The sequence below is a fragment of the Poecilia formosa genome, unplaced genomic scaffold (genome assembly GCF_000485575.1).
Source record: "Poecilia formosa unplaced genomic scaffold, Poecilia_formosa-5.1.2 Scaffold386, whole genome shotgun sequence".
NCBI lineage: Eukaryota > Metazoa > Chordata > Actinopteri > Cyprinodontiformes > Poeciliidae > Poecilia > Poecilia formosa.
In genome coordinates this window covers 123,695-195,783 of record NW_006800325.1, presented here as the reverse complement: position 1 = coordinate 195,783, position 72,089 = coordinate 123,695, and the positions used below count along the sequence as shown (strand labels likewise).

Genomic DNA, 72,089 nt, shown 5'->3' with positions numbered 1-72,089 from the left:
AAGAGGAGAAAATTCCTTGAATGCAGCAGAAATGTGACTCTGAACAGAGCAGCTGCTCTGTGAGAACCTGAGAGCATGAATATGGAGACATGAATCAGTGTGGTCATAAACAAACATCCAGTCTGCTGACGGTGATCATCCCTGCCCACAACACACACACACACACACACACACACACAGAGAAACTGTTCAGAAAGCCGATAAAAGAAACTGGAGAAGAGGAAATGTGAACTAATTTACAGGCTGGTGTTTCCTTTTCTGTTTACATACAGTAACAGAAAAAATGAAGGATGCACCAATAAATCAGAGATCGGCCGATACTTTAATGTGAAAATTATTTTTTCAGACCAAAAAATAAAAGCAAAAAAAATCTGCATTGGTCAAAATCTGAATCGGCCGGTCAAGCTCTGTAAAGATCGGTGATCGGCCAGAAAACTGCAATCAGTGCACCCCTAAGAAAATATAGATCAACTAATGTTGATATTTAAGCTTAAAAGTGTTTTCACACCTGATGGTCCAGTAGATGTTGAAGCTTTTACTCCATTTTGACTAATTAAACAGGAATCTGGCCTTAAAACAGAAATCAGAATCAGAAGTTGGTTCACACCTGACTGCAAAAACACTGAATCTTACCATCTGTTTTTGGTCTAGTTTCTGGTATAAATATCTTTGCACACTTGAAATAAGAAATAATTAACTGACAAGTGACTTTTCAGCAAGACATAGAAGCTTGTTTTAAGTAAAAAATTATTGAATAATTATTGAACACGACATTCTTCTCATGTTGTAAGTGAAGCAACCTCCCAGTGGATCTAGAACTTTGTTATCAATATTAACGTGTTAGAGGGTGTGAATGCTTTTGCAATGCGCAGCAAACATCTAGAGATAACTGATCGTTTTCTGTGTATCGAAGCAAACTGGAGGAAACGGGTTTGAAGCTCCACACCTGCTACATCGGCCTCGTTAGCTTTGGGAAACCAACAGAGAGTAAAGTGAAGAAAGAATTTAAACTGAAGCCAGAACTCAAACAGAAACTCCCAGAAAGGTGTCGGAGGATTACGCTACGTGTGCGGTCCATAATGACTGTTTGGGAGCAGAAAACCAAGACGAAGTGTGGGAAGCGACTCTGCATGGAGCGCTGGGATTACAGCTCACAGGCGCTGACTGGATCCAGCAGGACTGGAGGAGCAGCGCAGAGTTTTCTGCTCAGTCCACAGACTGGAAACGAGCAGGACGGGGAAGATTCTCCCAAAACATGAATGACGGCAGGCATTTAAAGTGACAAGAGGTCAATTAGTGGACAGCAGCTACAATTACATTCAGAGATGATAACTGCTCATTACTTCACACGGGAACACAATCCTTCTAGGTTACCTCAACCGTTTCAGCAATCCGACAACTTTTTGACCTGATATTCAGATTCCAGCTGCTTTGACTCAATAATTTTATCCAATATTACTTGTCAAAGTTGACAAAAAAAAACATTCGCAAAGCATTTCTGGATCTACAGCATCAGACCACTGAGTCCTTTTTTAATTAAAGACAATAAAAAACAGCATTCAGCTTAAACAAACATCCATACACCACAAATCTGGAACAAACCTCCAGAAAACTGCAAAACAACCGAAACACTGAGTTCCTTTAAATCTGTCTGGAGTTGATTAATAACTGCTAGAAACGTGTCGATTTATTCTATTGTGTTCTTGTCTTTGAGCAGCACTTTGGTGCTGCATGTTTCTGAAATATGCTATAATATAAATAAACTTAAACACAGGCAGGATTCCTGCTCATATCAGATTATTTTAACACTCTGAGTCGAACAGGTTTACTTTCAGATGCTTGTTTTTATCTGCATCGGACCTGGAAAATCTCATTCCACATGTCTGGACCCCAACAACAAGCAGCTGCTTTGGGACATGAGGAAAGAGATGTAAAGGTTAGTGCGTCATGTTCTATGACACATAGAGGGAAATCACCGTTTCCTCATTTGTAAATCATTTTATAACAATTACTTCTCATGCTAACAAACATGCAACCCCTTATAAAACAGAGAAAACTGGTACTGCCAGGTCAGACTTCAGAGGAAACAGGATGGTGTCTGCCAGTAAAAAACTGACTGGAGCGTCTCAAAATAGAATCAGGCACAGAAAAGAAACAACAAAGATTCATAAAGCAGCATCTAAAACAGACGGACCAAAGTGAATGTTCTCCATTTTTCAGTCCAAACGGCTGCTCACCTGCAGGATGAGGATGAAGTAGTCGACCGCCTTGCCTCTCTGATAGATGTAGTGACGATGCGACCGCTTGTCGCTTTCGTTGAACTTGATCTCCTGGATGACATCAGGATAGCGGAGGATCCGCAGCAGCACCTTGTCAGAGATCTGAGAGGGACTGAACAAGCTCACTTCTGCAAAAAAAACAAAAAGGTTAGTTTTTTAGGATGAAGAGATACTCAGACGATTTAATTAAGATGTTGCAGTGCATTGCGTGTGGAAGAATAGATGAGAACAAAATTCATTTCTTAGAAGTGAAGAGAATAACCACTGAACACACCAACTCCACGTTTTAATAGTTTCTTTTGTTGTTTTGCTTTCAGGTAATTATCTGTGTAAACATGTTAAATGTTATTATCTACATCCAGAAATTTTGCGCATGCGCACATCTCTGGAGGGCAAAAAGACGATTTTACTCGTTGCATTAGAATAATTCTGTTAAAATAAAATCTGGAGATGTGTTTTATATTTAGTGCCACAACAACAGGAAAAATAACAGAAAAACTGTTGAAGAACAACACAGACCACTCATTATCTTCAATTTGTCTCGTTCTCTCTGTCGCTCTACACACAGCCTGGTTGCCATAGCAACTGACAACAACGGCACCAAACGTATCAGGATTCAACGCCAACAAACACACAAACGTTTCGCATACAGAACATGCAGTCTGTTACAGTGTTTTGTTTTCAGGCTTGATGTTTATTTTGTGATTATTAATAAGTGATCGCTGTCACTGCAGTGTCAGGTTAAAGTCCTTTATCGTTTAAAAACTAATGGGACTGAATGCAACAAATCTGACATTCAGGCTAACAGCAAAAGCTCCCAGATTTCACCTCTAGGCTGTTTTATAGATGTACAGCATATTTTAGGATAGCAGCTGAAGAGATTTTATGTTTTTTCTCATAAATCTGAAGGTCTAGCAGAAATTTAAAAGTAACTTTTCTTTTAAAACCAAGTCATTTAGTTGGTTTATTGTGTTACATTTATTTATCTCTTTTTTTCTGGTTTCCCTTCTGTCAGTTATTGTAATTGTTTACAATAATTTTCAACCCAAACTGCTCTAATATTTACCTTTTTTTTAAAGCACATTTGTTTGTGCTTCATGTTATTTGCAGATCAGAAATGTTTTCAGCTGACACAGATTTCTCAACCGTCAGAAGTCGGACTGTTGCAATCGGCGTTCAGCCGTAAGGGCCGGGTCTCCGCCCGAGCTTGGAGCAAAGCTCGGGCGGAGACGCAGAGCCAGGTGATGTATGGCTGACTGCTTCTTCAAACAAACACTCATCTTTCTGGTTCCACATGTCAGGTCAGCCCCCTCCCACGAGCTTCTACAAATTCACACGACTGGAAAAAATTTTATTTGTATATTTGTTCTGTTTATCATCTTAAACAAGATGTAAAATTTCTAAAATCTGCATTTATTTTGTCTTTATAATAATGTGATGAGTCATTAACATCACATTTATGACAAGGAGATTTGAGATTGAAGATTATTATTGTTAAATTAAAAGACAAAAAAATAAAGCTAGTATTTTGTTTTGGAGAGAAACTGTGAAAAGATTCGGTTTCCTCACAACGAAGGAATCATCATGAGAGAAAAATCTGCAATAAAGTCACCAGAAGCTAATGTTATGCAACCTGCCTGGGAGCTTTGTGTGAGGGAGGAAGTGCTAGCTCATGCCATGTGCGTGTAGCAGTTTGCGGCAGAGCGTATCAGCTAACACACATGCTAACCCGACAGATTGCAACACACACTCAAGTGATCTGAGACGGCAGAAGCAGAGCCGAGTTTGTGGTGAGCTGGTTGATACAAACAAACATCTTCATCAGGCGTAAATATCTTCACTGCCGTCTGATTACAGTCAATCAATCAACAACGACCTAATTATACGAGTTTTACTGTCTAAAAACACAATTTACTGCTACATGTACGAGTAAAAGTCAATCAAATAAACAGATGTTTTAACATGGAATAATAACTGATGTTGGAAACATTTAGAAAGATCCAACCTGTAAGTAAAGTGTACTTATCTAGTGAGGAGAAAAAATTAATGGGAAGAAATAGTTGTCCTTTATCTTAAATAAAATATATAATGCAGATAACTAGGCGCTGTCTGGTGGGCTGTCAGCTTTCTGGCAGAGGCTACTTTGTTTTTTATGTTTTTGTTAAACATACTAATTCCATAAAGAGTTGATAAGAGCCATGTGCTCTAACCAGAGATGCACTGATCTGATATTATCTGCATCAGTCCCAATATTTAACAAACTTCCTGATCCATAAGGGCAGATCTATTCGGTCTAATTCTATGCTTCATATTTTATTTTTCATTATTTCCATTTGAATATTTGCTGCTGTTTAGTTTTACATGTTTGACCGAGGTAATCAGTTTGTTTTTGTCAGTTTCATTTATTATTATTATTATTATTAATTTTACATTGGCTGCTATACTCCTAACTGACTGAATAAATTAAAGTTGTGTTTACATGTCTGGCCAAACTTCTGAAGCCAGTGGTTTATTTAAATGTGCTGCAGTGTTACAGAGTTATCAATACATTCCTGATCCAGAGCATGTCTGTCTGTGTTTAAAGACAGAAACCTTTTAAGACAATTAGCAGAATTGTTCTATCGGATCGCTGTTGGCCGACAATAAACCTCAGATACTGGTGCAAACTTCATAAATGAACTCAAATTAGAGGTTGAATTTTTCTAAACTTTCCAGTGAGAATATGACACAGCAGTAAAAGAGGAGTGTGATGTGACAGAGCAGCATGGTGTCAGTTTCCCGGTTCGTCCTCACCTGTGGCCAGGAAGCGATGCGCCGCCAGCAGCAGCTGAGGAGAGATCTTCACCTTCGATTCGCTCTCGTGTTTGAAGGCAGAAAAGTCTCTCTTGTTCTTATCAGGTGCAACTTTCCTCCTGGTGCGATTGTCAGCTGAGAAGTGACACAAACAAACAGTTTACAGAGCTATAGAAAATCCTCTTAAACATTCTACAATTTATAGTAATTTGGCATTTAAATAAAAAATAAAAATATTGGTAATGACAGAAACCTACTGTACATGTCAGATTCATCCAGAATCTCTGATTTAATTATCTCCTCGATCACGTCTTCTAGAGTGACCAACCCCAACACCTCGTAGAACGGATCTCCCTCGCCCTCGTTGTTCACCTTCTGGACGATGGCAAGGTGGGACTTTCCTGCAGGACACAGAGCCGCCCAACCAAATCAGGATGAAAATATCTGAATACAAACTCTTTTCACACAAGTCATTAAAATTAGGAGTGAACTGATTGTAGTTTTCTGGCTGATCACCGATTATTAAAATGCCTGGTTCTGGTTTACAGCTTCAATGTTCCAATCTTATTTTCACCCAAAACTAAGGAAATGGAGCCAATCGATCAGCTGAAACCACCAAACGAGTTTAGTGATTTATTCATTATTAACTATAAGGACGAAAAAAAGTCAGATAACTGAAATAATAATATACTCAGAGTAGTAACAGAGCATAAAAAAGATATAAAAACACTACATACATTTTGCATTAAGATAAGGAAAACTGTTTTTCTCAAGTGTCAAAGTTTTAGTTTCACCTGGTTCAAATTCTGAATAAGAAATGCTTCTATTAATCACCTTATGATATCCAATTATCAATCACTTATTAAAAAAACAATCACCAGATTAGATCTAGATCTATGTGTAACAGATCTAGATCTATGTGTAACAGATCTAGATCTATGTGTAACAGATCTAGATCTATGTGTAACAGATCTAGATCTATGTGTAACAGATCTAGATCTATGTGTAACAGATCTAGATCTATGTGTAACAGATCTAGATCTATGTGTAACAGATCTAGATCTATGTGTAACAGATCTAGATCTATGTGTAACAGATCTAGATCTATGTGTAACAGATCTAGATCTATGTGTAATAGATCTAGATCTATGTGTAACAGATCAAACACTGACTCACGCTGTTTATCAACCCACACATTTTTTGTTTCAACTACAGTGGAAAAATTAGATAAATTATATAACATAAAATATAATTAGATTTTCTGGTTTAACCACATAAAGTACAATTTTCCCTCCTTTTATGACATGATAGTCATAGATATGAACATTCCTCCTGCAGTGATCCGGGTCTGTTGCTGCCACACTGCTGTCAGAGTCGGTTATGATATCGGGCTGATATGCGATAACCTCTCTGCTCCTGCACCAGCTCACTCCCTGCGCCACAAATAGCCTGTTAATGTGAGCTCGGTGTTGCAGTTGGGCTGAACTTTGACCTCACAAGTTACTGTACAACGCCACGCCGAGACGCTTTCCAGAGAGCAGGTGGCAGCCGGCGGCGGTGCCGAGCCGACCCGGTAGGTCCTGAATCATTTATGACACAGTGGACCGACCTCTGGATGGAGAGGATCCTGGATTTACACAACATATGAGATTAAATTAGAAAGAATAAAACTCATTCCTAGGCCTGTCAAAGTAAATCAATTAATCGCCTGATAAAATAAAACCAGCCTAATAATTTCTAATTGTATGGAAGTCTTAAGTTGGGTGTTCTGGTCTCAAAAAGCCATTTTTAAGGATATTTTGCTTACAGAGAATTTGTGTTTATTTATTTTGGATATTTAAAACATCTTCCACTTCCAGTGTTAAATATTCATTAGAATTTAAAGTTTGTTGATCTCAGAGTGTCTTTGAATTATTATGCCATTATTACCGTTAAATTACTTGAACATATAACGGTATTATATTGTTATTGACAATATTGAGACAAACAATATTGTCTCAATAACAATATTATTATTGTCTCAAAATAACAATATTATCGTTTATCCTAATAACTTCTGGGACAGTTTATCGTCAAGCAGCATTTGTTATTGTGACGGGTCCAGTAAGGATGATTCTGCAGACAGTCATATCACAGACGTAAAACACCTGTCTGTGTTTCCAAAATAAAAGCAGCAGCTCAGTGGGATTTACAAAAAGCTCGTATGACGGGCAATTAGCCCGAGACCAAAGGCTCAAAGTGGTTTTGTTGTGTCCTTGATGTCAAAGCGAGCGCCGCCGCAGCGGCACACAAACGGACTCCACACATGCTCAGCCTTGACCTCACCGGGTTTCATACAGAAATAGACTGAAGGGACTTTGAGGAATCCGTCTCCCTCCAGGACGGATTCACAGTCTCGCTCTGTTCTACGACGGCATGACATGCTGAGGATCATGTGGTGAAAGTTTAGTTTGGAAATGTGCAGAGGAAGCTGCAGAGCAGCCTGTGTTGGCTCTGAGATACAGACCAATCACTGAGCGGCTCATCCTTCAAATTATGTTGAGATTTTTCACATTTTCTTGTCAGCATTTTGCCAGAATACAGGATTTTCCGTAGTGTTATTAGAATCATAAAGTGTATTTTTTAATCAAAAATATTAATCTATTATTCTTTTAATGGATGCCCAATATGTATTAACATCGATACTGGACAATATTAGTAGTTTTTAAGAGATCGGTATTGCTCTATTTTATGGCAGCTGTTTTTTCTCGAGGTTTCGATGCATTAAAAATTTGATTAATTTCTAATAGTATGATAAATAATGATAAACAGTGTTTTGATATAATTCAGCAGTGTTGGTCTTTGTGTTTGGGACATTTGGGAAATGAATACCTTCCAAAACGGTTAAATCAACCATGTGATTTACACACATCCTACTAAACGGCACAGCCTCCTGCTTGATATGTGAAGCTTCCTTTATGTCCTGCTGCAAACCGAATCCCTGCCTGACATCACATCAGGGAACGATGGAAAGAATCTGTCAACAGAGTCCCATGAAGACAAACCCTCCAGAGAGCATTCATTAGCCCATCTTTGTTCGTCCCACAGAAAAATAATCACAGTAGCAGCAGAACCAGAGACATCATGTAATGGAAAAGGCCTTGTGTCAGTGTTTGTGTGTGACCTCTTCCTGTGGTGCTGAGTCAATATTTCAGAGGAAGTGGGACCCCAGGAGACTCTCCACCACTTAGCGCAGTCACTTGAGAGTCTATCGACTCCTTCAGAGCAAACACGAATTAACAAACTTTTTCTGACTGATCACTCAGTCACCTCTGACCTGCGTGAGAAGATTCGGTCTGCGCTGATCTTCTGACGCAATGTTCATTTACCACAAAACATGATTAAAATGAACAGATCCGTACAGGACTGACGGAAAGACGCAGCCGCCCTGAATCTGAACCGTTTACCTTAAGCACCCATCTCTGCACAAAGTACACAAGAAGCTTATCTACGTGGAACATTTTTTAAAAATCCATGGAGGAATTTAAAACACAAATATAAAAACCTTAGAAGAAAAATAGCAAAAATTGTGTTTTGCAGTCAAATTGTTATCAGATTTTAAACGAATCATATTTCCTGATATAAAACACATTTCTAAAGTTGCTGCTGGTCTGTCACAATAACAAATGTTGCTGAATGATTAAATGTCCCAGAAGTTATTTGCAATAAATGATAATATTGTTTTGAGACCATTTTCAAGTAATGTAATGGTAAAAGCGTAATAATTCAAGAAGACATTCAATTTTAAAGACATTTTACATATCCAAACAAAAATAAAAAACAACAAATAAATGAATTATAAAGTCTCTGTAAACAAAACTGTTCTTCAAAAAAGTATCTAGTCGGGACCAAAGCACCTGGAAGACTTTTATCATCCAATTTTTGGTGGAAAGAGAAAAACAATAAATTATGCAAATGGAAATTATGGAGCTCATTTTAATGTGTCATATGATTAATTAAGTAATAAACTGTATCACTGGCATTAGACACAGATTTGTTTGCCGTTTTGAGTTATGCAAAAAGATGTGGCAAGAAATCATCCGGTGACCAAAGTAGGATGACTTTTAGTTTTATCTGTGTGACCTTTGACCTCCCAGTCTGAAACTGAAAATCTGATCATTTCCCCGATCAGTGAATGCACCAGAGTCCTAACAGGTTGCTCCAACAGCAACAGTCTTTGGTGTGGAAGATTTTCATGGCGACAAAAGACATTAGCAATTTTCAGTAGTACTAATGAAATGCTAAAGAGGTTCCTATTTTTCGTTTCCGTCATTGCTAATGCAAATTTTCTGCAAAAATGGTTAAAAAACACTGAGTGTAAGTGACACCAACTCCCACCAGCAGGTGGCAGAATATCTTGCTCCTACTACACTGCTTCCTCCACCTTATCAAGCTTTCGACCATAATCAATAGTCTAGCTATAAATTATTTTAATTGTCACAATTTTTTTTGTTTTAAAATAAGTCTAACCTTGTAGAGCAATCGTTTTCTCTCTCACACAGTGTGACATCGCCTCTTCTCCTAGCATAAATAATGAATGAATATCTGAAACACTATTATTTATAGTTTCTAAGTGAAGCTTGAATTTGCTCAAATGGGCCAAAGCTTTACAAAAACAAAACTCTGTCTGTGCATCTATAAATGTAAATTTGTCCAGTAGGGCGGCGCCATACCTAGAATTGACATAATTGTGAAACTTTAGCTGAACGTTGAAGTCGGTTAGCCTGCATTTTGTAACTTTTTCCTCTTATTCTTGCAATATTGCAACCATTTCAATGTTGTGCGGTTCTGCTGTCTAATCTTCAGTCTAAGTATTCTGATTGATTTTAGTCCAGGTCTTGTATTTGCAGGTTATAAAAGCCTTTCAGACAGCATCACATGGACTGAACTTTAAACTCTTCTATGAAGGAAAAAGGAGTTAATTTAATCTGTACCTTCTACAGTTAGAGATTTATTTTCTTCTCAAAAAAGAAAGAAATGAAAAACAAAGATTGCAGAATAGCAGCTCCAACTAAAAACAGGAAGTGAGAACCAAGCTGACCTTTATCAGAAACGTTAAACACAGCTTCTCCTTTTCTTTCTGCAGCACTTCCACTATATTACAAGCAAATGAACAATAAAACCATTCACTGACACACTGCGAGTCAGTGAATGGTTTTCTGTGTGAGGCAGCATTGTGTTTCCTCCAGGAACCGTCAGCCACTCGTCTGCACACACACAGACAAATTCCCGGCAGGTGATTTGACCTTGCAGTTAAGTTTCTCTGCCCTCTGGCTTTTCCATCACCAGCCAGTAAGCCGGCCTGTTTGTTGACACAAAACATCCACAACAAAGCTGCGAGGGGGAGAGCGATGAGTCTTTACAGGAGAGGAATGCCTCTCCTGCTGCCCACGGAGCAAAAAAACACAACCGGTCGGCTGCGGATCAGCAGCGATGACCGGCGGTTTCAAAACAAGCCTGCTGTGAGGGGAAGAGACAAAACCATGCAGCTGCAAAAATGCTCCTGTTGCGCTCACACACACAAACAGTTGCGTAATAACCGAGCTGAGATATGAGGGCCTGCTGTGTGGGACAGGTCAAGCTCTTTGAACCTGTTTTTCCAGTTAAAACTGGATCTCCGTGCACCCAGGTCTGCTGTGATCCCTGCAGATGAATTAGATCACAAACCACCTCACTGTTTTCCACGCCAACATCCTCAGCAGCTCCTGCTGCAGAGGCGGCTAAACGCTAAAGGTTCAGGCTGAGGTCTGCTTCTCCGCGGCGCAGGATGAAACTCAGAATCAAAGCAAATGTGTTGGCGCTGGAAAATTTGTTTGAGGTGGAAAACAAGGAAAAATATCTGTTCAAGTGTGGGGGTCAAAAGGTCAGCTGCTGCCCAAAATGAAAGAGTTTTATGCAAACTGATAGTTTCTGCAGAACTTAAAGAACAGATTGGAACAAAAATCAATAAAAAAAATACATCCTTGTACTCTGCTAAATAAGTAGCAGTGAAATAAATGTTAATATTGTTATTGGTGGTATTTGTATAAATAATAGTGTCTTCTAGATCAAATATTCTCTGCCAGGAATAAATTACAGCCTGAACAATCTGTCCTGAAGGGACACTGACTGTACGCAGCTTTAATCAGCTTTATGATATTTAAAGTTCAGAACACTTTATGCCTTGATAAGGCTCTTATTGTGAAGGTTTGCTGTACTGCAGCTATAAATAGAGGCATACATCATCATATTATTGTAGTGGCTCTGCTGAGAGTAATCAGACTCTCAGTCTGATTACTCTCAGCAGATAAATTTATTTGACTGATAAAAGTAGTCAAATAAATCAGTTAAATAGATAAACCTGACCATCCAGCTAAATGTTGGCTAGCTCACCATTAGCCGCTAGGAAACCATTAGCAGGTAATTTCCTGCATTTATTTAAGATATAGCATCTCCAGAAAGCATCTATAAAGTCCAAAGAGCTAAGATCACTTAGTGATGCTGGTTTAAAAGCTGCAGTATATAACTTTTATAGAAATATTTTTTAACATATTTGTTGAAATATAAAGATCGATATTGGGCGATGTTTATCTATTTTTATCATATCCTATCGGTCCGATAAGTAAAACTGGGACAACGTTAACAAGTTGGATGTTTGTTTCCAACTTGCTGCTGTTTGTATTTAGCCCTCACCCGTTCAGGCAGAATCACCCATTTTAGATCCCACAGTTTACATAAGGTGTAAGCCTAATGAGTAGGCAAAAACATCCAGCACAGTGTTTCTGTAACAAATTTCTGCTGAGCTGCTCTTTCCTCATGTTGACCAACATTATTGAGGAACGTGGTCTAGATTTGGTAACCTAAATGAAGATGGTCCAAAAAGACTCACCATGTTAAAGAGTTGAGTATGTTGAATGTGAGGAAACAAAAGCACAAGAGAAAACTGAGTAACAAGCATGATGCCTCAACAGCAAGACTCCAGTTGCTTCAGTAAAGTCTAACAATAATGACATTTACAGTTAGGGTAAGGCAGCAATGGCTCAGAATGTCATTTCAAAATATTAAAGTACAAATACTATAATAAGAATATGAATGTGAGTGATTGTTTTTATTTGGTTTAAAGTGTAACTACCACTTTAAATGTGAAAAACTGGCCCCGCCCCCAGAACAGTTTTTAAAATTCCAAAGTGGGCGGAGTCAAGAGACTCGACTTCGTTTTTCAAATAAGCGTCAGATCTCTCGACAATTTTCAAATTTACTCAAAAATGTCATAATTTGAGCAGAAAAAGAAAAACATTCAACTTACTTGCACAGCTTATCTGCCAAAAAGTTGATTTTGTGGTTTAGTTGTGCTTTAAATTCTTTAGGGTTTTAAACCTTTTCCATAACTAAAGAAAAAAATACCTGCAAATGCACATTATGAAAAATATGATGACAACAGAAAATGTTTAACAGCCTGAAAGTAGAAAGATAACAGCAAAAATATTTAATAAACATTAATTATTATTTGAGGCTCTAATAATTGTGCTTTGATGATCGAATGCAGTGAAATCTCGTCATCTTTGAGCTTAAGTTACTAAATGAAGCCATTAAGTCTGTTGCAGTAAGCAACAGACTTCCAGTTCCAGTTCCAGTGTTAAATGTTAAATCTTTGAGAATGTGTTTTTGTATTATTTAGGCGTTACCATTACATTACTTGAAATTGGTCTCAAAACAACAATATTATTTTTTATTGCAATAACTTCTGGGACAATTTACTGTCCAGCTAAATTTGCCATCATGACAGACCAAGCAGCTCTCTGTATTAGTTAGGCTGTCAAAGTGAGACTCACAGCAACAGCAACAACAAAAGTTTTATTTTCCGCACCTTAAAGTTCAGACGCTGAAGAGAGAAATGCCATCTAACAAAAGTGAGAGTAAATTAATGAAGGTGTGTCTCTGCGGGTGTGTTTGTTGTCTCTGAGGAATCCCTGAATGTCGACAGACCCGCAGAAATATACCTGCCTGCAGCAGCACGACAGGTGCTCTGCAGCTCCTACATGCAGCCTTGGTCCAGCTCAGCTGCATCAGACGCATGAATTTCTCCCTCAGCATGTTATTAGATTCTCTAGAGTCAAAGTCATAGTGTTATGGGAATAAAGTCGTACAACTAAAAGTCTAAATAAAACAAGAAAAAAAGTCATAACATCATGGGAATGAAGTAGTAATTTTATAAGGCCAACACAAAAATATTAAATTAAAATGAGAAATGTTGGCATTGGTTTTATAAATAGGAATTATTATAAATAGAAGGACTTTGGAGTGATTGTGCAAACGACTGAGTCTATTTCAGAGAAAGACAAGCTGTTCATGCCACGTCTCCATGACCGTATCAACGATTTGCTCTCATTCTAACAAGTTTCTTCTGGTTTTATTCAAGGTTATTATAATTAACTAACACTAACAAAATAAAAACTGAAATTGAGAAATCATTTTTGTTAAGAAATAGTAATTAATGGGGGAAAACTAACTGGAGCTATATCATGAATTCATAAAAACTAACTAAGATATACTGCAGTAATAGATATCCATTTTCATGTTTATGAATCTGTTTATTAGCCTTTCAAATGTAAAATGTAAAATAATAACTTTTTTGCCTCCACTCAAGTAGTTTACATCAACTGTCAGCAAATTACGGTAAGTTGGTTGTTTTAACAATTACTGAATAAACTTTTGGAAAATTGCATCTTCTGTTGAGTGTTAATTACCCAATCAATGTGTACATAATACAAACACAAAAATGAACCAAAGGTTAAAATAATTAAAACTTCTACCACTAAACTGAAACTAAACTATATTTAACACAAAGTCACAACGAAATTTAACTCAAATGTAAGGACCACAAAACTATTATAACCCTGGTGATACTGCAACTTTATTCTACTAATACCATGAGTTTATTCTAGTAATTTAAAAAAAAAAATCACTGACACACCTAAACTCCGCTGTAGGTGTGTGTCAGTGAGGTTGATATTTATTGGGCAAGGAGTGGCTGTCGCTCTCATTAGGATCAGTGTTGACGTATGTGTAGCTGTGTGCGTCTGCACTTGTTACAAGACACAAAAGGTCATAAGGTTAGCATGTGACTGAGATCAGATCTTTAGGCGTCTTCAATAAATATGTCACTGTGAAGCAATGGGAGAAAAGAAAAAACAACATATTAGGAAGATGCAAAAATATCAAGTAACTTTATGAATAACTCAAGTCAGGATGAACCAGAGTGACTTAAATGAAATGAGAATGCTCTTTGTGTCGGTGTGGACACCAACATGCAAGGAAAATTTGACATTAAAATGTTTGCAGAGGGAAATAAAGGCTGCCAGTCATCCAGGGGCTTAATGCTAAGCTCACTTTGCATGCTGTGTATTAATTCCTAAAAACTTGTTTTTTTCATACCATTCAAGTGACGATAGAAGATTTTTTTTTTCTTTAGGGAGACTATAAGTACTAATTATCATATGTGGTAAAAATATTAAAGTTTTTAAAAACACCGTTGGCACCGGTGGTAAATAGGTGTAAAAAAAAGTGTTCAAACAAATTTAATCTCAATGTTTTAGAAAAGGCTATCCTGTAATTTAAGTACATTTTATTCAGAAAACTAAATCCATACAATGAATCACACAAAACCAAAAACTACTGGCTACAGGCTCCACTAACAATTCCTATCAAAATGAATTTAACTGCACCTCTGTTTATTTCAATTTTACTTTTACATTTGGTCAAAGTGTTTGAGCAGATTGGAGTTGCTTTCTTATTTTGAGTCGTATGTTTGAACAACTATTCCCTCTGCTCCTTTTTTTTTACTTTCAGACAGTTGTTAAGATGCATAATTGTGGCAATAATGTGTTGATTTTACAACTGGGAGCAGCTGATAAGCATCTCAAAAGCTCAAGTAATATCTGAACTATGACCTCAAATTCAACAGGAGTTGAAAAAGGATGCAGAGCAGGAGAGAAGGAGGAAGTTCAAAACATTTTTTCTTTGGGATAAAGAAGCCAAATGTGTTGAATCTGGATGTAAACAATGGCTAATGATTATAATTATGAAGTTATAAAAGCAATCTATCAGTGAAGCGCATCTCATCACATCCCACCACTTCAGGATCCGACTCCAAATCCAAACAGACTTCTCCACAGAAGCTGCAGTCAGCGCTCCAGAAAGGCTACGTTTAATTTGCTTTTTCATCTTGTTATAATTTTGTGACCATCCTGTCGGCTCTGAATAACTTTAGAATATATCTATAGGCAACGGCAGCCATTTTTACTTCCATAAACTGAGAGCTGCTGTGTGACATCTACGTTCTTCTTCTGCACATTTGAGTTGCTTTGGGGTCGTATACCAGTTACACAGAAATCTAACTGTGGTTGCATTTAATACACACACAAAAAAAAAATTCAGCAAAAAAATTGGAATTGAGCATCAAGACCTGCTGTGTGAATGCAGCTTCAGTCCATAGCAACACAAGGAAAACACACTGACTCACCTCAGGATCCTGGATGCTTGAAACTGAATGTGAAACTGGCAGCATCACCTACTTTCTGATTAATTGGAACGTCACAGCAAAAGTAACGTACCAGCTTGTGCTACCATTTTTTCCAGTTTCTTCTTCTTTTTAAATAAAACTCTATACCATTAAAGCAAACGGTACGATCCGAGTTTGTGTTAATATTACATAAACCCTGCGTATCTATCAAAGCCTCATCAGTGTCAGGATGGCTTAAACAACTACAGCAGGCTGAATGTACCAATGAGAACTAACACCAGTGTTCTCATAATTAAAAAAAAAAAACATTATGACTCCAGAAATATGTTTGTATCAAACCACATGACTCGCACATGGTGAGTGAACAGAACAGGAGTCTGCTGGCTTGGGTTCCCAAACCCGGATAAGCTGCCTTGACAACCACAAACAAAACGGAGGCTGAGTCATTTCCTCAAAGGCTTGGAAACGTTCGAGTAAAAAGTGCTTAGTCTCAAACGAAACCTGCTTATCCACTCAAAAGTCAATCTGTCCAATCAATAGAGCATAAATAAAACTGAAACTAAGCTACTTCACAGGGTTTCATCCTGAAAACTTCCTAAGTCCAGGGCTAGGGTTGGCAAGGTGGTCATCCAGCGCCTTACCAAAAAATATGTTTAAAGTCAACAGGAAATTTGAAAATATTGCTGGGAAATTACATTTAAAGGAAGAAATTATTTACAAAACCTAAACACCGACTACAAAGTCTTAGTTCCTAAAACACTGAACTATTAAAATAAATATTAACTTGTTGCACTTGAGTTGTTTCATCCCAACGTGTCTTTTTTTAATCTTTTATCCATGACTTGTCACTTTATTTGCTGAAGAACTATATTGTTCCAGTTAGTCGTGTGTTTATAAAACTAAAACATACTGAAATTATAGATAAAATATTTTTCATTTTTGTGTTTATGAATCTATATATCCGCCTTTCAACCTGCTGTGATTTTTTTTTTAAAAACACAGAAGCAGTTTGCAACAGCTGTCGGCAAATTACGGCTCTCCACTTAAGCTAGTTCACGAAAGTTGAGAGAAAACACCAGTCAGTCAGTTCAACAATAACTGAAAACACTTTTAGAAAACTGTATCTTCAGTAAAGTATACATTACGCAATTGGTGTGTACATAATCCCAATATCGTACTTTGACCTTTTTGAATTCTGCACCTAAACTTAAGTATGAAAAAACAAGAACTAGTACTATAACAAATAAAAAACTAAACCAAAACTAAACTAATAACTAATAAAAAAANGTTGGATGTTTGTTTCCAACTTGCTGCTGTTTGTATTTAGCCCTCACCCGTCCAGGCAGAATCACCCATTTTAGATCCCACAGTTTACATAAGGTGTAAGCCTAATGAGTAGGCAAAAACATCCAGCACAGTGTTTCTGTAACAAATTTCTGCTGAGCTGCTCTTTCCTCATGTTGACCAACATTATTGTGGCACGCGGTCTAGATTTGGTAACCTAAATGAAGATGGTCCAAAAAGACTCACCATGTTAAAGAGTTGAGTATGTTGAATGTGAGGAAACAAAAGCACAAGAGAAAACTGAGTAACAAGCATGATGCCTCAACAGCAAGACTCCAGTTGCTTCAGTAAAGTCTAACAATAATGACATTTACAGTTAGGGTAAGGCAGCAATGGCTCAGAATGTCATTTCAAAATATTAAAGTACAAATACTATAATAAGAATATGAATGTGAGTGATTGTTTTTATTTGGTTTAAAGTGTAACTACCACTTTAAATGTGAAAAACTGGCCCCGCCCCCAGAACAGTTTTTAAAATTCCAAAGTGGGCGGAGTCAAGAGACTCGACTTCGTTTTTCAAATAAGCGTCAGATCTCTCGACAATTTTCAAATTTACTCAAAAATGTCATAATTTGAGCAGAAAAAGAAAAACATTCAACTTACTTGCACAGCTTATCTGCCAAAAAGTTGATTTTGTGGTTTAGTTGTGCTTTAAATTCTTTAGGGTTTTAAACCTTTTCCATAACTAAAGAAAAAAATACCTGCAAATGCACATTATGAAAAATATGATGACAACAGAAAATGTTTAACAGCCTGAAAGTAGAAAGATAACAGCAAAAATATTTAATAAACATTAATTATTATTTGAGGCTCTAATAATTGTGCTTTGATGATCGAATGCAGTGAAATCTCGTCATCTTTGAGCTTAAGTTACTAAATGAAGCCATTAAGTCTGTTGCAGTAAGCAACAGACTTCCAGTTCCAGTTCCAGTGTTAAATGTTAAATCTTTGAGAATGTGTTTTTGTATTATTTAGGCGTTACCATTACATTACTTGAAATTGGTCTCAAAACAACAATATTATTTTTTTATTGCAATAACTTCTGGGACAATTTACTGTCCAGCTAAATTTGCCATCATGACAGACCAAGCAGCTCTCTGTATTAGTTAGGCTGTCAAAGTGAGACTCACAGCAACAGCAACAACAAAAGTTTTATTTTCCGCACCTTAAAGTTCAGACGCTGAAGAGAGAAATGCCATCTAACAAAAGTGAGAGTAAATTAATGAAGGTGTGTCTCTGCGGGTGTGTTTGTTGTCTCTGAGGAATCCCTGAATGTCGACAGACCCGCAGAAATATACCTGCCTGCAGCAGCACGACAGGTGCTCTGCAGCTCCTACATGCAGCCTTGGTCCAGCTCAGCTGCATCAGACGCATGAATTTCTCCCTCAGCATGTTATTAGATTCTCTAGAGTCAAAGTCACAGTGTTATGGGAATAAAGTCGTACAACTAAAAGTCTAAATAAAACAAGAAAAAAAGTCATAACATCATGGGAATGAAGTAGTAATTTTATAAGGCCAACACAAAAATATTAAATTAAAATGAGAAATGTTGGCATTGGTTTTATAAATAGGAATTATTATAAATAGAAGGACTTTGGAGTGATTGTGCAAACGACTGAGTCTATTTCAGAGAAAGACAAGCTGTTCATGCCACGTCTCCATGACCGTATCAACGATTTGCTCTCATTCTAACAAGTTTCTTCTGGTTTTATTCAAGGTTATTATAATTAACTAACACTAACAAAATAAAAACTGAAATTGAGAAATCATTTTTGTTAAGAAATAGTAATTAATGGGGGAAAACTAACTGGAGCTATATCATGAATTCATAAAAACTAACTAAGATATACTGCAGTAATAGATATCCATTTTCATGTTTATGAATCTGTTTATTAGCCTTTCAAATGTAAAATGTAAAATAATAACTTTTTTGCCTCCACTCAAGTAGTTTACATCAACTGTCAGCAAATTACGGTAAGTTGGTTGTTTTAACAATTACTGAATAAACTTTTGGAAAATTGCATCTTCTGTTGAGTGTTAATTACCCAATCAATGTGTACATAATACAAACACAAAAATGAACCAAAGGTTAAAATAATTAAAACTTCTACCACTAAACTGAAACTAAACTATATTTAACACAAAGTCACAACGAAATTTAACTCAAATGTAAGGACCACAAAACTATTATAACCCTGGTGATACTGCAACTTTATTCTACTAATACCATGAGTTTATTCTAGTAATTTAAAAAAAAAAATCACTGACACACCTAAACTCCGCTGTAGGTGTGTGTCAGTGAGGTTGATATTTATTGGGCAAGGAGTGGCTGTCGCTCTCATTAGGATCAGTGTTGACGTATGTGTAGCTGTGTGCGTCTGCACTTGTTACAAGACACAAAAGGTCATAAGGTTAGCATGTGACTGAGATCAGATCTTTAGGCGTCTTCAATAAATATGTCACTGTGAAGCAATGGGAGAAAAGAAAAAACAACATATTAGGAAGATGCAAAAATATCAAGTAACTTTATGAATAACTCAAGTCAGGATGAACCAGAGTGACTTAAATGAAATGAGAATGCTCTTTGTGTCGGTGTGGACACCAACATGCAAGGAAAATTTGACATTAAAATGTTTGCAGAGGGAAATAAAGGCTGCCAGTCATCCAGGGGCTTAATGCTAAGCTCACTTTGCATGCTGTGTATTAATTCCTAAAAACTTGTTTTTTTCATACCATTCAAGTGACGATAGAAGATTTTTTTTTTCTTTAGGGAGACTATAAGTACTAATTATCATATGTGGTAAAAATATTAAAGTTTTTAAAAACACCGTTGGCACCGGTGGTAAATAGGTGTAAAAAAAAGTGTTCAAACAAATTTAATCTCAATGTTTTAGAAAAGGCTATCCTGTAATTTAAGTACATTTTATTCAGAAAACTAAATCCATACAATGAATCACACAAAACCAAAAACTACTGGCTACAGGCTCCACTAACAATTCCTATCAAAATGAATTTAACTGCACCTCTGTTTATTTCAATTTTACTTTTACATTTGGTCAAAGTGTTTGAGCAGATTGGAGTTGCTTTCTTATTTTGAGTCGTATGTTTGAACAACTATTCCCTCTGCTCCTTTTTTTTTACTTTCAGACAGTTGTTAAGATGCATAATTGTGGCAATAATGTGTTGATTTCACAACTGGGAGCAGCTGATAAGCATCTCAATAGCTCAAGTAATATCTGAACTATGACCTCAAATTCAACAGGAGTTGAAAAAGGATGCAGAGCAGGAGAGAAGGAGGAAGTTCAAAACATGTTTTCTTTGGGATAAAGAAGCCAAATGTGTTGAATCTGGATGTAAACAATGGCTAATGATTATAATTATGAAGTTATAAAAGCAATCTATCAGTGAAGCGCATCTCATCACATCCCACCACTTCAGGATCCGACTCCAAATCCAAACAGACTTCTCCACAGAAGCTGCAGTCAGCGCTCCAGAAAGGCTACGTTTAATTTGCTTTTTCATCTTGTTATAATTTTGTGACCATCCTGTCGGCTCTGAATAACTTTAGAATATATCTATAGGCAACGGCAGCCATTTTTACTTCCATAAACTGAGAGCTGCTGTGTGACATCTACGTTCTTCTTCTGCACATTTGAGTTGCTTTGGGGTCGTATACCAGTTACACAGAAATCTAACTGTGGTTGCATTTAATACACACACAAAAAAAAAATTCAGCAAAAAAATTGGAATTGAGCATCAAGACCTGCTGTGTGAATGCAGCTTCAGTCCATAGCAACACAAGGAAAACACACTGACTCACCTCAGGATCCTGGATGCTTGAAACTCAATGTGAAACTGGCAGCATCACCTACTTTCTGATTAATTGGAACGTCACAGCAAAAGTAACGTACCAGCTTGTGCTACCATTTTTTCCAGTTTCTTCTTCTTTTTAAATAAAACTCTATACTATTAAAGCAAACGGTACGATCCGAGTTTGTGTTAATATTACATAAACCCTGCGTATCTATCAAAGCCTCATCAGTGTCAGGATGGCTTAAACAACTACAGCAGGATGAATGTACCAATGAGAACTAACACCAGTGTTCTCATAATTAAAAAAAAAACATTATGACTCCAGAAATATGTTTGTATCAAACCACATGACTCGCACACGGTGAGTGAACAGAACAGGAGTCTGCTGGCTTGGGTTCCCAAACCCGGATAAGCTGCCTTGACAACCACAAACAAAACGGAGGCTGAGTCATTTCCTCAAAGGCTTGGAAACGTTCGAGTAAAAAGTGCTTAGTCTCAAACGAAACCTGCTTATCCACTCAAAGGTCAATCTGTCCAATCAATAGAGCATAAATAAAACTGAAACTAAGCTACTTCACAGGGTTTCATCCTGAAAACTTCCTAAGTCCAGGGCTAGGGTTGGCAAGGTGGTCATCCAGCGCCTTACCAAAAAATATGTTTAAAGTCAACAGGAAATTTGAAAATATTGCTGGGAAATTACATTTAAAGGAAGAAATTATTTACAAAACCTAAACACCGACTACAAAGTCTTAGTTCCTAAAACACTGAACTATTAAAATAAATATTAACTTGTTGCACTTGAGTTGTTTCATCCCAACGTGTCTTTTTTTAATCTTTTATCCATGACTTGTCACTTTATTTGTTGAAGAACTATATTGTTCCAGTTAGTCGTGTGTTTATAAAACTAAAACATACTGAAATTATAGATAAAATATTTTTCATTTTTGTGTTTATGAATCTATTTATCCGCCTTTCAACCTGCTGTGATTTTTTTTTTAAAAACACAGAAGCAGTTTGCAACAGCTGTCGGCAAATTACGGCTCTCCACTTAAGCTAGTTCACGAAAGTTGAGAGAAAACACCAGTCAGTCAGTTCAACAATAACTGAAAACACTTTTAGAAAACTGTATCTTCAGTAAAGTATACATTACGCAATTGGTGTGTACATAATCCCAATATCGTACTTTGACCTTTTTGAATTCTGCACCTAAACTTAAGTATGAAAAAACAAGAACTAGTACTATAACAAATAAAAAACTAAACCAAAACTAAACTAATAACTAATAAAAAAACTAGCAAAAACTAATTAAAAATATCAACCTTTTTATCTAAAGAGACTCTTTAACATGTAACACTGTTAATGATGTACAAAAAAAACCTATAATAAATAAACAAACACTTAGCCTGGTGGGGACACAAGTAAAGCCTGGTGGCCCGCCAGGCTTACATTACACTGGGGGAGCCCTGCTTTTAGATGTAAAAGTTATAGTAAACCACTCACACTTATTTAACCCAAATAACGTTTAATTTACCCACAGAAAACTAATGTTGCTTTATAAGATGGAGGCTTTAATGTAGGAGCAGTATAACTCAGAACCTGAGGCTGGTCATGTGACTGTTGACAGAGTTCCTCGTGCCTCCAGACCTTCATGCTTCACTTGTCGTTGTGTACCTTTTGAATTTACGCCTCATGTCTCATATCCATAAACCCTTGAATGTTATAACGGTAAAACAATCAGCTTAAACAAATAATACTTAGAACTTATAGGTTTACTTTTAGAATTTCCAGTGAGTGGAAAATCTTGCGCCATAAGCATGAGTTCACTCCTCCGTCCTTCAACAGGTGAACGGGAAACAAAACGCAGAGAAATCACAGCAGCGCGTTGTACATTTAACGAGGTAAAACCGTAAATCTGACATAACTGGAGCGCTGGACCATAAGGAGAGCTGTATGTGTGCACACACTGACGCCGCTGGATGCCTTCACCGTGGTAACCGATGCCAAGCAGCAGGTGAGAGGAACTCGAGATGCAAGCGGGGAGTCGGGTCAGAGCAGGAGGCGAGTTCCTCTGTATAATCTACCCACTGACCGCAGCGCTGCAGGTAAGAATAACATTGAGCAGCATCTCTGGCTTAAACCTCTCAGTGATGTTCAAATCAAGGTGGAGATTTTTAATTTAGTGGTTGATGTTCTGCTGAGATGATTTCAAAATAAAACAGCTTCTGTTGCTCAAAACTAAAACTGATCAGTTAACAAGAGATCTGTTAGCAGATAAGAAAATGTTTGTTGCATGTTGACTGGCAGGAAACTGATAAGATCCGTTCTTACATGAACCACAGCAAACCATCACTCCAGCAGTGACTAACAGCCTGTCATGAAGTCTCCTATCTTTGCTTTGCTACATTTTCTTTGCTGCCAGTCCTCAGCCTTCGAGTTAAAACGAGCACAAATGTTCTGCATTTAACACTTTATCCAATCTGGTGATCTAAAAGTAGGATTCTGAAGCAAACCTGCACCTCCAAACTCCATAAATATGGATTATCATAAATATAGGTGATTATAGGGGTGGTTACCGACATTAAGTTTTAAATAGTTGTATGGAGCATAGAGTACCATGTTGCCACGACATGCTGCTGTGCAGCACAAGGCTCTGCCTGAGGACCTGTTCTCTTGTTGACCATATTTAACTCCATGCATTTTCAGTTTAATAACAAGGTATTCTCTAATCCCACTAATCTAATAAATATACTAGCTTTAACTACTTTGTCAATGGATTTCTTTCACATCTGTTCAGAAGTTAGTATGATGGAGCTCTATTGAAACGTCAGCTCTCCATCCAAGTTTTTCTTGACTAATTGTGCATTAAAAGTCCCTTTTCATGACATATTAACGTCAAAGTTAAGTTTCAATTAAATTTTCCAACAGCAAATGGTCATGTAGAATACTGCTAAACGCACTGAAGATCATATAAGAAAAATAGAATTCTTCTTGTAAAAGAAGTGAGGCGCTGGGAATCGACACAAAGCAACTGTGCATTAATATTACAGCAATTTATCCTCTGCAGGCAGATTTATGGGTGTTTATATAGAGAGACTGCAGCTTGTTACCAAAGCCTCCCACCTTCCTGGCCGAGCCCTCGTAGATGAGCTGCAGAGCCTTTTCTTTTGCCAAATGTCACGCAGCACCATGCGTCGCTACAACAGCTCTAAACCTGATTTATGTCTGTTAATTAGGGACCTGAGACAAACAGAAACAACAGCACATGAGAAGCAGACACAGATGCTTGGTAAATGCATGCAGCCACTTCCTTTAAAACCACATCTTGAATTAAGTCAAGCTTTTTGTGCCAACACACAGATATGACACCAAAGCCTCCTGAGCAGATTTTATGTCACACTGAGACCAAATTATGATCCTGCTGCAGATTGGATGCATAAAAAACAAAAAGTTAACTTATGTAACCTGTGAAACTCGTCAAGCTGCTAGAATAATCTGTCTTCACACAGCTTTTGGTGAAAACAGCAACATTTTTTTTGGATAATGACTGTTTATACTTCAAACAGACCTTCTGTTTGGTAATCCTCCCAGTTCAATCACTAAACACCAATACAGCAAACTAGCATTTCCTTCATGTCTCCAAACTAAGGGCTTCATGTTGGTACCCACCAGTTACCATTTCCTGCAGTTGGCTCATTACAGACTCGTCTCACCACTTCTTCCTAAAATCAACCATAAACTGTTGCTGCACTGGAGTGAACACAATGTATTACTAATTAAGTTGCTGTCTGATCTACATGCAGAGTACAAATGGAGAACTGTTCAAAAGTCTTGAGTCAGCACTTCTAACTTATCTCACAATCAATAAACCAGTTACTGATCAATGTTTTTTGTGTTTTTCAGGGTCTTACTACGCTTTTCTTGGTTCAGTGTTTTACCATGTTTGAGGAATATTTTTATTAGGTTTTTTTTGCTACATTATTATCATCCCTCATTCAGGCAAAAAAGGCTCCTGATCTTAAAGAGCGGAGCACCTAAGTGTAGGGTTGGAATTCTGATGCATTATTTTCAATTAATTAATTACATAGATGTTGATGTGTTAAAATTTTTAATGCAATTAATTGCATTTTTCATTTTTTCTCCTTTTCTTTTTTTAAATACAAAGGTTCCCCCCGGAACCTTTACATTTTCTGGTTTGACCGTAAATCTGACGCACAAGCTAATTTCTGCTTCGAAACACAATCTGACTGGACGCTGAAAAACACTATTGTTGTATTGAAGTTGTACTAAAAGCAGTTAGCTTATCAGCAAATTTATTCAAGCCTAAAATAGCATCTCAATGCTAACATGTAGCAGCAGCACAGCTAACGCTAACACTTTGAATAACCGGGATTACAGATTAAAATCTATAAATATTTTTGTTACTGGGCTCATGTCTGTTCAAAAAAGGGTGTTTGAATTGAAAATGTTGCTTATTTTATCAATATATGGTTTTCCACTAATTAATTACAGACCCTGCAGTTAACTTGAAAAATTTTAATCTAGTCCAACAATCACTTTAGACAAATTTAGCCTTTGTCACAAAGGCTAAATTTGTCCCAATTTAGAAATTTTTTAAAAGACTTTCTGCTAAACTGGTGATCAAGATCACCTTTAAAACCTCACGACAAAGTCTGGCTGGAATATAAAAACAGAATAGTTTCAAAGTATTGCACAAGCTTCAAACGAGACGAAACAGATATTATCTGAATCCTAAACAATAAGCCCCCTTCAGGCATAACATTATGACCAGCAGGTCCTCCTGACAGGTCTGTGCTGTCTTACTTGTTTTGACATGTTTCTATCAGAACCAGCTTTGACTTCTTCAGTAGCCGGAGCTGCTGCAGCTCATCTGCTGGATCTGTTGCCCAGAAGTGTCTCACTGTTCCTAGATTAGCCATCCACCAATCCGTCTTTTCCAGGTCAATTTTCTTTGCCTTCTGACCTCGTGATTTAGATTTTGACTGGTAAAGATTATTTTTCCTAGCAACAATAAACAAATGAAGGAGAAAAAGTGCTGCATACTGATTATTTTAGCTATCAATTAATCTCTTGATTATTCTTTCAATGAATCAGATTTTAAAAAATGAGCACATTCTGCAGATTTCTCATTTAAGCCGTTTTTATACAATATTAGAAATACAAGAAAAGATGCAAATAAGCAAATAATTCAATTCATTTTATGAATACCATTAAATAAAACATTTTATTGTGCAAAATGTAAAAATATAGTATTTCTTTAGTGAACATCGGATTATTTGTAGCAGATAAAAAATATTTCTCACACGGGAAAAGCTCGGCACTTTCTGCTTGACTGAACATCAGAACAGTGTAAGGCTGAGCTGGTGATTATTTTTTGGATTAACTGATTAATAACTGGATAACAAAAGGTGAGCTATGAGTACTTTTTAGCTGCAGATGCATTCTTTGCTACAAATTATCAAGCATTCACAAAATGAAAGCTGTTACTGCATTTTAGGCCATAAAATTTAGATTTTCTTATTGAAAATGGTTTTTTTATGCATTTCTAATATTGTATAAAAAGCAGTTGAGTGAAAAACCTGCAGATTAATCCGATTAATCGCCAGAATAATCGTTAACTACAATAAACACAGCACTAGCACTAATGGTGTTAGTTGCAACAGTTGTCAGTAAGTAACGATATAGTTTCTTGTTCTTCATGTTAGTTTGAGGAAAAGGTTCTACAAAAATGTCAGTTTTGTTATTTTAAATTGGAATTTAATTATTTGTTTATTTGGATTTTAAGCATTTCTAATGCTGTATAAAAAATGTTTAAAGGTTGAATGAAAAATCTGCACATCAATCCGAATCGTGAAAATAATCGATAGAACAGTTGCAGCCTAGAAATAGTTATTTTTAACCACCTCACCTGTTAGGAAATAAAGAGTTAGTTTCGTGTTCTCCACCTGAATGTGGGGAAACTCTTCAAAACAACAATATAGGATTCCCACAAACCTTTCTTAAACTCCTCCAGCATGGCGTCCAGCTTGGTGTCATGGAAGACGAAGTGGACCGCGTGGTTGTAGAACTTGGTGATGGTCTTCAGGGTGGTGCAGTCGTCCGGGTCCACGAAGGCCAGGTCTTTGACGAAGAGGATGTCCACGATGTTGGACTGCTCGTGCTCGTAGACGGGTATTCGCGTGTATCCACTCTCCATGATCTCCGACATGGTGTTGAAGTCCAGCACCGCGTCGCTGCTGATCATGAAGCAGTTGCCCAGAGGCGTCATGATGTCCTCCACCGTTTTGGTCCGGAGCTCCAGTGCGCCTTGGATCATGTTGAGCTCCTCTTTCACCAGGTCGTTGTAGGGTTCGGTTACTTTCAGCATTTCCACCAGCTTCTCCCGGTTATATACTGTTCCAATCTCCTGGCCCAAAACGCAGTCCAGGAGCTTGCTGATGGGCCAAGACAAGGGGAAGGTGAGCAGCATGAAGAACTTGGTGAGCAGGATAGTGTTGGCACCAACTGCCAGGCCGTGTCTGGAGCACAGCGCCTGGGGCACGATCTCTCCAAAGATCACGATCCCGATGGTGGAGGCGACCACAGCTCCAATTCCGGACTTGGTGAGGTCGTCCAGGAGGATAGTGAGGGTAGTGTTCACCAGGACGTTCCCGAGCAGCAGTGAGCACAGCAGGTAGTTGCCCTTCCTGCGGATGGGCTCGATCTTCCGGGCCCACTTCTTCTCCTTGTCCGTGCCGCAACTTTGCACGATGCGGAGCTCCATGGGGTCCAGCGCCATCAGCCCCAAGTTGAGCCCGCTGAACATCCCGGACAGCACCAACAGGCAGCAGATGAGGATCACCTCCAGCCAAAGGGGCAGCAGGGACGTGCTCTCCTCCTCCACCACCAGAACTCTTAACTCCTTGTCTTCCAGAAGTAACCATTTGTTCTTCTCCTGGGGGTCGAGGATGCACAATACGAACACTTTCTTATCATCTTTTTTTCGAAGCTTATTCACGGTGATGTTGACAACCCCGACGTTGTTAAGGTATTTTAACTCCATGCTCCCTTTCACTACCATACCATTCGAGTAGTCGGGACAAGTCCCGTTAGGAGACTCTTCAAGTTCGGCGAACCTGATGAGCGCCGAGATGTTGGGTAACAAATGAATACCGTAGAACCTGAAGAGGTTCTTGCTGTCCTCGGTCACCTGAATCATCCCCTCATTGTTGATCTGGGCCGGCTTGTCGCTCTTCTCCAGCCGCATGCCAAATATCTGAGTGCCGCCCTTGGACTTCTGAGTCGCTGCCTCGGCCTCCGTTCCCGCCAACACGCACAAAAACAAGAAAAAAGTCAGAGGAAAGCCCAGTCCACTCGACTCTGTCGCCATGTTTGTTTCACTCTATGCCAACGTCCGACCTGACGTCAACTACTCCTTTCCTGGGGCCAGCCCACTAGTTAGCATAATCACACACAGCCAATCAGCGGACGATACGTCACGCGAAAACTTTGCTCGACCCTCTATGGTAAGCTATTTTATCATAAAATCGGCTTCACCACACTTACACTCCAGTTACAAGAAATAGGTTCATGACTCGACATATTAGTTCATTGAGATATTTCTAATTACAATCTGACGTCATTTATTATAAATTACATCAGATTTATCAATAAGTTCAATGAAGGCTTCATATCAAAATATCTACAAATTGTCCATATTTTGTCACATTACAGCTACAAATATAAATATATTTAATTGGAATTTAATGTGAAAGATCAACACAAAGTTGTGTAAAATTGTTTTTTATTTATAAAATATGTTTTGAATCATGTATAATTTTCTTTCTACTTCACAATTGTACACCACTTTGTGTTGGTCTTTCACCATAAATTCCAATCAAATGTATTTATATTTGTGATTGTAATGTGCCAAGATATGGAACAAAATTAAAGTGGTATAAATACTTTTGAAAGCCACCGTATTTCGGATACCAATAATTAAATTATGAGTGGTGAAAAAATTAATTTAAGATATCTCACTTTTTGTCCTGACTTGTCAAAATTCCAATTAAAGAGAGCTAGAATTACACAAGAATTCAACAGATCTTATATGTATTTTTAGACAGGAGATTTACGGGAGATTTGACAAGTAAAATTGCAGCCATCTTGAAATTCAATAAGGACTGAGCAAAACGAAGAGAATTTTGTCTAGATAAAAGACAAAGATGATATCTACAAAAATTAGATATCTTGAATTTTTTTAAAAAATAAACAGCTTTTCTATTTTGCATATCTTGAATTAATATTCTGACTAATGTAATTTTGACCAGTCATAGTTAAGTTTGAGATACCTTAAATTTTAATTACGGATGTGTGACTCTTCAAACCATGACTGATGTCATTTGAGATGTCTTGAATGGACATCTCAAATGTAAATATAGTCAAAATGTAGTTGTGTCACCACATTTTTAGACATCTGGAATGTTATCACAGATAATCAGGCAAAACCGATTTTATATTAAAACGGCCTGCCGTAAACTCAGTTTAGACTTTTTCAAACTCTGTTTTTGTTCTTAACGTAGTTTCGTCTGAGCCGTTTGATTAATTCACCTCAGTTTATGCAAACATTTGGCTGCTTTCTACGTCAATTTTACACTAAGCTACTTAAACCACAGCATTTCAGATTTTTCCAGTTTAATTCAGCTCAAAAATACTTCATTAATCCCAAAGAGAAATTAAATGCTACTCTAGCTATTATCCAAGGTTCTTCAAACAGTTGCTGCAGATGCTGATGTCTGTGGACAGGAAGGCTCTCCTGTAGCAGTCTGTATTACAGCGAATCTGAAGAAGCCTCTGACTGAAGATACTGAAATCTTAACTTCCATCAAGACTTTTTTATTCAGGCAAGCCTTCAATGCCTAAAAATGCAGTGGCACTTCTGGTCTTATAATCTTATTTACTCCATTTTGTTTTATCTATCTTGTTTTTAAGCCACATTTTATGGTTTATCAAGCACTTTGGTCACCAATATTGTGAATCTGTAATATAAATTATTATATTTTTGTTTTTCACTTTGTTTGAGGTCCTCTGACTCCAACAAAATCAAATTCAATCAAACAAATATCAAACAAAAATCACTTTTAATGACATCCTGTTGGTAACTGTTATTTGTTGGAGTCACAAAAACAGATTTATTTAGACTAGGAATAGAAAATAGAGGCATCTATGAATCATTAGTTATGTAGAAAATGACTCAGGATAGCTACAAATTGGTACAAAAAGTGCCACCACTCTATTTTATATCTGAAAAAAGTTTAAATGGCAGTGAAGATGATCGTTACAAGATTTCATCATTTTGTATTTTAGTGTATTTGATTCAACTTTTCTGGTTACAAAATTCAGCTTTGATGGATGGTAGTCATTTTCCCTCTTCTCTATTTGTTGCTTTTGTTGTTTTGGACATTTTAAGGCACAAACCTTCACTGAAACACACATGCGTAACACTCTGCTCTGCTGTGCAAACGTTTTAAGCTTCTCTGTATAATTTGAAGAAGCTGTCAGCTGATTTATTTTTGGTTTCACTTAGATTCAAGTAAATTCAATCAAAATGAAACAAAATAAATAAGTTAACTTGTGTCAGCAGACAGGTTTCAGAACAATAATATCACAGTTAAATACCTAACTGATTCAAGCGTTTAGCAGTAGGTTGATCTATTTGGATAACATCTTTAAAAAAAAGAGTAAGAGTGGTTAATCAGTAAGTTTCAAGACAGTGCTATCTTTAGTTTTTGATTCTGATTACTGACTCATTAACAACAACATTATGTAACAATAAATTTATCAGCAGGACAATCATTTCAAATAATTTTCTTTAGTGCAACTACAGCACCGCCTTGTGGTCAAACCATGAACATGGTTTTTAATCTGTTGATCTAGGTCTGGTGTTCCCTTTGCTTTGTGTTTGGATATTTAAGCAGGAAATTACATGTCAAACATTAGTTTGTTGTGCAAAAACATGGAAAAGTCCAGTTCTCACCTATAAAACACACTTGAAACAAAGATATTTCACTTTCTGACTGAATCAACATCTGAAGAGTCCCAGCTGCAGGAGGAATGTGTTTGGCTCACAGCGAGTCGCATCTGAAAGCCTGGTAGATAAAGATTCACTCTGTTCTGCTTCTGTTGCCCAATGAGCAGGAATGAAACCAAAGACTTCCCACTAAACTGTGCAGATTTCTGTGGAATATTAAAACTAAGAGATAAATCTATCAGGACGCCGATACATTCCTGCTGAAACATTCACAAGCAGAGCAGATAATACACTTTACAAAAGTATTTACGCCTCTTGAACTTCTCCAACAAGACAAAGTAACACATTGAAACCATATATTTACATAAAAGCACAAGTGCAATTTTTCTCACTGTGAAGTTGAATCAGATCAAACTTTTCTTGTTTTGGGTCGTTTAGAATCACAAAAATCATTAGGAGACTTAAGAGAACTTGTTACAGTTGTTCTCCTTCACTTTGGTTCATGTCTCAGAACAGAAAAAAACTTCTCAAAACTATGTGCTCAAACTTCAAATTATTTCATCATTTGTGCAAATCAAGTTAAAAATGCTTTAGAACATGTACAGTTCTCCTCTGTTTCCTGTATTTTCAACTGAGTTTGTTATGTAGATAAAAAATACATTATACACGTTGAATTGTCTCAGCCTCCATAACATTTAAATATAATTTCCTTGCTGGGACATCTGAGATCATGTCTTTTAATAGTGGCTTTGGGCTACTGGACCGAGTCAAAATTATGGTAATTCCAGTAAATCTGGTAATTCTCAGATGCTTAAGCTTATTTATTTATTTTTGCCTTGAATGCAACCATTTTACTTCTCAGATATCCCAGTTTTTCACCAGCCTTGAACACATCATCACATTTGTGAATCGCTTGTGGTAAGAAAGCAGCTGGTGATTTGTTGTTTTACTACTGGTGCAGTTTGAAACATGTCGATTTGAGAAACTGTTTTTATGCACATTATTATATTATTACAGACATTTCTGAATTATGTTGTATCCTTACAAATCTTGTTGTGCGCTTTGTGGATCTTTTTGAGACTAATTCAGCTCCATACTTTGGGTCAGCAAGGATAGCTTCAGACTTCCGTGCAGTTCTGGTTCTGTCCAGCAGGGGGAGCAATACCAGACTCATCCCTAACTGCTACACACCCTAAGAATCCTGTTTAGTCTGCTTATTTTGTAAATTGAAGAAAATGTTAAAAGTGATTCGATAAAACAAGAGTAAAACATTTTCATATAAACGGTATTAACATGAGATGGATTTTGAAGAAACAAACAAACTGGGTTTAGCAAGTAATCCATGGTGTTTTGTTGTTTGTACCAATAGCTTTGAGAAATGATCTGTTTTACAAATGATTCGAGAAACACACCAAGGTGACTGAGGAAAACTTCTGAGTTTGACTTTTTAAACTCAGAAATTTCCAAGTTTCTTTTTTCTAGAAATGAATCTAAAAATGTCTGAATTTACTCCTTTTTTCTAGCTACAATGACCCTAATAAGTTCATGTTCAGATTCATTTGTATCGTACCGAATGCAGTTCAACGTCCTTAAAAACACATAAATACAAAGTCGTAAAAGTCAACCAGTAACAAACATTTTATAAGTGCCATCACCAAATTCATCGATACAGACCAAATAAGTTGGTCAATGATTCACTTATCCTGGTTCGAAAGTACAATAAAGACCCAGTAAGGTTGTCATGTTTCATGTTCGCCTACTAGAGGTCCGTACAGCTCCAAACATCTTCATCAAATCTCTGCGTCACGTGACGTCGCCGTTAGGTTTCCTCCTGAAGCTTTGCGCAAATCTAAAGCCAAACATCGTAGGGGAGTGGAGGCTCCGGAGGGAGGAGGAACAGAGGGAGGAGAATGAAGCCGGGGCGAGTGGGAACATTTTAGACCTCGACTTTTCTCATCTGGAGTTTTTTTTCCCTCTTTCTTTAATTTCAGTTTCTTCACAGAAACCCGCAGGGAGACGCGCAGCTTTACGGTAAGAACCAGCCGCTCACCTTTTGTTTCCCCCTGTGCTGATCCGTTCAGAGGTTGAGGTGAGGTTCGGTGCTGTGAGATGGATTTTTTAGAGTAAAAAGATGTAGAAAGAAAGTAGCTGCCTTCTAAAGTAAACCGAGAAAGTGACCGGTGGAATGGAAAGGAAAAGTTTGTTTCAATTGGGTACAGAAACTTTGCTTCGCTTTTTCTTTAACTTCTAGTAACGCGAAACTTCACTCGACTGTACAACATCTGCTCACTTCTTACGGAGCTGAATTTTGAGACGGAAAACATTCCTCCTGAGACTCTGTTGTTTAGATGCTGCCGTAAACTTTGTGAATATTGATAAATGATGTAGAAAAGCTGTTTTTCTAACTCAGTGTGATGGTTTTTAAGCTGACTGTGATGTCACTGATGAGTCATCTATACATCATCAAGAGGCTTTCAAAAGTTCATTCACATCCGGTAACACTGGAGCAGATATCTGTTATCAGAATCAGAACTTATTTTAATATTAAAATGGCTCCTGATCAATACAGCTACAGTTTTTAATCCAAAAACTCTTCAACAAATCAGCCCTATAGACTGCTTTGTTTTTATTTTAAAAATGAATTTATTTATTGAATATTGCATATTTTTAATTTATAATATTGTATAAAGAAAGGCTTAATTGAAAAATCTGCAGAAAATGCTCTTTTTAAAATCAGATTAATTGATTAATCGTATTAGTTGCAGCCGTATTATGTTTATAAACGTTTGACCAGAAAACTGCAATCAGTGCACTCCTGTCTTTTACCATAATTATGCATTAGCAGGTGTTAGCTGGTATGAGATTCTTATAACTTTAAATGGAAATACCACAATGCACCGGCCACTTTATTAGGAACCCTTTTTTTGAAGAGTGACGGGTGATTTTCTCTTAGTTCCATCATCATGGCTGTATTTGTTTTACTACTTTAACTATTTCCAAAGACACTCATCTTTCTGGTAGGCTACTTTCTGCCAGCTGAGAGGCAGTGCTCGGCAAAGTAGCTTTCATTAAACAGACCAGGGGTTCCCAAAATGTGGGTCAGGGCCCCAGCAGGATCATGAGATGTCGCAAAATCTGTCAGGACCATATGTGATGTAATGCATGTAGACAAAATGAAACAAATAAATACATCTTAAATAAATGTATCATTAAGTAATGTGCAGTAATATATGTTTTAAGTTTTATAAAATGAATACTTTTAAAATATGTATATATATTTGACTTTTTATATTTATTTTAAATAAATAGAGGAAAATAATTAAATGTAATTTCAGAGGGTTGCCAATCTGGCACTGTTATTTTATAGTCTGAAAAGTTTGGGAACCAATTAAACTGTGACTGAATATTTTAAAACCTTTTCCATGCTAAGCTGTGCTTGATTGAGGTACAATCTTATTTTAAGGAAACAAAACAGCAGCATGGTTTCGATTAGACATAATTATCAATGTTAATGTTCATCATTTAACAAAAAGGCTCGAATACATAACCTTGAGGCTCTCCATGTTTTTCTTTAGCTTCTTACAACATTTAAAAGTTTGCTTTAGTACAGCAGATGAGCCAGTTCAGTTACACCGTTTCAGCTTCATTTCACACACAAAGTCATTACAAATTGTCTCCAAACTGTTAAAAAAGACAATGAAACAGTTATAATTTCTGGAAATAATTTGAGGCTCCTTTTATTTGTTGTTTTACTGGCAACAAACTGATGTTATTTCCTGTGATTCAAAGACAATGTCCTAAAAGCCAAATAGATAATCAGACTTTGTGGTTGGTGATGAAATTGTTTCTTTGCAGAAACGAACTCCTCCAGTTTCCTGCCGCAGACTAAACCTGTTCTCATTGAGAGTGAGTTCTTTGTTGTTTGCTGTGAGTCTTTTTTTAGCGTTGTGGTAGCTGTCAGTTGGCAAGAAGTTCCCAATTTCTGTTATCACCAACCAAATTTTAGGTGGATCCAAATGATGAAGAAGTGATGATCTGTTATTGAAACAATAAAGTAAAACAAAGCAACTAAACATGATAAAAATAGAAATTTTATAGTAAAGTTTAGCTTAGCTTAGTCGAATCTCTTCTATTGGGTAAAATGAGAGGACAGGAAATGTTTGTCAGTTTATGAGTAATAAAACTGACAAACATTCACACCAGTCCTGTTTAATCTGCTTTATTCCAACTCTAGTTTGTTTATGCAGTAAACCGGTTCGTCTGAGCTGTGAAACATACTCAAACTGATGCAAACTTTGGTTTGTCTAAAATTATTGGTCTCAGATCAGCTGAAGTGAACTCTCATGTGGTTTGAATGCCTATGTGAACACCAAGCGAAAAACTAGGAAGCAGACTACACCTCAGGGCATTCTGGGTAAATACAACCAAAATAAACGCCAGCGGCTAGCGCTAGCAGAAGAAATGTGTCGCAGCCTTTTACCGGAGACAAACAACCACCAGAATCTGACACCACTCCAGTTTACATTTTGTGAAGGAGGAAGTTGCCCTCAATGTCTTCCTCAGAGGTTTTCATGTCATTTCCTTTAGTGGTTCTTGGTGCAGCGCCCCCTCAGGTGAGGAGGGGAACAACCTTTTCAAAAGGTTTGGTTGGTTTGACTCTGAGATGAAAAATGAACTGAAAATGTGATCAGTTTTGTGATTTTGGTCCACAGACGAACTAAATCTAATGGAGTAGGTGTGAAAATGCCCTTATACACACCCTCTATGAGCGCCCCCAAGTGGTCAAATTAATAGTAACTGAATAATCAGTGAGTTTCATCCCATGTCAACCTCTTAAATGATTCCAGCTTAACTGAGGAGATAAAAAAATGTTTGAAAATCTAAATGTCCATATTTGCACCAACATTTACTTTTAAGGATCTGATTGTTTGAAATGAACAGAGAAAATAGTTTTAGGAGGTCAATCAAACTGTTAGCTTTTTATGGGGTAAGATGAGAAGAGGAGTGGCTATTGTGACCTGAGAGGTCAGGTGAATAATTCAGAGGTTGATTGTTTTGGGTCTTTTTGTTCGGCGCTCGGTCTCAAAGCCTTCGTTCTGTCATAACAGCACCTCGTTTTCCAACTCCTGCTCTGCTAATTTCTGTCAGGCTCCTGTTCAGGTCACTGCTTCACTCTTTAGTTTTACTAACAAATTAAAACCTAAATCTGTGTGAGCATCTCTGGTCTTCAGAGTCACAAACCAGCCCCGGTTTATGGAGAGTTTTCTAAAAATGACAAGTTGCTGGTTTGGAGTCAGCTTCCAGGACATTTTAATTCTGTGTTTACTTATTTACTCCCAGTTGGAGGAGGACTGACATTAATCAGTAACATGCAGAGACCTTGAAAAACCTTCACAAACAGCCCGATGTGATTCACAGTGTTTGTTCAGCCTCGTTCCTGGTGAGGTTGAATCAATTTGGGCTCAGATCTACACATAATGATTGACGAGTTCAAGAAACACAGAAATCTGAGAATCTCATAAATAAACATCATGCTGCAATTAAATTCTGTTTTCTTCCTTACTTCTTTCACCTCTTTACCTTATCAAAATATCAAAAATATTACAAGAATGGCGTTTATCTTTCTAGGTTCCTACTCTACTTAAATTGAACTTCAGGTGCACAAAAACAGAACTTGTTCCAACTTTCATTATTTATTAAATGAAAGCAAAGACAAAACATGAAAAAAGGATTCTACTATGTCACATACAGTTTTTATTTTGTTTTTTAAATATGTAAGGCACCTTGAAATGCCTTGCTGCTGAAATGTGATATACAAATAAAAGTTGATTGATTGATTGATTGATTGATTGATACTATATCGCGAAATTTTGTGTATTTGTGGATTTTTTTCTAAAATATTTGAAAGAATATACATCCTGGGAACAGATAATGCTACTTGACATGCTATTCATTGGTGTTTGGAAAGCAACCAATCAGTGAGCAGCATTTATGTTCCTTAGCGCTGATTGGCTGAACCCTCAAACATGGAGATAACGAGGACAAATTCAGATTATCATCATTGTCAACAACGTAACATCAGAGATGCAATGCAGAACAAAATTACCATCAGAAACTAAATGTATAAACTATAAAAAATGATAAAATAATAAAATAGAACAAAATAAGATAAAAAAAATGGGAGTCTGCATAAATAAAGTACAAACTTTTGCAATTTGTGCAAGAAATGTATAAGAAATAATATGTGCAATCAAAAATAAGTAGATAAAATAGATAACATCAGGAAGACCATGGATGATTGAATTTATTTATTTAGTCATTTTAACCATTTCATAGACAAGTCAAAAAATAAATCAACTTCACACACAAAGCTGGTAAAAACGTTGTGAAAGGGTTAATAGAGGAGCCATGTTATGACTTCCTGAAGTTTCAGAAAGAGCAGGAGCTTCTTAAAGAGACAGAGGCCCAATTTCAACCTGTTAAGTTACAAACTCAAATTTCTGTTATATTTGACATATACAGGATTTTTATAGTAACTGAAGTTATAAAATGCTTCAGGTTTAGAACTGAAGCCAGGTACAGATAATAGACGGAGGGATAGTCGAGGGTAAAGAAAATGAATGACCTGGATCAGTAAGTCTGAAAACAAAACTCATACCTGGATTTTCATCAACTGAATAATTACATTTAAGCTAACAAAGATCTTTCCTGAATCTTTATCAACTATCCAGTAGTTTTACTTGTTTGTGTTCTTACGTTTTTCCTGTTCCACACAGAATAAGAACTGCAAACATGGTCTCTGTAACATGGTAAATGTAAGAAAAGTCCCAATTAATCAGGGAAAATAGTTTTTTTTATTGTAGAACAAACCACTTCACAAAGTCAGAACATAATTAATAGAGTAAAGGAGCAATGAGTCTGCTGAGCCTCATTAATGACAGATTCATGAGACTCTTCATCATAACTGAACTTGTTTCTGTCAGAAACAAAATTCCCAGCATCCTTCCTATTATCACATTCAGGTTTCAACGTTTTAACGACTTTTTCCTTCGATGCAAATGCAAAACGTGTCTGTCTTCTGTGACTGTGTGGGTGAGGTGTAAGAAAGCATGCATTGAAAACTGAATTTTCTCTGATGTACCATCAGCAGTGGTTTTCTTCCCAACCAAACATCAGAGTGTCTGGTTGGGGTGTAAAACTGTCTGTGGTTGAACTGCGGCTGTAGCTGAAATCGAAAATATTCTGCAGTTTAAACTTTTGACTCATCTCTGCATTTTCTCTGCTACTGCAAGTTTTTTGCAAAACAGAAAGTGGCACAAACATGAACTAAGCTAACGCTTTGTCGCTTTTATGTAGGAAAAAACTTCCCAAAAATCATCACATTTCAGCTTAAAACTGTTAATAAATACTATGACTAAAAACAACAATGACTTACTTATGGTATGCATTCAGTGCTATTTATTATGTTACATATTTGTATGATGTAACGCTGAAGCGCTACGCCAACATGGTGTTTAGTGGAAGCTACTGCTAAAGCATTACCTTTAATTCAGATAAAATCTGCCCCTGAAGGACTGCAACCCTTGAGCACCAATTTAGTTTTGACTTTGTAAGTTACATATTCTATTATGCCCTTAAATGTTGTTTCATGTTTATAACTTGTTCTGTACTAACCGTACTTTTTTTTTGTTCTTGTTTGAATAAACAGAAGTGCTGCGCAGTCTTCACCTACTTCAAAATAAGAGCATGAATATATAAAAATAATTTAACTTAAAGTTTACAAAACAGCCAAGCAAATTAGTGCTGTAGAATGAATTTAAGGGAAGCTAAGTGTGCTAAGCATCTTCATAGTTAGCTAAAAATTAGCCACTATTAGCACATCTAATAGGAAACAACAAACAGTGTTTCTGTTGGATCGCCAACGATCAGGGTGAAAAACAATAAAACACTAATAATTAAAACACTAAAACATGTAAAAGTACATTAAATAAGTGCAGGAATGTGAATAACAGTAGTTGAGATTTCAGTCGATTGGTGGGAAAAGTGTGAAACAGGAGGAACGTCTAAGATAAAAGCTGTGTTGAAGAGAGCCTCTGTGTTTTTCTGTGTGCCTGATGTTCCCTCTTAACAGCTGCTGTGATAACGAACAGAAGATAATAAACATTTTTATGTCTGATGGTTGAAACAAAGCAGGAACTTTAACAGCCAGTCAATTCAAACTGCTGCATGTTAACGTTAAACAAAACCCAACAAATTACAGAAACAAGTTCCACAGATTCTTTTCTGCTTTTCTAAATCACCAACATGACTTTTATTTATTATTTTTATGGATAAATCCACTGATAAAAAACAGAAACATGAAAAAAGGAGGAATGATGTAAGATGAAGGACGATTTTAGATTGGAAGAGAAAAATGAGATAAATTTGTGGTTAGTTCATATTTTATCAGATGTTTACCTTTTATTTTTGCAGTTTATGACCAAAACTTCACCATTGTTTGCTCAAAGTGTAACCAAAGTTATCAGAAATGCTGTGAGTAAAGCTGGAGAAAGAAACAGTTCCTTGGAAGTTTGAAAGTGGTTGGTTGATTTATTTAGTTGGGAATTCATCAGAATTGGCTCCTTTTAAAAAAAAATAACTTCCGTCTGTTCTTGCCAAACTATCGCTAAAAGGAAGTTCTCCCTTTCATCACTTCTTCCTGCTATTGTCCTCTTACTGTAATAGATTTATGGAGAGAAGCATGCAGAGGCTGAACTTCCAGTTTGAATCACGCTTTTATGCTACTGTGTTAGGATATTAATCCAACCGTTCAAACAAAACAGAAAACATGAAGGAAGAAAGAGTTTGGTTATTTAAGTTAACACTTTTTCTGCTGAAGTTTTAGTCGTTTACGGTTTGAGTCCAGATGAAGCTGAAACATAGAGAATACAGTTAAAATTAGATTTCAAAACACTGAGAATGAAGTGGAAATAATAACTTGAAAAACTGGTGTAATACTCCCAAACAGCTTTATGAAAGCCGGCAGAATAAAACCCAAATAACAGAAGTCTAAAGGTTGCTGCTGGAGTTCATCGTCCTGCTGATCAACTATTTAAATAATCGCGTCGTCTCTGATCCTACAAACCAAAAGGCTCAGAGAGTTTCAGCATGGCTGCTGCTATTTTTGGCAAAATCTCTGATAAATGAAGTAGTTGTTGACGGAGACGCAGCAGAAAACCCAAGCAAGAGGCTGAACACGTTTCAGATTTCCAAGATTTATTCCAGATATGGAAGAAGTCATCCAAGTTTGAAACACTTAAATCTCCTAACGCTGTTATTGCATGAATCTTCACTTTCATCAAACTGGCAGGTTCATGTTTGAAGTTATTGTTAATAAATGTTCTGGTTCAACTTTAAACATGCCGAACGTAAACAGAAGAAATATTTCTAATGTGACAGGAAAATCTGTAAAAAGATTAAAATTTACCATGAGTAAAATCAATCAAAAACTGAAAAGAGAAAAATACAGCATAAATTTAAAAACTGCTACTTTTATTTTGGACTCTAAATGCATCAGCAAACAGCAGGATCTTGTTTAGATTTTCTTTTATTAGAAATAACATTAAAGTTAAGAACGTGCTTTTGTAACCCTTGTGTTTCAGTTTGACGTGGATCAGGGAACCTGTTGCACGTTTTATTTATTTTATGGGTAATTTCACGTTTCGTCGTTGCACTGAAACAAAACAACTTTATTTGTTGCAGTTCTTAGAGGCTGGAGAACCAAATAATTAAATGTAGAAAAATGCACAAACTCACATTTCTTATATAAAACCAGATGTTTGAAATCAACATTTGAAGTTGTGAAATCAGAACCACAGTAAAAAAAAAAAATGACTGGTTTTCCAGTAGAGGATGGAAACCTTAAACATGTCCAGCGGTCCACAGTTTACTGGAACCATTAACATCCCATCAACACCAGCTTCTCGCCTCTCGCCTTGTTGCACTTTTCTAAAAAACAGATTTCTGTTTACTGGGAACCAGCTGGAAACGCTGCCGCTGTCCTCAGGCTCTTATCTCCTTCTGCAGCTCGCTCTCTGATTGGCCCTCTGTTGGAAAATACCTTCAAACAACTTCTGTTTAACTTCACTTGGATCAGGAAGTTAAATACATTTATGACCAGGTTAGCATGGGAAGACGGAAGCAGGATTTCTTAAATTACTCAAACAAACTTTAGTACAGAGTGCAAAACCAAAAAACAATGAAATTATAAAGCAAAGATCAAAACAAATAAAATAGTTTTCACATTTATTGGTAAGTTTTGATTGATATTCAAATCAAAGCAGAAATATTTTTCTTTGGAGGTTATTTTTATTTTTGGTCGATCCTGCCCTGAAGTTGATTTCAGCAAAGTCCTGCTAAAAATTTAAATCAGCATCTCCAGGAGGTCCAGATTTTAGCAGTTATAGGAATTTTCTTCTGTTTTTGGCAAAAAAACAAACAAACACGAGCCATCTCTCCTGCTAGCGCTAGCCTCACGTTTGTTTTGGCTGCGTTTACCCAGAATGCCCAGTGCTGAAGGCCATTTCCTGGTTGTCCGGTTGGTGTTCACTTAAGATTATGAATCGAATCAGAGTTCATTTGAACTGAACTAAGACCTAGAATTACAGACAGTCCACAGTTCACTTTTTTGGTCCACATCAGAATTTGATTACACATTCACATCTCCCCAAGTAAACCGGACTCTCAAAACAAACGGACTGGAGTTGGATTGAAGCAGAATAAATGGAGCTCCAGTGAGTGCACCCTAAGAAGGAGAATTTGTGAGTTTTATTGCTCTGGACATTTCCTGTTAGCTCATTTTACCCAATAAGAGAATTGGTTAAGCTAAGCTAACTTTTATAAAATGTAAACAAAATTGGAGTAGCATCAGATTTTAGCTACTGTAGGATTTCTCTTTTATCTTTGGTAAAAGACTACGAGTCTTCTAGCAATAGACTCGTACGTTTGGCTATATTTACCCAGAATGCCGTGCGCTGTAGTCTATTTCCTGCTTTTGGAGCAGTTTCTCGTCCACTTGATGTTCATATATGTATTCAAACCGAACCAGAGTTCACTTCAAGCGAACAGAGGCTGGGGCTTTTAGGCGGACCAGAGTTCGATTACCCGTCCACGCCTCCCCAAACCGGACTGGAGCTGGATTAAAGCGGACTAAACCGAGCTGGTGTGAATGCACCATTAGTCCTAGATGAGTTTGTTTGAAGCTGAAAGACCTTTTAGTTGTGAATCTGCTGCGTTTACCTAAAACTAAACCACCATCACTTTCAGACTAACTCAGGATGAAGAACATCAGTTTGCAAATCAGAACAATAGGCTTTATTGGTTTTAGCTTCTCAGAAGCAAAGTCAAAGGAAATCTGATAACCTTCAGGAAGAAAAGACGCATAGATGCTGCGAACAACAGGACGCCTGTGGCATCTGTTGTTTTTGCTCAGTTTATCTGGAAGAAGTCCTTTCTGTCAACGTCGTAGCAGCTAATGACTCTTCAGTGCTTACACGCTTCGAAGAAAACTGCTTTCCCGTCGGTTTCGATGAAGGAGCCCTGTGTGCAGCGTAGAAACAAGAGATCCGCAATGGGACAACACCACCATTCATGAGCGTGACCTCTGACCTGTGAAGCCCGTCACAGGTGACTCTGACTCGGCGATACTGTTACCCACCTTTGTGTGCCAAAAATAACAAAAAAGGAGTTATTCACTCAGAAAGTGCTCAAAAAATTAAATAGGTTATTTTGTTTAGTTTTTTTATATACATATTCAAATCTGCATGTCTGAAATGAAAGGTTAGGACTTTCCAAAGTAAGAGGCGTGATGTATGATAATTATGGTTACATCTTAGGTAAAACATATGAGATGATGACGCACACACCTAGAAGAAAACACTCATGTCTGGGCTTAAATCACAAGAAAACTGCATTTCGTTTCATATTAATTGCCTTTTTCTTTACTGTTCTGTCGACTTTAATACAGATGTAAGGTAGTATTACTGTAAAAGATAAAAAACTGCGGTTACATGTGTATTTTTATATTTTCCTCTCAGTCAGATTATAGATGATGTAATTTAATAAAGTTGTAAGAACTTTTGTGACATCATTATTATTCATCAGAAAAACAGTTTCCAAGTGAAAACCAGCTTCTGTAACACAAACATCAATGGAAATTTTTGTCATGTTGAGATCTGGGCTTTGACTAGGTCATTGCAACACTTTAATATTTTTTTTGTTTGTTTTTTGTTTGTTTTTTGTTTTTTTTTTTGATATGACATCTATCTATGTTTGAGATAGATGTCATATTATGACAAACTAAATTATGATCTAGTTTGAGTTCCTGACTCCAAAACAATCCGGTATCAATTTGGTTCAGTTTTTTTAATTCATAAAAAGTGATTTGAAATATGCTTAAAGGGACAGACTTATATAAAATAGACATGTTTTGAGTTTTCCATCATGTTATGATGTTATTCTTTCATCAAGAACAAACCTGGAGTGTTGCTTTGATTCTTTCATGCATGTTTGAGGAATCATTTAATCTCCATGGCAACCACTCAGCGTTAAATGCCTGGGTGGACCTAGCCCCGCCTTCGAGGCTGTAGCTCTTTGTCTGAGCTGCAGTTTCCAAGCTACTGAGCTTCCACCTCACAGAGCAGCTCTCCACTCAGCTCCTTCAGACTAGCCTGCAGCAATTAGCAAACACTTGGTGGATCTTCTCAGCTCATGATAGGAGCTGCTGCTCAGTTAAACGCTGGTAAAAACATTGTTAAAGGGTTAATAAGGAGCCATGTTGTGCTGACTTCCTGAAGGCAGAGCTTCAGAAAGGGCAGGAGTTTTTAAAGAGACAGAGGCCCAATTTAAAGGCGTTAAATTACAAAGTAAAAATTACTTTAAATCATATTTGATATGCAGCATTTGTATAACAACTGAAGGCAGCATAGGTACTTGGTTGTGCTATAAAATATCACTGGAAAATACATAATACTGCCCCTTTGAAATATTTTTAGAACTACAAGCAAACATTATGATATAATTTAACAATGTAAATACCTGAACCTTCAATACATAAATCAGACCTGCAATCAGTGGCACATCAAACACATTCAGGGGTTTATTTCAGTTTAGGTGAAATAAAAACTATTAGGCAACATGATAAATAATGTTTACATCCTTTGTGATCCGCATCGGGATCACTGTTTTGAAAAATACTAAATGGGTCTGAAAAGTCACAAAATATAAAGACAAAGTCACTAAGTTGGACTCTGTCAGCAACAGGCAGGGGAGGGGCAGTAATGTGGAATCTTATCAGACAGAATAAAGAAGCAGATTTGAAACTTTCACTGTTTAAGTTTTAGCGTAAGCCGCCCACTCCTCCTCATCCGCCAACCGGAACAGATTTCTTGCATTTTTTTTACCTGATGGGTTCAAGTACGTGTTACAAAGAACAAAAAGCAGAAATAAGTAGGCCAGCGACTCTCTGTGACTGATGGTGGTTTAACCCAAACCTCAAACTCTGGCTCTGCCCACTTCTTCTTCTTCTTCTCTGCGGTTTGAAGCCAAATGTGAAACGGTTTGCAGCTCATCGCCAAACTGTCTGAAGATTCAAATTTGTTCCAAACTGCTGCTCTGGTTCACAATACAGGCCTGAGATTTTAATGAGGATGTTTTATTGTGTGTATGTTGTTGGCTTCTAGCCATTTAAAATTAAACTGAAATTATCCACAAAAGATTTTGATTTAAAATAGATTTCATTCTGAAATGAGACAGGAAGCTTAAAAAAAACAATAAGAAAATGGAAAAGAATCACATTAAGTGGCACAAATCCATATTTTTGAATGTGAAATTGTCAGATATGTGTCACAAAAGAGCAAACAAGAAAATCTGATTTCCTCCAGTCCAGTTCATTCTTTTAAATCAGGCTGTCATTGCGCCGTCTGAACAAATTATAAAACGTTTTAATCAATTCATGTTTTCATGCCAGCAGAAATCCCTGCAGGTAAAACAAATTTAAAGCCTAAACTTTAAATTAAAAGTCACTTTAGTTTATTTTTAGCCTTATTAACTCTGTTAAAGGGCCACAAAGGCCTCATTTCATTTTCATTAAATTCACATGAATCATAAGAGATATATTTGCTTTTAGTGCAGCTACATAAGAGCTGCAAATGTTACATTACCTTAAATTACATTTTTGATAAATATCCATCATATTTTTTAAAAATAAATGTGTTATCATTTTTAGAAAACCCCATTTTATTTCTGTTTTTAGGTTTTAAAATAAAGATTAATGTAAATTTTTTGCATAAAATAAGATGGATGCATTTTCTTCTGTATGAGATTTATGAAAATGAAAAAAAAAATCAGTTTCCAACTTAATGACAAAAAAGATCTAAACCATGTAATTCGTATTTTTAGTGTCATTCTGTCGTGAAAAATCAATTTATTATATGAAAACAAATCGTTAAACCAACATTTGTTATACATTTCTGTTTTAAACATGCAGGTTGCAAACCCCTGATCCAGACTGACGCTGGTTTAATCAAAGGATCCGTTTAGTTTGTTTCTTTCTCTTGTTCCTCACATCAGTGAAGCCCAGATTTCACAACCTACGTTAAACTGCCTTTACTGACGTTTCTGGACTTTTCCAGTCGTTTTTTCCAGTTGCTCTGTGACATTTTTAAAAAGCCGCCTTTCCCACACCGGCTGCTGCCGAGCGTTTCCAGCCTGCTGAAACACCCACATTCTTCTGCAAACTAACACGGCCGATATTTATAGCTCACTTTCTGACATCATCCTGGAAAGTAAAAGTTGATTTCCAAAAGACCTGAAAGTTTGTTTCCTCACTCCTGGACTCGTTTGTCTCTTTTATTCAGAGTTTTATAGTCTGTTTTTCCTGGTTGCTCTGGTTTATGTGATTAGAAACAGTTTAGCGGAGGAAACAAGTTAAAGTTGTTCCCGTTTAACAACATTATGAGTTTATTAACATGTCATTACCACAGTGGCAGTGGGTTATGTTTTATTCACTTCAGTAACTTTGTGAAAGAACATTACTTCTTGAAGTTTTACTGCACTTTTACTTCTACTAGTGTAAGAATATTTTGAAGTAATTCTCTTCTTAAGTATAAGTTCTGGCTGTTTACTCGCCTCTCCTTACTACAAAACAACAAATGTGTTTTTTTGATTGGTATTTTTTATATGTTTTCATACAGAATAAAAGTGTTTACAAATGTCAGGGTGCAATAATGTTGAACTTCAAAATGCATGTGTTCAGGAACAGAGTACGTGCAAAATACCTCAAAAATAATAAATAAAAAAAATATAAAAATAAATAATAAAATAAAATAAAAAATTTAATAAAACAAAATAAATAATACAATTATAAATATACTGCATAAACTAATATAAATACAAAAATAAGTGAAATAAAAATAAATCAATGAAAACAGACTAAAAGAAAGACGGATTTACATCAACAAACATGTTTATACCAAAAATGCACAAGGCACAAATACATTAATAAACTTTAAATTATAATAAATATCTAACACTGGAACTGGAGACATTTTAGATATCCAAAATAAATAAACAAAACAGAAACAATATATAAAATGAATTTGAAGTCTCTGTAAAATAAATTACTCTTCAAAAAAAGGCTAATAGAGACCAAAACACCAAACTGAAGACATTTTTTAAAAGAGAAAAACAATAAATAAAAAAACTTTAAATCATGCAAATGGAAATTATTGAACTCTTTTTAATTTATCATGTGATTAATTGATTTATTGCTTCTTGATCAAACCAGCGTAAACTGGGATTGTATTTACTCCCTTTGACAAAAACTTTGACATTTAAACGTCTAGACCTTTAACGGCTTGTTTAGGTCAGAAATGAGGCTGCAGATTGGAAAATTTAAAGGTTCCCTCTTGGAAACGATGAGCTCATGAAGCACATTATGGAAAAGGTTGTAAAGACGGAGCAGCTGGCAAACAGGAGCATCAACATCAGAGCAAACGTTCGGCTTAAAGCCGCAGTAACTTATTTTTAATAAAAGTTATACAGAATTAAGACTGATTTCCATCATTTAATGAATGTAATTAATGAATTTTTATTTGATGTCTGTTTCCTCCTCAGATTGTTATGATGGAGAGATAACAGACGGAGGAAGAGGAAGAGAAGATGTCGTTCTTTGGGTTGGATTGTTTCCCAAAGACTGAGGGAGGTGAGCCCAAAAGTTTCTACACATATTTCAGTAATTTAGCATTTTTTCTTTGACATGGAGTTTATTTTGCTGTGGATGTTTGTGTCATTATTAATTTACTGATAAATATAAATAAATGCCTGAACTTAACACAGACACATTCACAGATTTTCTTTTTGCCACATTTGATCTTCACATTATGTGCCGACACTGTTAACCTAACAAAATAAAACAGCTATAAGTTTATAAATCTTTCAAAAACTTTGAAATCTAGTTTCTGTAAAATGTTCAATACTTAAAACAAACAAAATAACTGCAGAATGGATTCTTAAAACGTTTCTAAACACTAAAGAATTACCAACTCAATCCAAAAACCAACAAAAACCTGAGAAACGTTGCCTGTTATTATGAAACTAAAATTAAAGCATTTGGCCATAATAATCCTTAAATAAGGTGAAATAAAAATGAGATCCCAATCCTGGAAGCGCCGTTCTCCACGGTGAAGTTTGGGTGTGGCAGCATCATGCTGCATGGGTGAGTTTGTTGCCAAAGGGAGAAAAATTATGTGGAAATATTAAAGCTTCATCTCAAGAAGTGTAATCTTGAGCTCACAGGGGTATTTAAAACAGACAATGACTCAAAGTGTGCCAACAGATTAGCTTCAAAGTGGCTTAGCAACAACAAAGTCAATGTTTTGTATTTGCCAAAGCAAAGCCCTGATCTCATTACTGTAGGTTTGAGGGAAGAGCTGGAAAAGTCCAAATAAATCTAAATTACGACTTTTGGGCCAAATGAATCCTGTTATTATTCCTTCTTAATGAGAGTCAGATGAAGTAGGTATTACATAAAGTTACACCAACTGGTTTTCTCTCACCAGTTCGATGTGGAGTCAGACAGACCTTTCACAGTAAAACATTACACTTCCTGTTGCCAGGGGGCGGGGCTTGGTGATGTCAGCATTGGATCAGTTTGTTTTGCCAGGATCTGCTGAAAACCAATCACAGCAGGTTTCAAACCTCTGCGACTTTTAATGTAGGAGTTATAGCAGTTATTATTATTATGGTGTCTAGTCAAAGTTTGAGACCTGGCCACGCCTCTTCACCATGCACAAAAAGTCAGAATTTTAATAATTTCAGATTTCCTGTAACTTTTGAGCAAATTCACCAAATTTCAAGCAGATCAATCAAAATCTCTGAGGAGGAGAGACTAAAAACTTCCAAAACGGGTCAAAATCCATCAGAATCGCACTGCAATCCAAGATGGCCGACTTCCTGTTTGTTTTAGAACATGAGTCCAAGAGAGTTTTGTGTAGGTTCTCGAAAATTCTTCAAGCGTACCAATTTCCATATCTCTACGATAAAGTAGGGTAAATAAGTGGCTGTAGGCCTGTATCTGCTGTGATTTGTGTAAAACCATTAAAATCTGTAGATTTCACACAAGTTTGTAAAATATGGTGAGTTTTCTTTATATTTATATTTTCTTTATATTTATATTTTCTGCCTCCAAAAAGCCAATTAATTTGGGAAGAATAAAAAACATTTGAAATATTTGGGATTGTGTGTGTGTGTTTTTTTTTTTCCAAGTTGAACTGCTTGGCCAACATGAATAAACTGATTATCTTTAAAGTCCCCGGGTTGGACTTTAAAGTTATGCTGCTGTTTGTTTTGAAGAGTTTCCTGCCTTTTATACATCTGCTCTGCATTAAACATCATTCTATAAATGATGCTCCTACAATAATAGTTTCTTTGTCTTTCTAAAGCGGAGCTGGAGAGGAAACTCAGAGCCAATGACCGAGAGTACAACCGCTCCTTTAAATACGCAGTAAGTGGCCTGCAGTCGCTGCATGCTGTACCCACTGTTTTCAGAGTGTTTGTTCTATTGTTTTCTGCTTTTGTCACTTCAGCAGTGTGTACTTTCAAGACAGAAGTGAGTATTTTGTATGTATGCAGAGAAAACAGCCATTTCAGGCATGTCTTGATTTGTTTGTGTCTGGTTCTGGTTGTTATCAGGAGACTGGATGTCAGCCAAAGAGCTGAAGGTAGAAACCTCTGCTGTAGTCAGCGGCAAATCCTGCACTTTTTTAGAGGCGTAGCCGAGGATACGATCAAACAAACCTCTAGTTTTCTATGAAACAGATTTTATTGAACGGCGGTTCTCTGATACTGCATGAACCCAACCTCCATACTGCTTCACTGTGGAATAAACACTCATTTCCCCTCATAAGCATTTATGGACAGAACTATCCCGTGTGTGGGTGGTGTAGTGAACACGAAGATCCAGTGATAATGTGACAAACCTTCCAGCTGCCTGACAAGAGCCACCTGGGTCTAAAGCAACATATTTAGACCCCAAATTACTTCCTTAGATTTCTGATTTAAGGAAATCCTTTGGATAGTGAGAAAAATAAACACAGCCTCTCAGTGGAAAAAACCAGCAAAACATTAAATCAAGAAATATGGTAATCAATAGAATGAGAAATAAGAAACAGATTTATTATTAAATTATCAGGAATTCTGAATACTTATGGAAAAACACCTCAACAGAAATTTGGCTGAATTTCTTTACAAATGTTCCATCACATCTAAATATAATATCCTTCAATGTTAATTTGCTTTCTGAACAGAAAATGATAGTTATGACTCTCCAAACATATCTGCCGTCTTTTTAATTTGGATTTTCTTGAACTTTAACTTTTTGCAGACAAACGCCATCAAGACCTCCAAGTACAATTTCTTCACCTTCCTTCCTCTCAACCTGTTCGAACAGTTCCAGAGGATTGCGAATGCCTACTTCCTGGTTCTGCTGGTGCTGCAGGTAAGAGGCAACACAAGCTCAAACATCACTGACTTCACTGAACATATTTAAAAGATCGTCACATGTCTAAACATCACTTATCATTTATTTGATTTTTTTTTTAGTAAGGAGAAACAAACTTCAATCAGTTCAACTTAATTTCAGCTAAAATATGTTTCAGTTCAATTCGGTTTATTTACAAATGGTGAAAATATTTCCCTAAACTGTTTTGCTCTTTATTAAATCACTGATAGATGAATAAAAAAAACTAAACTGATCAATTGGTAATAAAGTGGATAGTTGTAAATTTAATTTCCAATACATGCAGCTGTAAAACTTAACTTATTCGAGTGAAGCCAACTTCTGGGTTACAAGTTAGCTTATTACTAAAAATGTAATAATTTTACTATTAACAAGTATTACATTTTTAATAGTACAAAATTTTAATAGTTAAAATGTAATAATTCTGTCTGTTTTTACTAAAGTACTGGATATTTGTCATAAACTGGCGATATGAATGAACCAAACTGCTTTAGTCGAAGTAAAATGAACTGAATTCATCTGTTTGTGTCAGTCGAGGTCTAAGGCATGTTTCTCATCATAGTTTGCATTATTGCAGAGGCTTTTTTTAAACATTAAACACGTGGTTGTGGTTTCCTCACATGCTAACTTACCACAGCGTTACATGTCGCAGCTCAGTAACTAAAGTCCTGCTTCTGTTGGTGAAGATCTGCAGTTTGATTCCTCATCCTGACTTATTACAACGGGATATAAAGTTTACTCACAGAAAGTTGAGTGGAAGGAAAAAGTGCACACCAGCAACAGGGGTAACCAAAGGATATTGAAATAGTTTGAGCTCCATTTGTGTGCAGTTATGTTCAATAAATTCAGATTAATTAAGAATGTTATTGAAAAGTTGAAACACATTATACACTATCTTTGTTTCTGTACGTTTTGATGATTTTCTGCTTACAGATAATAAAAACCCAACATTAAAGATAGCATATCAGACTAATAAAAAATACATATTTTAATACTGAAACCTGGGCTTAATGAAACATATGTTTACTATGTGCTTAAAAGTTATTATTGAATATGGCTGTTTACTGGGAGGAGTGAAAATAAAGAAAGAAAAACAGAAAAAGTCTCAAAGATCCTGACGTTTTGTCAACGTTTGTTTTTCTCTAAGCAGCAGAAATGTCGCCAAGCAACTTGAAATCAAACAGAAACCCAAACCAGTCGCAGCCTTTACATGTCGACTCTCGCTTTCAGTGAGAGAAGTTTCTCTGGCTGACACTGCAAACAAAGCACACAGAAAATTAAGGAAGTGAGATATCCAGCGCAGGAAGTTACTTCATCATGAGCAAAGCGGCGACTTTACTCCAGCTGCAACGGCCGATCTGCAGAAAGAAAAATCAACATGACAAACTGCTCTGTTAGGAGTTATTTAAACCTGACTCTTCCTGGAATCATTACATTAAAGTTATCACTTTATTCTGAAAGCTCTTTTAAAGGAAATCTGAGTTTCAAAATTAAATTTGTTGTGAATATTTTTAGTCTTATAATAAATATTCTGAAATGGTGAATTAAGGGGAAGGCATGTAGTTTATAAGTTTTCTTGGATGATTGTTTCATACATTTGTTTAGAAAGGTCTTGTAACTGAGCAACAACGTTTATGCGATGGACTGTCTGCACATATGAGCAGGAATGAGCTGTTGTCTGCTGCTTCCAGTTGATTCCTGAGATCTCCTCCCTGTCCTGGTTCACCACCGTCGTTCCTCTCGCCCTCGTGCTGACGGTCACCGCTGCTAAGGACGCAACTGACGACATCGTAAGCAGATTTTCAAATATTTCCTTTTTCTTTTCCCTTTGAAGAAGAACGAGAGTCTGCTCTCTCTGCAGTGACATAATTGCTACCTTTCTTAGATCAAATAGTTTGGTCCTCATTGTGAGGTGAGAATCAGTAGCTGTGTTTCCTTATATTGACCTTATATTTGCTAGGCCTTAATATTAGGCCCAAAGGCCTTTACACATATTTCCTGCACCATATTTAGTAGTGCAGAAAATAAAACATTTAGTTTCCATTGCTCTTTTTTACTGTTAAATAAAGTAGAAGAAAGAAACGTAAAGTCCTGAGCGAGAAACCTGATAAACTATCATCCTCAGGCTGCGTTCACACCAGCCCTGGTTAGTCCGCTTCAATCCAACTCCAGTCCGTTTGTCTAGAAAGTCCGGTTCGGTTAGGGAGGTGATGTGGACCAAAAAAGTGAACTCTGGTGCGGTTTGAATGGACGTGTGAACACCAAGCAGATTGGAGACCGCTCCAGAAGCAGGGAGTGGACTGCAGTGCAGGGCATTCTGGGTAAGTACCACAATGCCTTGCTTCCGCTAGTGGGATGGTTTGTGGTTTTTTACCAAAAACAACTGATAAAATCTGACACCACTCCATTTTTGTTTCCATTTTGTATCCTGAACCCCTCTCTCTCTGGAGTTTCTCCTTGGAAAAACAACGTAGAGCAAACAGGAAGCAGCGTCTCTTCTCATTTTGAAATGTCAGGACTGGAGTGTCTCTGGACATCAGTCGACTTCCTGAGACTCTTTCTTGGATGAATGACGGATAGAACTGGTATCTGTTGCTCGTCATTGACACACCCACTGAATCATGCAGTGAAATGACCTCAGTGGTGGTGAAACTAATTTTACTGATTGTTTGCGTCAGAGACGCCTACATCTGAACTACTTTGTCACTATTTCCCCGCAGCGCTGCTGCATCCGTTCCTCCCTCCGTTCGGTTCGTCATATTCGTTCTGTTCGTTAGTCTGTTAGTTAGACTAACAAGAAGTTAGTTATTCTTGTTAGTCACAAGAAATTAGTCACTTACTTTAGATGTGACTTGAGTAATTTTGATAACTGCATAATAATAAACCTTTAAACACAAACAGGTGTTGGCGGTTCATCCGGCCATTTAATGCTATTTACTCTGACAGTTGGCAAACAGATTTTGTTCTCATTTTCTTTTTAAAGTTTTATACTTTAAAAAACAATAGATTTTAGATTGCCATGAGATTTTGTGTAACTTTTTCATCAAACTCATCTTTTCTGAGTTTCACTTCTCCTTTGCTACTTCAGTTATGTCATTTGGGACTTGAAACTTATTAGGAAATAGTAACAGTTCCTCTTCTTTCAGGGTTAAAATGTCCAAAAATGGTTATTAGAAAGACAGAACGGGCCTCTGAAGCACCGGTTGATCGGTTTTCCTTTAATGTGTTGGAGTCTGGGTGTGTGGGGGGAATGAGGGAGGGATGAGGCAGCACTGAGGAGGAAAGAGCTCATGCAATGGGTTGAACGTTAGCTCAGCGAACAGAAACAAAAAGGACTCGAGGGCCAAAAATAATGTTCTTTTACCAACTCACTGATAAGCTGAGCAGGATAAATGTTAGGTAAGCAGCAGATTTGTTGCCAAAACTTTAAGAAGGGCTCTGCAAGTTTACCTCATTGAAAGTATTTTTGTAAAGTTTCAAGGTATCAATAGGGAAAAAAAACAATTTAGCAAAAGTGAAAGTTACTAGAGAATATAAAACACTTGGTAATTTAAAGACAAATATTTTCTATTGTAAGAAGATTTTACTTTGTCCTCTTTAAAAACAGAAACATCTGTGTTTGGACCTAATTTGTATCATTCTTGAACTGAAGTCAGGGGCCACACATGATCAATCCATGGACCACAAAATGGCCCCTGCACCACACTTTGGACAAACCAAATGTAAACAAACACTGAAGGAATATTTGGACGTTTTAGGAAAGCTTTACAAGCTTAAATTTAACAAATGTTCACTTTGGATGAACAGATTATGAAAAATGTTTTTATAAACTTTTCGGACAACGAAGAATTTTGATCTTTTTGTCGTCGTCATGGTGATTGAGGTAAGATCTGGAAGATAATATGTATCGACCCACTAAACACATTAAACTCAATAAACACATTAAACACAATAAACACAATAAACACAATAAACACATTAAACACATTAAACACATTAAACACAATAAATACAATAAACACATTAAACACATTAAACACATTAAACACAATAAACACATTAAACACATTAAACACAATAAACACAATAAACACATTAAACACAATAAACACATTAAACACAATAAACACAATAAACACATTAAACACATTAAACACATTAAACACATTAAACACAATAAACACATTAAACACAATAAACACAATAAACACATTAAACACAATAAACACATTAAACACATTAAACACAATAAACACAATAAACACATTAAACACAATAAACACATTAAACACAATAAACACATTAAACATAATAAACACATTAAACACAATAAACACATTAAACACAATAAACATAATAAACTCATTGAACACATTAAACACTGACCTGTCATTTTGGGTCAAACTTTGTCTATAGATGGTGTTTGATTCTCTTTATTTCATAAGAAGTCAACTTGAACTTGTGAAATGAAACTGATCGTATCAAACCTCCTGTAAATATTTGGTTGCTCTTTTGCTCATTGTTAGTTTTATTCTATTCATTGTGTTTCTTCTTTTGTAATATTGTAACTTTAACAAAACAAAGATAATCTGAAAGCATCCAAACATTTTCAGAAGGCTGTTGTTTTGTTTTGTTAACCCATTTAACTCTAATCTACGAATCATTCAAACCAAAAAAAACCTTGGAAACTTTAGGGCCAAGATGGATTTAAATAATAATATTTAAGTGTATAAATTTAATGCTCACAAACACAACAGATTTTAAATCATATTCCACTGAGCAAACAAAGTGCAATACATTTAACGATATTTAGAGTAATACTAGGGTTTAAGTGAGAATAACACTTATTTTGTACTATTTTCATGTTTCATTTAGAAACAATTTAATTTTGTTTTTGTGAGAAAGATTCATTAGGAGGATTTAACTAAAGCTGAAGATCCTGTGCAGAACGTCCTCAGATTAAGTTACATGTTGTCTTAGATTAACAGACTGTAACACTTTTATTCACAGTAACTCATTTTTTACTCTGAACAGAAGCAACAAGACTAAACATGGAGTCATTTCTCATGACTTGCTGCTTTTGCATCTATAATGTTTCAGGTTTTTGTTTGTTCAAAGCAGCTTAGTATTGTTTTAGTAGTGGATAATTACATGTAAATGACGCTTTGCTACATTTTTTTGTCTACAACAGTAAAATAATTACGTTGTTTCTCTCCCTCTCTGCTATGCAGGAGATTCATCGTTTTCTTGAATAAATATCTCACTGTTTTGGAAGTTATTAACTTCTTAAGTGGAAACTAATTCAACTGGTTTCCACTAAAACCAGACCTTTCCTCGCTCTGGGCTTCTTAGAAATCCTTCAACAATTAATTTCTCTTATTAAAAAAACACTTTAAAAAAATTCAAGAAAGGTCAGAAAAGTTCAAAACCAACTTCTCCTCAATGTCACCAGTTATTAACAAAAACACCTAAGAATGAGGCTTAATGATCTCTCGTATTATTCTGTTACTTTATTTAAATTAGAGATCTGTGTGTCTGTTATGGTAAATAAATGGACTCGTATGTTTAAAAGACTAAATTTAAAAAGTGAAGGGAGGAAACCGCCTTCGTTGGTGCCTGTGTGTCTTCAGACGGATCTGAAACCAGACGACCAATAAAAACCTCATGTTGCTGTAATAATCCAAGGTTTTAAAAAAAGGAAGAAGACGTCCGTCAGCAGGTTTCCTCCCAGGTTATTTACAGTAACATATCTGCTCCCAGATGCGATAAAACCCCTGATGCAGCCCGTCAGTCGCTGGTGATGGCGCTGTCTGACCAGAACGTGATTCAGTAAACAAATTTAATTTCCTGTAACCTGACTGCTGTCACTTTCTGCTCCTTTCTGTCTCCTAGAATCGCCACAGGAGCGACAATCAAGTAAACAACAGAAAAGTTGAAGTACTAATTGACAGAAAGTAAGTTTATTTTATTAAAATGTACATTTTTTTCCCATTTGCCGTCTGTGGCGCCGTGTTTGTTGTTGGTTCACAGGTGAAATGCTCATCAGATAAACCATTAAATTATTCAGCACCTGAACTACTTTAATGTGAAAATCAGTTCACTCACTTCACACATTTGGGATTTCAGACGTTGGGCTGACAGGAAACAGAGAAATGCTGGTCATCGTCCTGCTGCAGAAACCCAAATATACATGAACATTTAACTGATTTATTTTGGGAAAAACGTTGAAATGCTGAACTCTACGAGATGAAAACAGAAATATTTTGGTCCGTGTTGTTGCTCCGTAGAGGCCTCGTTCTGTGCTTTAGGAAGCAGCTGTAGGACGGAGGAGGAGACGTTTACTTCCTGTTGACATGTTGTCTTCTGTTCATAAAAATACAGAGATTTACACAGATTTGGCTCAGTTGAACCCGTCCAGGTGTGCTGCTGAGTCCAGAACCTGCTTTTTCATTCATATTTGCTGATGTTCTTCCTGTTGTAGGGAAACCCAGCCTCTGTTTCGTCACAGTGCTTATCTTTTAGGCTGGCTTGTGTTATAAATAATTTACTTTCTGCGTTTAAACTTTAGCGGCAGAAACATTAGTGAAGATGACTCACGAAACAAAAATGGACAAACAAAAGTAAATATTTCCCAGGTTTATCCTGCCAGGTTGTTTTGCTCTACATTTGTCTCCAAACAGTCGAGTTGAACTGAAGCGACAGAATCACGTTTTAATCCCTGCTGCTTTGATGAACTCTCCTATTTTCTCCGTCCAAGATCGGAAAACGTTCCGAGTTTCTGGCAGACGGACAAACAGAGTCATACAGGAAACCAGCAGCAGCCAGCAGGGGAAAGTGGCTTGTATCGGTGTGACCTTTAGGGTCAGAGTGGGTTTGTTTATAGTCCCTCAGACGGTTTCTTTCCTGGCATAAAAAAAAACAGAAAAACTGGTTTCCAGCCGGCAGCGAGCCTCCCACTGTGACGAAACCAAATGTAACTTTGTGATTTGTTCTCAGGCTGCGGAGCGAGAAATGGATGGACGTCCAGGTAGGAGACATCATCAAGCTAGAAAACAACCAGTTTGTAACCGTAAGTAAACTTTTTATTTCAGATTTGGCATTATAAGTTTGGATTACTGTGTTCTTCCCATCCAACCACGTTGTAGTTTCAGCTCGTTGCTGTGTGTCATTTCTACGTTCTCCATAAAAGCTGGAGTTCCTCTGGGTTGTGTTCTTGGTCCTCTGCATTTTGCCTTGTTTTCTAATGACTAAATGTTTTCAAACCTTTTAGTCGGAATAAAAATAGACGGAATAAAAAATGACACAAAAGATTTTTTTCTCTGTTGTCAGACATTAAATAAAACAAAACTTACCCTGTTTTATGTTAGTTAGGGCATTTTCTACACATAAAGTACAAATAAAACACGGCATTGTGTCGACTAGGAAATGATTAAAACTGTTGTTTCTGTTGAAGCTTAATGCTTTAAATATTAGCACCTGTCAGCTACTGTCGCTTTAAAATTACATGAAAAAATCTTAACTTGTCCCTCTGGCTGTATTTTGATGTTCTGTCATTTGTTGTTTATTTTTAGGTGTGACAGTTGATTCACAATTCAAATTTAAATGTTGTTTAAATAGATATTGCAAAGCATGAAAAAGGTTAATATTGGAATCACATTTCTGTTTTCTGTCTGCACCAGAGAGGCTAACGATGATCGCCTCACTGTTGACTTTTCAGAAAAACAAACGTTAATCAGAATCAGACTTTTCAAAGATCGATGATCGGCCAGAAAACTCCAAATGGTGCAGCTCTAATTTTTATTTTTCATAGATTGTAAACAGTCTGTTGTCTTTCTAACACATGAACTTTATTTACATGTTTTTTAAGGTGATCCTCGTTACACAGTATTTCTGTGTTGTAATCATGTTTTTTCTCTGCAGAAAGTTTTTCTTAGACTTGGTTTTTGTATATTTTTAAAATATATTTTTAACACGTTTGATTTTGTGTGAACTTGTTTACCTCAGTCCTGCTGTTTTGCCTGAATTTGTGTACATTTATATTTATAAAAAAAATGAGCCATTTAAAGCTGAACACAATAATTTCCTCTTATGAAAACAAACGTTGGAAACATTTAATGAAACCGTTTTTATTTCAGGCCGACCTCCTGCTGCTCTCCAGCAGTGAACCCCTGAACCTCGTGTACATAGAGACGGCAGAACTGGACGGGTTAGTTCACTTTCAGGTTTAAGACGTAACTCATAAATGTGCCAACTGAAAATAATTCACTTATTTCTTCATTTGCTTTTCCCTCCGTCTGTTTTCTCTCTTCCTCAGAGAGACGAACCTGAAGGTCAAGCAGGCCCTTCCTGTCACCGGAGACCTGGGAGACGATATCGAAAAACTGGCCGATTTTAATGGTACAAATCAGAGCTGGTACATTTACTCCATTACATTTACATTGGTAACTTTTTAGGGGAAGAAAATTACTTTTATGAGTTTTTTTTACTATGCTCTACTTGTTACTTTTACTTGAGTAATTTTATTATAAGGTATTTCTGCTCTTTCTGGAGTAAAACTTCTGGATTTTCTACCTACTGAATGAAAAACAAACATGTTTTAATCAAAAATTCACCAGACACACACAAACCTGCAGCTTTTGTTAAAGTTTCATAAGTTTTTTATTGAAAGAAACTGATTTGCTTCATTTTGTTATTTTTTGTCACTTATTTGAATTATTGTCAGATTTTTTTGGTCCACCTGATAATGTCATTTTTAAGCATTAAATGATTGTCAATTTGATCAGTTACTCAGTAATTTTTACCAAATACTTTTTTACCTTTACTTGAGGAAACATCTGTTGAATTAGTGCCAGTCTTACATTAATACAATTTTTGTTAAAATCTACTTCAAAAAGCTAGAAAGAGCGACAGAAAGGGACTAAAAAGTGCTGATATTCATCATTATTCCAGTTCTCTAGTATTTACGGCGTTTGTGTCTGGTTTGAAGGCGAGGTTCGCTGCGAACCCCCCAACAATCGTCTGGACCGCTTCAACGGGACTCTGGCGTTCGCCGGCCAGAAATACCCGCTGGACAACGAGAAGATCCTGCTGCGCGGCTGCACCCTGAGGAACACCGACTGGTGCTTCGGCCTGGTGCTGTTCGGGGGTCAGCCAGGCGCTTCGCTCAGGTTTAATCTAAAACTCCAAACGAAATGAAAATCTTACTCGTGCTTTGTTTGTTTTGCAGGTCAGGAGACGAAGCTGATGCAGAACAGCGGGAAGAGCACCTTCAAGAGAACCAGCATCGACCGACTGATGAACGTTCTGGTTCTGTGTGTGAGTTTGAAACTTTTTAAAAATGTTTTTAGACGGCATCCTGACATAGTTATACAACGTTCTTTGTTTTATTCAGTTATTTAATATGAGTGTTTGCCCAGGGCGGCATTAGAAAGGGGCAGGACGCACAAGAGCTAGAAAATTTGTTAGAACAACAAATTTTGCTGGATGATAAAATATCCCAGTACATAAGAAATATAACGATACGAACAATAATAAACAATGCAAACAATGCAAACTTCTCCTCTTAAAGACCAATAAACTTTAATTTTGTAAAGTAATTTTAATACTGGAGCTGGAAGACATTTTAAATAACCAAAAAGAAAAACAATAATTTAAACGGTACTAAAGCCACAATTAACTGAAATCATAAATAAAACTGATAATGGTCCATCTATAAACTAACTTTCCATAAAAAATAATCACCAGAATAGAAAATATTGAGCTCATTTTAATCTATCATCTGATTAATTTCTTATCAAGTTAAACATGAATTGAGTTTGGAATAATTAGAGCAACTTAAATATAAAAAATAATCAGTTTGGATTATTTAACAGTGCATTAAATTACATAATGACTTATTTTCTGATTATTTGGCCTTAAATTAAACTCAACTTGTGGACAGAAAGAGACGTAGATGAAGAGTTATGGCGCTAACATTATAAAAAGTAAAAAATGAGACGGGTTTTCTCAGCTCCTCTGGTTCTGGTTCTGGTTCTGGTTCTGCTCTGCATCCAGAACCAGAACCAAACATAGAGAAGCAGCATTCAGCTTCTATGCACCACAAATCTGGAACAAACTTCCAGAAAACTGACAAACATCCGAAACACTGAGCTCCTTTAGACCCAGACTAAAACCCAGCTGGATGAAGTTGCTTTTGAAACATAATAAATGAAACACTAACCAACGTTTTGATGTGTAATCCTGGCAAAATGCAACGTTTTAATTACTGATGACTTTATATTTTGTGCTTTTAAAGCACTTTGAACTGCTTCTCTGCTGAAATGTACAAATAAACTTGAACTTGTGTCCCTGACGATAAAGAAGCTTTTTGCTCTCATTCTGTAGATTTTTGGATCTCTGGTGTTCATGTGCATGATCCTGGCGATCGGGAATTACATCTGGGAGGTAAAGAACGGCTCCAACTTCACCGTCTTCCTGCAGAGAAAACACAGCGCCGGCTTCTCGGCTTTCCTCACCTTCTGGTCCTACATCATCATCCTCAACACCGTGGTGCCCATCTCGCTTTACGTCAGGTGACCTGTCCGCACACTTTCACATCACTTAACGCAAAAAAGCCAAATATTATACCTGCTGCGTCTTTTTGCAGTGTGGAAATAATTCGGCTGGGGAACAGCTTCTACATCGACTGGGACAGGAAGATGTATTATTCCCGCAGTGACACGCCGGCCGAGGCGCGCACCACCACGCTGAACGAGGAACTCGGCCAGATCAAGTACGTCTTCAGCGACAAGACGGGGACGCTCACCCAGAACATCATGATCTTCAACAAATGCTCCATCAACGGGAAGTCCTACGGTGAGATAAGACGCCTCACTGCTGGTTTTAAACCAACAACAATAAAAACTTCTGCAACATGCAGGGCTTTAGTTCACTCCTTCAATCTGTTATTATTATTATTCTGTATTTTATTTATTTGTTGAAATGTTTTAAGTATGCATATTTATTTGTTTCTGCAGGAGATGTTTACGACTACACAGGTCAGAGACTGGATATTTCTGAGGTAAGTTAATAAAAATTCAAGTAAAATTTAATTTACTTGCATTTATTTGGGGAGTTTTAGGGCAAGGCTAAGGAAAAAACAGTTTGAAAGTTTTCACATGAAAATAAAAACTTAATAATTAAAATGTAATAACAGGAGAATAAAGTCATCATATTACAAAACTTAAATTGTAATAAGACGATAGTCATATTACCAGACTAAAGTCATAAAGTCAGAATAACATGAGAATAAAGTTGTAAAATACAAAAATAGTTGTCAATACTCAAGAATAAAGTAATTATATAAAAAAAAAGTTGTTTATTTTATGGGAAGTAAATAAATTCATGAATAAGGAAATACTTTGAACACATCAGCATCAGATTATTATCAGTTGCTGGACTTTGAAATGATTACAGAAACGTCTGAGTCTATTTCGAATAAAAAACATCAAAGACTTACCAAGTTGGTCACATCTGAGCTTCATAACTCTTCTCAAGCATTTTTCTCATTAAAGCCACTTAATTTCATGCATTTTTTCTAGTAATGTTGCATTTTTATTCAGCTAAAACAATAACTTAATTCTCGTGATTTAAAAAATGTAGTTCTTAGTCTGAGATGATTTTCCACCAACATTTTTAAATTCAAAACAGCAGTTGTTAAGTTTTGAGCTTCATTTTAAGTCAGAAGCTGATGCAGATTTAACTGCTGCTGTTGGGACGCGTTCATCCTGACGTCAGACTAAAGGTCCGTTTACGTCCTGACCTGCAGCTTAAAGACCCGGTGGACTTCTCCTTCAACGCGCTGGCCGACCCGCGGTTCGTTTTCTACGACCACGCGCTGGTGGAGGCGGTGAAGCTGGAGAACCCAGAGGTCCACGCCTTCTTCAGGCTGCTGGCGCTCTGCCACACCGTCATGGCCGAGGAGAAGAAGGAAGGTGGGTGGAAAACGTCCCGCTTTTCTCTCTGGCTTGAATCAGGAAGTCACCCTGTTTCTCCTGCAGGAGAGCTTCTCTATCAGGCCCAGTCTCCAGACGAAGGCGCGCTCGTTACTGCGGCCAGAAACTTCGGATTCGTCTTCCGCTCGCGAACACCCGACAGCATTTCCATTGTGGAAATGGGAAATCAGCGCAGCTACGAACTGCTGGCGATCCTCGACTTCAACAATGTCCGCAAGAGGATGTCCGTCATCGGTGAGAAGCCCGGATTTTTCTGAGCTGCTTGGCGTTGAGTTTCTGTTTCCTGCTAAATGGAACCAAGACTTTGATGTGTGTGTGTGTGTGTGTGTGTGTGTGTGTGTGTGTGTGTGTGTGTGTGTGTGTGTGTGTGTAAACAGTGCGCAGTCCGGAGGGGAAGCTCTCTCTCTACTGCAAAGGCGCCGACACGATCATCTACGAGAGGCTGCACCAGTCCTGCAGCAAACTGATGGACGTCACCACGGATCACCTGAACGTCAGTGAAGCTGCTTTTCCTCCTCATGCTTTGGTTTCCACTTGTTTGCACGACTGCAGTCCCTCCACCTGATCAGGCTGATCAGGCTGATCAGGCTGGGCAATAAATCAATAACAATATATATTGCAACAGACACGTGATCGATATCAACACATAACACATATGGTTGAATATTCAATAGATAGTTCTCATGTGACATCACACTTACAGCAACTTTGTAACTGGCAGCCATCTTGGTAGGCTATGGAGTTGCTATGACAACAACAAACAAGCCACAAGCTAGGAAGTATTCCTCGCCTCATTCCTACATAACTTATAAGCAATATAAGTACATTATGACTGTTATTTGATTATAGTTTTTGAGTTCTCTACCCACCTCTGTGTGATACTAACATAAATATCAGCGTTATTGACTGTAGTACTTACTGGTGAACTAGCATAATTCGCTTAGCTAACTTAAGCTAATTATATCTGCTAGCTAAGGCGTACATGTAGCCTACGTGTTTGTTACTACATGTACTGACTCTGCCAGAACCTTCTTATTCACACCAAGGTCACGTTTAGTTGGTTTGGATTCTTTACATGCTTTCCCTCCTCTCTCTGTTCACTTCATGTCTGCTAGCTTAGATCATGATTATGACAGAAAAACACTCAAAACCAAAACTGTCTGTTTTTTTCTCTCACTGTTAGTTTTATTAGATGGGAATCTTTATGATTTACGCAGCCGGATGCTTCAGTTTGACTTTGTTTATATCTTCAGATGCTATCGCTGCTGCATTTGCTGCATCTTCTTACGGCTTGTCCTTATAAGTATGTGCATGCTGATCTGCAGGAATTTGCAGGGGAGGGATTGCGGACGCTCGCTCTAGCCTACAAAGATTTGGACGAGGAGTATTTCAGCCGGTGGAGAGAGCGCCACCATGAGGCGAGCACCTCGCTGGAAGACAAGGAGAGCAAACTGGATGAGCTGTACGAGGAGATAGAGAAGGACCTGCTGGTAGGAAGATGAATAAATATCTGGAGTACAACAGATAAAAACAGGAAGCTAACTGGATTTAATGCATGTTGCTGTTTGTGTTGGTCTGCAGCTGCTGGGAGCAACAGCCATCGAAGACAAGCTGCAGGACGGAGTGCCTCAGACCATCGAGCAGCTGGCCAAAGCGGACATCAAAATCTGGGTTCTGACTGGCGACAAGCAAGGTATTTAATGGAAAACTTTGTTTGACATGAACAAGTTCAGCTAAAAAGCAGCCAATATGCTCAATATCCCCTGCATGCAGTGGCGGAGCTAGACTTTTACCCCCGGGGGGCCACGGTGGTGGGGGGCTCATGGATGAGAACAACTAAGATATTTATATGAAACCCAAAAGGTTTGACCCAAGTCATACAGCTGAAAAGGCAACTTCCCAATTCAAGGAAGATTTCAGAAAAATCTATTTTAAAAAATCTAGCAAAGTTTTCTGGCAATTAGGAAATATAAATAATTTTGGTAATTTTAACTGACCTGAAACAAAAAGAGTTTGATCAGATTTAACTTCAGACACCAAGAAATAAAAAGAGGTTGTGTCTTTTGCAAATATCTGATTTAAAGTGTGTATATAAATAATGTTGTCATTCTGATCTGTGAGGGAAGAGCGCCCCCTGTAGCTCCGCCCCTGCCTTCACTCCTTGAAATAACAGAGGGTCATCAATTTACCTTTCATCCAGGTGTCGTCCAATCAAAATGTCTTAAAATGAATAAAATGTAAGTTGGCCTTAAATACAGTAATCACAGGTCTCAAATTTTTCTGTCAGGCAAAACTTCATGGTGGCATTAAAAAGATCTTAAAAGATCTTAAATGTGACATTTCATGCTCTGTGTGTGAAGGGATTCTTTACTTTGACCTGGACTGAGACTTTGTTCAGGCTTGTTTGTTGCAGCTTTAGTTTGTCTTTTAGAAACGGCAGAAAACATCGGCTACTCGTGCAACCTGCTGCGGGAGGAAATGAAAGACATCTTCATCGTCTCGGGTCACTCGCCTGAGGATGTCAGACAAGAACTGAGGTCACAGGAACATTTCTAAAATCCTTATGAAGCCAAGTCGTTTTAAGCTCTAATTTAACCAGCTGTGGTTTTGATTTTTGGAGCAGAAATGCACAAAACTCCATGAAACCAGACGGAGCAGCAAACAGCCTGCTTTTGACAGAGGAGAAGAGTAAAAATCTGATTAAAGACGAGGAGGCCAATGGGGAGTATGGACTCGTTATCAACGGACACAGTCTGGTACGTTACAGCAGCGCCCTCTGCTGGCCAATGAATCAATGAGCCTGGATGTTTATGAGTAATGCTCCTGTCTTTGTCGGTCAGGCGTACGCCTTGGAGAGCAGCATGGAGCTGGAGTTCCTCAGGACGGCGTGTTTGTGTAAAGCGGTGATCTGCTGCAGGGTGACGCCGCTGCAGAAGGCCCAGGTGGTCGAGCTGGTCAAGAAGTACAAGAAGGCGGTAACTCTGGCTATAGGCGATGGAGCCAACGACGTCAGCATGATCAAAGGTACCACTGCGTCCAAGGCTTTGGTTATAGTCAGTTTGGTAATAACCTCACGCTTCATGTTTTCTGAAACAAATGATGAAATGTGTTTTTTCTATGGTGAGTTTTGCATTTTAAAGGTGATCATAATGACACAACAGTGTGGAATAAAACAGAAAGTCGTAACTTCCTCAGTTTGTTTCTCATGTTGACAGAAACAGCATCTAGTCTTAATCTGCTGCTGAACACAGAAAACTGTGATGCTCCACGATTTTAGTGTTTTTCTGCCACCTACTGGAGAATAAAGGGATGACAGCTTAGAGCCGGAGGTGTTTTATTGGAATAAAGATCATCTATCCATCTGTACATCCATCAATTCATTATAAAATCCATCATTATAAAAGCCAGTCATCCAGTTGTTTTACTTTAAGTATATTTCTGCAAGTGTCCCTCTGTTTTTAATTCATCATTAAATAAATCGTTTCTCTCTCCGTCTCCTCCAGCGGCTCATATTGGTGTCGGCATCTCAGGACAGGAGGGCATGCAGGCCGTCCTGTCCAGCGACTACTCCTTCGCCCAGTTCCGCTTCCTGCAGCGCCTCCTGCTGGTGCACGGACGCTGGTCCTACCTGCGCATGTGCAAATTCCTGCGCTACTTCTTCTACAAGAACTTCACCTTCACCTTCGTCCACTTCTGGTTTGCCTTCTTCTGTGGATTCTCGGCGCAGGTGGGACAGCCGGAGATGAGTCCTGGCATTTAAACGCCTGTTTTTCACCAGCCAGAAAAAAAGAAATCTGAACTTGACTTTGCTCTTTCAGACGGTGTATGACGAATGGTTCATCACGCTCTACAACCTGATGTACACAGCTCTGCCTGTTCTGGGAATGAGCCTGTTTGATCAGGTAATAATCATTAATTGTCATATTTTATTTGATTAAAATTAGTTCCAGTCGACGAACTAATAATACCGTCTGCTTAGGCCTTCTTTTATTGTTGTAATTTTGCCTCCATCCAGCAGAGGGCGCCACTGGCCATCTTTAAGCGATATATAATCAAACATGGTGGCCATATTATGATTTGTGAAAAGAGAAACTGTCACTAAAACGCACTTTATGCGGTTCTTTTTTGAAATATAAACACTCAACAAGCTACTAAAGTAGCTCTTCATTCAGCCGGATGTTACAAAAAGATGAGAAAACCTCGATTTTCTATTTTTTCAGTCAGTATTTAACTCAGCTGACAGAAACATTTCGCCTTTTATGTTATGGAAAGATGGTGGATTGTCTTGATACAAGAGAAAACAAAAAATTGTTAGCCTATCGATAAGATCAACCAACTTTAGATCAACTGATTCATAGCTTTTTGATCCATGTTCCAAAAAACAAAACTAAATTTTAATCTTGTGTATTTGTTTGAATTGTGCAAAAGAAGGAGTTTATACCTAAAATTTGGATTCAGAGTCGTCACCTTTGTCTCCCTCTGCTGGTCAGGATGTGAACGACGTGTGGAGTTTCCAGCACCCACAGCTCTACATTCCCGGCCAACTCAACCTGTACTTCAGCAAGACGGCCTTCTTCAAATGTGCCGTCCACAGCTGCTACAGCTCCCTGGTGCTGTTCTTCATCCCGTACGCCGCGCTGCAGGACACGGTGAGGGGCGACGGGAAGGACGTGGCCGACTACCAGTCCTTCGCCCTGCTCACGCAGACCTGCCTGCTGTTTGCAGTCAGCATCCAGGTGAGGAGGATCAGCCTGTTGCTTAGCGTTTGCAGAGTGAAGTGAGCATTTTGGAGATGGTCTGTCTGCTTGTCGGTAGCTGGGGCTGGAGATGTCCTACTGGACGGCGGTGAACACCTTCTTCGTTTTGGGAAGCCTGGCCATGTACTTCGCCGTCACCTTCACCATGTACAGCAACGGGATGTTCCTCATCTTTCCATCAGCTTTCCCCTTCATAGGTGAGGATCTGTTGGCTTCAAGCGACGCTGACTGGACTTGGCCTGCATTAAATAACAAAATACGTAAATCGGTTAATCACATGATAATTTAAAATAAGCCCAATAACTTCCATTTGCATGATTTATCTTTTTCTCTTTCTCTCTTTCCACCAAAAACTGGATGATAAAAGTCTTCAGTCTGGTGCTTTGATCTCAACCAGCTCTTTTTTAGAGGAACAATTTTGTTTGCAAAGATTTTATAATCCATTTTATTTGTTGTTTTTGTTTATGTATTTTGTATATTTAAAATGTCTTCCAGTGCCAGTTTTAAATGTCCATTAAAATGTAAAGTTTATTGGTCTTAGAGAATATGTTCTTACATTATTTTGCCATTATGTTACTGGAAAATTGACTCAAAACAACAATTTTACCATTTACCACAATAACTTAGATCTAAATTTAATTAAAAATTCAAGTTTTCACATTTAGACTTTTTGTTATTTTCTGTTTAAAGGATAAACAAATTATTTTTAAAATATTTTATTCATTATTGAGCCTTGAGAACATTGCCTTTTAGTTATTATTATAATTATTATTCCTTTATTTCTCCCATATTTGGTTGAGATATATCATTTTTGTTGTCATTAAATGTTATTTTAAAGAAGCCAAAAGTTTCATCCATGTCTGACTGAACCTGATTTTTAAAAAGTAAATTTTATTCTGTTTTGTTTGTTTCTTTAGGAACGGCTCGAAACTCTCTGAACCAGCCCAACGTTTGGCTGACGATCATCCTGACCTCCATCCTGTGCGTACTTCCTGTGGTCACCTGCCGCTTCCTGTTGATTCAGCTCTGCCCCACCATCAATGACAAGGTGCAGGAAACACCAGGAGCCGCTTTGCATTCTCACCAATGCACAGCGGCTGCTGGAATGTCATTTGCATGAAGCGTGTCCCTCGTTCATTTAGAGAAAGCAACATGCTATTCAATGTTCAATTATGGAATAAGAAAAATGAGCTCAATAACAAATATATTTATTGTTTTTAATCTGAAAGTGTTATTCTACCCATTCAGTTTCCAGAGTTTCAGGAAATGTTAGCTTTGGACATTAGTGTCTGTTCTGCTGCTACCTGTTTAGCATTGAGATGCTATTTTAGTGCTGAACAGCTTCGTTGAAAAGCTAAAGTGTACAAAAAGAGTAAAAGGATTATTTTCTGACTTTATCAATATCCCAGCGGTAATAACTATACGTGAAGATTGAACATCTGACTCTGTAGTATTTCAGCTTAAGTTTCTAATGATCCAAACATTCCTTCCAACGTTGAGACACACGTCACACCAGACAGTTTTTCCATCTTTTCTTCTCCTCCTTTGACCTCCAGGTAATGTTCAAGGTGAGGCAGGCCAGAGCCACGCCTCCTCCTCCGCCTCGCCGCTCCCGGATCCGCCGCACCAGCTCCCGCCGCTCGGGCTACGCCTTCTCCCACGCGCAGGGCTACGGCGACCTGGTGACGTCGGGCCGTTTCCTGAGGCGTCCCGCCGTGTCGCGGGCGTCGGGTTTCCCCCAGGTGGGGCGCGCCGCCACGGGGTTCAGCCCCATGGGCCGGTCGGCCGGCTACAGCCCGACGGGCCGGCCCCAGAACCTGAAGGTGCCGGACGTGGAGGTGACCTCGCTGCAGATGTACAGGACGTTCAGCGACGGCGATCTATGAGAGAAGGAAGCTAATTAAACTTCTGGAGGGAAACAGAAACTCTGAGGTTTCTGTGGAAATTTTTTCGCTGACAGTTTCATTTAAAGGAACGGCAGCCCTCACTTCTGAGAGGTAAACGGTTTACTGGCGTCAGATGTTTAAGTTTGAACCTGGAGGAAGCAGCAGGTGGGACGCTAACGGACGGATCTACTTGATAACAGACACAGAAACAGATCAGTGAGCTTCCAGGCAGCAACAAGCAGAGAATGGAAGTGATTTAACATGTTGGGAAACACAGAGTGTCATCATGTTTACAGACTGCCCAGACCTTCGTAATCCTGGGAGTCCAGACGCGACGCAGAGCTTCGTAAAGAGGGAACAACCAGCAAAAACACGCTGCTGTCAGTACTTTACTCTTCTTTTTCTCTTCATTTGTGCTTCCTTGAACAGGTTAGGATAGATCTATGGCCTATTCAAAACATGTTCATTGCATTTTTTACATAAAATCATTTTAGATAATGAGATTTCCTGTCAGAATGAGCTGCTTTAGGACGTCTTCTCACTTTAAATCCAAATAAGCTGCTGCTGGCCACACCCCCCAATTCAACATTTAGACTGACACGTGAAAATGGCTGCAGACACATGCACGATTATACAACCTTACAAATTTGAAAAACAGAAGTGGAGCCTTCTGCACAGTCAGCCAGAATGCAGGAATTGGTTTCTGGTGCTAAATCAACAAGTAAACACTTGTCTTTTCCAGCAGCCATTGTACAGCGATAAAACCAGCTGTATGGAGCTCCACTTTGGTTGCTAAGTAACGGCACAGTATGACTCAACAATATGAAAGTTTTTGTAACGAGTCGTTTTCCAGACACCAAAAAACATCAACTTATTGCCAAAAACTGTCTTTTTAAGCCCTTAGGCTGTTTTAAGAAGCAGTGGAGACTAAATTTTATTACAAAGACATGCAAAAATGTGAGTTTTGCATAATAGGCCCTCTTTAACTGCCTCCTTGTTCTTCTTCTTGTGTGTAATAACGGTCCACCATCCAGTCCAGCTGGATGGTGAGAGATAACAGCATGTTTAAAACATATAGAAGTTACTCTGCTGCTCCTCTTTTTCTGTGGTATTTTGGCTCTTTTGGGGGATTTATTAAACATGTTTTCATTATTCAAATAAATTTAAGGGACTTAATCGGTTTTAAGGTGTTTATATGCTGTCGATCGTTGGCTAGAGAACAACATATCAGCCGTTAATCCTGAAATGTCTCTGTGTGATACGTTTTCTGAATCATGAATATCAGGACGTGTTAAAAAATAATGTGATCTAACTCGAAGTGTGCAAAAACGTTCAACAGATTCCTGTCTGTCATTATTTCTAAAACAAAGATGAAGCCAAAGTGGAAAAGATTAGAGTTTGTTATAAAATAACTAAGTACACCCCTCAGCAGTGGTTTCCAGCCCATTTTATTCACCTCATTAGTTTTTGCTGCTTCTCTTTAAATCTCTATATTTTAGGTTTGAAAACCAAGCAGAAATGTTTTACCTTTTTATTTCCCCATAATTTTATGTGTGATTTATTTATTATTCAAAATTGTAAAGGTTTTTAATTAACAAATAGATTAATTAAAATCCCCCAACTATTGGTTTTGTCTTTACAGAAATTAAACATTTTTCCTGCAGATGTTCATTAAAACTTAATATTGACTCTTTTATTGTTGAAGGATTTTTATTTTCTGGTTTTACTTCTTTACTTAATTTCTCTATTTGTGGATTTCAAACATCTATAAAAACCAACATATTCTTCAGTTTTAAAGTGTGCCTTGTTACTTACTGATCAGTAATATTTTGCACTGCAGCTCTAAGGAAGCATTTCTGTGATTTTATGTTTTTGAGTTCATCCATTTTGGTCGATTCTGTCGAACAGCAGACACACTACAAACACGACCGGTCCGACTTTTAGCTGCTCAGAGACGCTTCCTGAGTCATCTGCCTGGTTGTTGGTGCTTTCACAGTTAGAGGTGACCAAAAAACAAAGATGCTGAACTTCATCGTTATGAACTTTACATCGTGAAGCTGATCATGTTTTTGCTTCATTTCTGTGTCAGTTTGTCAGAAAACGTTTCATCTTCTGGTCAGAAATCATGTAAAGTCTGTTTTTTCTTTTTTTTTGTCTGTTTTTTTGTCTTTGTTATTTTGCAGCTGGATACTTTAACCATTCACTTAAAATGCTGTTTAACTAACTTGATCTGCACACCTTGAAATTAAAACAACATGGAGATGATAATAATATGTTAGTTTGGTCAAAACAGGGATGATTTCTGTCAATGAACAAATCTTAATTAAATATGTTATACTATATATTGTAATACTTCAGTATTTACAGAAATATTTAACAGAAAATTGTATATGCATTTTTTAAATTGGTTAAGAGAAAGTGTTTTTGTGTTTGTTTGTTTTTTGTTTTGTTTTTAAGTTTTAATTTTTGTTTTTGCCCCAAATCCAGTTGAATTATGCAAATTTTGTCCCTGGTGATGAACCAAAGATATTTAAAGCTTACGTGTTGCAGATGACTGTTTATAGTTATTTGATGCTGGAAATCAAAGTTGAACTTGGATCTGTTTTTGTTTTAAATTCAAACAAGTCAAAAGAAAAAAGTTTTTTTGCATCTTTGGTGTTTTCAGAAAAGATGACATTATTTTGAATCTTGTACAACAGAACCTGTTCTGGATGCTGATAATTTGACATTTTGCATGGCAGCTAAAAGATGCAATAATTTCTGTATGCTTTTCATCTTGAAGAATGAATATATATATATATATATATAAAATGTCATATCGCCTTAAAGAATGTATTCCGAGTGTCTTTCTGCAGTGGGAACTTCTTGTTTTCTGCTGTGCTGTTTAGCTGCATCGTTGCTATGGTGATGGGATATATATGATCACTTCCTCCGATTTACCATACTGCACTTCTGATTAACGTTTTGTATCTTTTTATACACTTCAAATGTTTTATCTGTAATAAAGTGACCTAAAAGATGAAAACTTTCTCCATGACTCAATGAAACTGAGCAGAAAAACTCAATGAAAAACCTTCTTAAAGCACTTTAAACTGTTTAGTTTTATTTAGGATTATAATAACTCGCATAGAAAACCATTTCTGTATTTTAGATCTGTATATTGTCAATGTCTTAAAACATTTTAACATCCTTAAAATTGGGCATTTTGATTAAAAAATGTTTCAAAATGTCTTTGAACCTTTATCCTCATGCAGGAAACTGTGAAAATCATTTTGATTCTGTCACCTTTGGTGAATACAGTAAATAATTGAGTCTGTTATGCATAATTTTATGCATCTGGATCAGACATGTGTTGTTGCAGTACTCCTTCTGCCCACTAGATGTCCTCAGTCTCCTGCATCGCTGAACCTGCTCACCTGTAACCTGTTTCTTCTGCAGCCCTGCAAATATATTCTTCTGAGATCATTTCATTCCGTTATTTTTTTTGTTTTTACCACTTTATTTTTTTAAACTGACCCATGTATTAATCTTTTAAGTGCAGCAGTATTTGTGCATCAACTCATATATGTACAAAGACATTTACGGATAGATGTTGCATCAAAT

At 37.2% G+C, this 72,089-nt stretch overlaps 2 protein-coding genes across 7 annotated transcripts in view; one reads left to right on the top strand and one right to left on the bottom strand.

Moving 5' to 3' along the window:
- The window catches only part of LOC103154417 (metal transporter CNNM4), a 41,123-nt gene extending 12,925 nt beyond the window's left edge, over positions 1-28,198 (bottom strand). For 3 of the 5 annotated variants that reach the window (XM_007575688.2, XM_016662698.1, XM_016662699.1), the window contains exons 1-4: positions 26,782-28,198; positions 5,330-5,473; positions 5,073-5,207; positions 2,238-2,407 (exon numbers count right to left, since the gene is read on the bottom strand). In XM_007575688.2, coding sequence (XP_007575750.1) covers positions 2,238-2,407; positions 5,073-5,207; positions 5,330-5,473; positions 26,782-28,156 — 1,824 coding nt within the window. In that variant the 5' untranslated portion in view covers positions 28,157-28,198. The remainder of the gene's footprint in view (positions 1-2,237; positions 2,408-5,072; positions 5,208-5,329; positions 5,474-26,781) is intronic. The other 2 variants (XM_007575690.2, XM_007575691.2) reach the window with 1 other exon arrangement.
- A 4,476-nt stretch (positions 28,199-32,674) lies between these two features.
- LOC103154416 (phospholipid-transporting ATPase ID-like) lies at positions 32,675-68,954 on the top strand. Of its 2 annotated transcripts, XM_007575686.2 has the most exons (28): positions 32,675-32,827; positions 46,949-47,036; positions 48,775-48,836; positions 49,716-49,829; positions 51,542-51,640; positions 55,743-55,804; positions 56,847-56,919; positions 57,986-58,056; positions 58,165-58,247; positions 58,837-58,995; positions 59,077-59,165; positions 60,234-60,421; positions 60,496-60,704; positions 60,866-60,909; positions 61,657-61,822; positions 61,889-62,077; positions 62,221-62,336; positions 63,169-63,333; positions 63,425-63,536; positions 64,275-64,380; positions 64,467-64,599; positions 64,684-64,867; positions 65,347-65,570; positions 65,662-65,745; positions 66,334-66,579; positions 66,659-66,797; positions 67,518-67,648; positions 68,157-68,954. In XM_007575686.2, exons 2-28 carry the CDS (start codon positions 46,994-46,996, stop codon positions 68,484-68,486), a joined length of 3,621 nt encoding a protein of 1,206 aa, XP_007575748.1. In that variant the 5' UTR covers positions 32,675-32,827; positions 46,949-46,993; the 3' UTR covers positions 68,487-68,954. The 2 variants fall into 2 exon arrangements, with proteins under 2 accessions (XP_007575748.1, XP_007575747.1); XM_007575685.2 differs by lacking the exon at positions 32,675-32,827 and having other exon boundaries at positions 46,544-47,036.
- The last annotated feature ends 3,135 nt before the right edge of the window (positions 68,955-72,089 follow it).

Excerpts from the sequence above, each read along its gene's own strand:
- LOC103154416 (XM_007575686.2), top strand. The coding sequence starts at position 46,994 with ATGTCGTTCTTTGGGTTGGATTGTTTCCCAAAGACTGAGGGAG. Across the intron at positions 49,830-51,541 it reads TGGTTCTGCTGGTGCTGCAG|TTGATTCCTGAGATCTCCTC; the intron begins GTAAGAGGCAAC and ends TGCTGCTTCCAG. Across the intron at positions 63,334-63,424 it reads AGATAGAGAAGGACCTGCTG|CTGCTGGGAGCAACAGCCAT; the intron begins GTAGGAAGATGA and ends GTTGGTCTGCAG.